Source organism: Durio zibethinus, chromosome 22 (assembly GCF_047325235.1).
Source record: "Durio zibethinus cultivar Kanyao isolate XHJ-2024 chromosome 22, ASM4732523v1, whole genome shotgun sequence".
In the NCBI taxonomy this organism is placed as follows: domain Eukaryota; kingdom Viridiplantae; phylum Streptophyta; class Magnoliopsida; order Malvales; family Malvaceae; genus Durio; species Durio zibethinus.
The window spans coordinates 14,133,435-14,205,523 of NC_143183.1; the positions used below are offsets into that span (position 1 = coordinate 14,133,435).

Sequence of the window (72,089 nt, forward strand, 5' to 3'; positions counted from 1 at the left end):
ATTATTATATATGGGTATAATAAAATGAAAAATATATACTTTTTATGTTACCATGTTATCATAAATTGTAATAAATAATTTTCGTATAAAATATAATATAAATAAATAAATTTTAATGTTTTACACGACACAAATATGAATCATTATATATGAAAAAAAAATCAAGATAGTCAAGAGTTAGAGTTTGTGTCAAAAGCAAGAATCTAGGATCCAACCCTCATTTGTCAGTTGGAGGAAGAAGATGAAAATTTGAGGGCTTTCACACTTTTCTACTCTTTTAATTTCAACCAAACCTAAAAGGTGTCGGTTTAAGTAAAATAGATGTTGAAATCTGGCCCAAAACAAGGGATTATTATGTCTTGGGATTTTTTACATCTTAAATTTTGGCCTACTTGTTTTCTTTTCTCTTCTAACTCGTCTTATTCGATGTTCTGTACACATTTATTTCACTTTTGTAGAAATACATTAATTTGTATTTCAAGTCATTAAAACAGGTTTTCAATTTTTATAATAAAAATTATTAAAACAATTTAATTTATAATTTACTACATCTTTTTATCCATACTTTGCACAATTAATTTCTTTTTTTTGAAAAAAATAATTAATAAATATATACATATAAATACATATGTGTGTATGTACACACATTTAAATAATAGCTTTCTGAAGTGAAAATTTTCTTTTTCAAAACAATCTATTCATATACTTATTGGAATAAAATTTGAAAAATAAAAGCCCAAACAAAATTTCAGAAAAACATAAGAAAGAAACGAAATAAATAAAATAATAATAAAGAAAAAAATTATTAGGAGAGACAAACTAACATCATACCTGACTAAATCAATATCATTGAACCTACAAAACAAATGAGAATGTCAATGGAGTATAGTCTAAATTCTCTTTCATTGCAACAAACCTATTTATAGATTAAATTAGGAATATAAAAAGTCACACCAATAAATAATTATAAAATGAGTATATTAATTATAAAATCTAATTAATTTGTAGTACCAAAATTCTAAAAAGTGAAACTCATTTTATTGTTTCAAAATGAAATTAATTTATGTACTTTTAAAATTTTATTTAAAAATCATTAATTCATGAAATATAAAAGATTTGAATAATAATATATTGTATGTGAAAATTGTTTCAAATAAGGTTGATTTATATTCCTTTTTCTTTTCAAATGATTAAATAATGAAATAAGAATATATTGAAATTAATTTAATAAAGTTTTTGTGTCTCTACCATGTATTTAATAAGTTCACAGATTAATAGAATATGAAGAGTTTTCCGCAATAAATTGATTATAAAAATATTAAAATTAATATGAGAATATTTTTTGGATAATCATTTTCCTATCATTCTAATTAAAATCAATGGTAGAAAAATATGAAAAGTTTATTTATATATTGTTTTCTTATTGAATATTTATTTCAAATCATTAATTAAAAATATGAAAAGTTTATTTATATATTATTTTCTTAATAATTGATATTAATATGTTAACATTTATCTTTTTATTGTTACCAATTTATTAAAAACAATTATTACTTGAAAATATTGAAATCAATAGGATAATTATTAATATTTTTTAGGAGGTTTTTGTATTTTACCCAAATTGTGGGCAAGTACATTGGCTTCTCTAAATATATGAGAAACAGAAAAATAAAAAATTATATATTACACACAAACATATGTATGTAAATATATATATATATATTATTTTCATTTATTTTTATCCTTTATTTTAATATTATGCCACGTTAATATTGTCATGTAGACATCATTAATTTATCATGTGAAATATTATTCTTATTCTTACAAGTAAGCATCATTTATTTGTAATGTTAGATGTTAATCTTTTTTTTATTATGAATGAATGTATTTTGATTATTAATGAATTTAGGCATTCATGAATTTATGATTTTTATAAACTCAATTAATTGTAGATAAATATACTTTGTTTTTCATGTCATTTTAAATTTTGAGTCTAAATTCATATTTACTATTAATTAATTATGAATTAAATTCAAATTGAATGAATCTAATTATTAACGAATTTAATCATTTATGAATCTATAATATTAATGAATCCAATCATGAATAAATTTATTTATTGTTTAATATTATTTAACATTAACATATTTTTTAAATAGTATAGATACATATAGATATATCAAATCAATGTATTAGATCTACAATAAATGTTGAAATATGACTTAATGTGTATATAATATATATATATATATGTGTGTGTGTGTGTGTGCATTTTAATAGTCTTACACTCCAACTTGTTCAATTCTCTCTCTTAGTTTTATAAAAATTTTCTTTCCCAAAAAGGGATTGAATTTTTATTCCTTACTTCTTAAGGTACTTATTAGCATTATTCACATATGTAAGACTATCATAATATATAGATTCGTAGACTTATTATTAGACATGGATTAGAAGAAGTTGCCACCAATCTTTTTTGTGTGGGTGTGATTCGCAACCTAAAACACTTATGGATTAAGGTAATTGACAATTCAATTTTTTCACTGGTGGGTATATCTCATGAAAGGCTCAACGAGGGTTGCAAGGATTTTTCTTGGGCTCACAAAAGAGATAATTTTTTAAAACACTTTTCTTTTATTGAAAATGTGATACTTCAATGTGTGTCAAAACTAGCCATTATTTTTCGAACAAGATTTGGTAAGACAAAAAAGCTGATTTTCTTTTATTTTCATTGTTTGATGAAATGCAAAGTCTTTATTAGGGACTAAGCCTTCAAAATGTTTTATATTGAGATTTTTTATTTTGGATAAAACTTTGGAACTCTAAAATTCTTTTGGGGCCTCAAGAATGAATTTAGCTCTAAACTGCTATTTTGGGTTTTCTCCTTAAATTTATATTTTCTAACAATGAAAAACTTGGTGAAATCTTGCCAAATGCCAACAAGTATATACAAAATTTCAAGGACATAGCTCTTTAATTTAAGTGTCCACATTTGATTAAAATGAACTTTTCAAGGTATGTAATGTAAGCTTAAGTTCAAGGTTTTAAAAGAATGAATAAATAGGCTCAAAATATGTTATTCAAGGTAATTAGGCCAAGGATCCTAATGAGCATTCTCTGGATGAAAAGTTATGTGTCTTTCTTTCTTTGTTTTTTTTTTATTTGAAAACATTTGACTTCAACCTGAGCATTGAATTATATCTTCTTTTTACTTGAGATTATAACTGATGCTTCAGTTGTTTTTTGCCCCAAATTCTCATACCTAAGGCACATGTCTTTTTTTTCTTTACCTTATTCTTTTTTTAAGACTAAAGCTTTATTCACTTTTTACCCCAGATTTTTATTTTCAAGATGCATGTTTTTCTTTCTTTGTTCTTTTTTGGAAACACTTGATCTCATCTTTAGCTAACTATTTTATTAAAATTTTAAGATTCCAACTAAGGCCTCGTTCACTTTTTACCTCAGACTTTCATCTTCGATGTGCATGTTAAACACTTTTAATATTAAATACTTTTCTTAAAGTTGGACTCTAGAAAATGTCTTTATTTTGCCCCCAATGTAGAAAACGAACCTTGGTGGGAGTTTATTTTGGAACAAAAAATTTAATAGGCTCAAATGAGTAGGAAATGGATAATTTTTTTATATAAGAATGAAAGAAAAAGATGGTCATTCATTATTTCAAACATGGTCACTTGGTTAGAAGAGCAAATTATCAAAGAATGAGATAAAATATGTCTTTTTATTTTATTTTATTTTTTTTGTGTGAGTGATACCTTATATTATTTTCCACTCAAGGTTCTTATGATGGTGAAAATAAGGTTACATGAGATGTTCCAAATTTGATCGCATAGTTCAACAAGGCTTTTTGGTTCCAAATTATTTGGCATTTTCTTGGTGGAAGGAAGAGAAAATGTATAAAGGCATGAAACAGATTGTCTTAGGCGAAAAGAAATTTTGCTTTTTTTAGTCAATGTGCCTTAAGACGTGAAACAACGATTGCTTAAGAGAAAAAGTTCAAGCATATCTCTTTTGTTTATGGTCATAGCAAAATTTTGTTACACATTGAATTACCAATTGAAAATTTGCAAGAATATCTTACCTGATTTTTTAAATTCAAAATGAATTTTCAACATTGACCTCTTTTGTTCATTGCCAAAGAAAAGGTTATCACCCTTTTATGTCACAATATTATCAAGTATAAATTCAAACTCATATTCCTGAAGGTTATGGTTGATGAGTCAAATCATTTAAGTGATTAGAGACACAAAAGTATTTGAACAAAAGTGAAGGTATTTGATAAGCTTTTTCCTAATAGTAATCACCATTTTCTTCAAGAATCCTTCTATCTTTATTAAAAGAGAAAACTTCTTTTTCTTTTTTTTTTGTTTTTATTTTTTTAATCTTAAAAATTACTTATATGGGATTTTTGTATTCAAACACATGTATAAAGAGAAAATTTTATAAAAAAAACCCAAATCATTCAGTTCTTCCAAAATAAGTTAGATAACTCCTAAGGACACCATGCACATGTCATACATAAATAGTGAAAAGATTTAAAAGAAAATCATCTTATTTTGATCTTTCAACACTCGAGACCTTCTATCACATTTCAACTCTTTACATTTCGTAATTGGATAAAGTCAACTTCCATTGTTCTATAACTTTTTGAGTCAGAATATCACTCTTGATAAGATCTTCAACTTTTTCTTTTAGCTGACTACATTTTTAAGTTGAGTGGTCATTTACCCCCATATGATAATTACACTTACCATTAGGATCATAAATAGAGTTAACTTTCATTGTTCTATCATTTCTGGAGTCAGAATACCATTCTTGATAAAATCTTCAACCTTTTCTTTTAGTTGTCTGCATTTTTTAGTTAAATGGTTGTTTGCCCCTATATGATAATCACACTTGCCATTAGGATCATAATTCCTTGTCGATGGATTTGGTGTCATTTTTAGAGGCACAGGAGTGAGAAATCGACCTTCTATTAGTAAAGATAAAAGGTGAGAAATAGGGATTGGTAATTTTTCTTGATCATTCTTTGGTCTTTTTTTTATTCTTTGTTGACTAAGTGGTAGGTTCAAGTGTAGAGACAAGATCATGAATAGTCATTTGAGAATGAATATTTGCTAGAAAGCCAAAATGCTGGCTTGTTTGGCAAATATATGGGCTTTGAGAGATACTGCATATGATAGGGTAATGGGGTTAATGAAAAGAATAAGGATTGTATTAGATGAAACTCTTTGGTAAATGCCCCTCCATTGTGACTGGTTGTACCTCCCATTCATTCTTTTTTAGTGTACTTCTTATTCTATTTTTTTTGCATCTTTCAATTTAATCCTGCCATTTTTGTTTACATTTTCTATAATCTCATTGGAAATCACCATGTCAATAAAATTTTGGAGACATTCTCGATCATTCTTTCATAATAAGCAGTGTTCAAGGAAATGACAAATAAAACAGTGATTTTTTTCTCTAACAGGGGTGGTTGTACTTGAGTTGCTATGTCTATCTAGCTATATGCATATTTTTTGAAAGTTTCGATTGACTTTTTCTCTATATTCTGCAAGCACAACCTATCTGGCATCATATCTTCAATATGCTTGTATTATGCTAGAAAGGCCCTAGCTAAATCATTCCAAGAGCAAATCTTATTTTAATCCAACTGAGCATACTATCTTGCTATAGATTCGATGAGATTATCTTGAAAGCAATGGATCAATAACTTATCATCATGGGTGTAGGCTGTCATCTTTCGGTAGAATGTGATAATTTGTGTTGAAGGGCATTTTGTTCCATCATACTTTTTAAAATCTTGGGTTTTAAATTTTGATGAAATGAAAAAATTATGCACTAGACTAAGTTTACAAGCGTCAACATTCTTGTATACATCACGGTATTCAATTGCCTTCAATCTCTCTTCCAACAAGTCATATCTATCTTTCATCACTATATCTCTTGTTGGATCTGGTACCCTTTTTAAATTTTTTTAATTCTTTAGGATCATCCACATTAGGCATAGCAATGGAGTCATATAGAGTAAGCCAGGGATTGACATTTGTTTGAACTAAAGGCAACTTGGTAGAAATACTAGTATAAGGTTGATAAGTTGCTGGAGGTGCTTACAGCATATGGAAGTCTTGAATATATGTGAACCCAGATGGATACGAGGGTGTTTCAATAACTATTTTTTCCTCTACCTTATGTGTTTCAACAATTTCTTTTCCTTTTGTCAACCCTGCTAACATCTATTTTAATTCTGACAACTGTCTGTCATGTTTTGTTACATTCCTATAACTATTTCCCTGATCTTTCCTTGGGCTTCTTTCACTCTATCCATCTGACTTGCATCTTCATTCTGGTACCAACTCGAGTGCTATAAATGCGCAAACTTAATTGATCTCATTTTTGAGGATGCACTCTCTTTGAACCTTTTATTAATTACCAGAAGTAAAAAATGCATGATATAAATTCTATTATCAAAAATATACATTTACTTTGAAGGTTTAATGAAAGTATATTTACAATCACTATTCCTTTTCCTTAGCTGGCATAAAAAATAATGAATTCAAATAGATAATGCATGATATGCAAGTCAAATTTTATTATTATTGTTGAAGGGAAACTTGAGTTTTATCTTATATTCAGGTTGGGTTATCTAGAGATATTCTTTCTACCTCAAAAGTTTAGTGAAAGCATATTTACAACCATCATTCTTTTGCATGAGCTTTTTTAGGCATACAATTACTAAAAGTAAATAAAGTCATCCATTCATAGAAAATTCAGGTCAAAAGAAGTTTTCATTCATCCTTAAAAGTTTCAAGTTTACACATCCTGAACCATAATAGGACTAGGGCCAATAAATGCTAGACTCGCTCTTACTCCTTTTTTACCTTACCAAAAAAATCCAAAAATAGTTGACTATAGTTGCTAGAGAAGATATCCTTTTGCTTTAAAACTTTTACTTTTTACTCATCATCTTGACTAATTTGACTACTGCCTACAACACTACTTGTTATTTCATCATGGATTGATGGAGGATTTTATAAATAACTGGCTTCATTTTGGCATCAAAACTCAAAATATCTAGCTTGCATCAATCACTATACCTTTTATTTCAAATATATGCAGTCTTCTAAAGAATAACCCATGACACCAATAAGGTATTCACATCGAGTATTGAGATTGTACCATTTAGGATAAGGTGGTTTGAGGAGTTCAATAAAGATAAAAGCCAATGAGATATTTTTCATGAGCAGTGGGTATAAATTTATACAGGTCATGGATATTAGGTCAATAGGTTTTCTCTTAGTGTTGCGAGAGTTTTTTTGTTCTATGGTTGATCTGTTTTGCTAGAAAAATAGTGGTCTAGTTGGTTTTAGAGTGAACTAGGAAACTTTATGTCCAAAATTGGGTTGAGAAAATGGTGTGGGATAGCATGCTGAATAAGTGATTGTGAAATGTGAGGTAGTAGGCATGACTTTAGGTGTGGAATTCTCGAAGGTTGTTTGAAGTTTGGGGGATGAATCTTAAGTGCTTGTAAAAGAGGTTGCAAGTAGTCATAAGAATGACTTATGTACGGGTTTAGACTTAAGATAATTGGAGGTGGTTGTTTGAAGCCAGGTGACTTTAGCTTGAAAATCAAACTTTTGAGCTCAGTCATTTGTGTGGCTAGTTCACCCATTCCTCTCTTGAGCTTGCCCAAACTTTGGTCACTGTTCAAATCATCCAATGCTTTAGTATGCTCAGGAAAGGTACTAAAACTAACAAGAGCTAGTTGACCTTGATTTAATGGAATTTGAAGTGATAACGATTCTTAAAGAGCAACAAACTTAACCCTACAACTACCTTTAACCATTTCTATCATTTGAGCCATCTGTTGTTTCATTTCTCGAAGCTTATGCCAAAATTTCTCTTGATTTAACTTCAACGTATTAATTCTTGCTTTCAATTGATCTTTCAATTTTGCCATTTTGATTTCCACCAAGACAGACATTTTATTCCGGGACTTAGACCAAAATTTCTATATTATGACCCTTATTAAATGAATGCTTTAAAATAATTTCTAACTTATATGACACACAAAGTATGTTTATGAATACACGAATATGAGACTAAAGAATGTCATAAAATGCCTATATGCCTATGATAATGGATTTTTATATGTACAAGGACCCAAATGATAAAAATATCATCCATGAATGTGTATGCAAGGAATGTAGTGCTCTGTTGAAGGATGGTGTTATGTGAGATGCAATGCATGTGTTGTGATGGTTTAATGAGAAAGATACTGACTTAAGATATGTAATGAGACAAAATGCTTATACTATTTATTAAGACGTGTACGGGATGCATGTGTATGAAATGGAATGCATGTACTATTTATTGATATGGATGGGACAAAATACACATGTTATCTTATTAAGATGTATAAAAATGAGAAAGATGAAACAACATTTGGAAAAGAAAGAAAAAAAAATTTTGAGAAGGAAAAAACTTGAAAATTAATTTTTATTTGACCAACAAACAAAGAATTTAGGAAAAACCTTTACTTTTTTTGAAAAATTAATTTTTTTATGCTTATTGGATAATGTTAAAAAATTTCATTTTGTTCAAAAAAATACAAATGAATGATCTACATGTCAAAAGAGAAATTTTTTTCTTTTTTTTAAAGAAAATACTTTTCTCTTATTTTTACAAAAAAACAATGCTCTTTCAAAGGCTAGTCCTATAAGATTCACTATATGCTGAGTAAGGATTTATTCATCTAAAGGTTCCCAAATTGTTCATCACTGGCATCTACACTAGACTAGTAAGGCACTTCATCCTCACCCATTATAGGCTACGAATGAAAAGGGTTCAATTTGAGTAAAAGTATTTCACTTGCTATTACGGAGGCTATCACCTTATGAGAACATAAGTACTTTACTTCTTCCTATGAGGGACAGAGCTTGGGTATAGACCTTATGCATAAAGTGCAATGTGTTATTGTATGTGCAAATGTCTCATAATTTATAGAAAAATAAAATAGGAAATGAACAAAAGGCAAAAATGCGAGCAAATTTTTTTGTTTGCTTTTTATTTTTTAAAAAATAAAATCAAAATCTAGGAAATTAAAATTAAATACCGATTAAGACTATTTAAATCAAATTTTACGTATAAAACATAGTTAATTTTAGCTTGACTTTCAAAAACAAATGGCCTCCCCAACAAAGTTACCAAGTTGTTGTAATGGTTTTGGAGTCGTCCGATGAATTTAGAAACAAAAATGAATAAAAAAAAATGGAGTCACCATTAATCTTTTGTTGGCTAGGTATGATTGGTCACCTATTAAAATATATCCTCTTAATAAAATTTTAAAATTAATTAAAATTATTAAAAAGATTAGCACCCCCATAACACCCGTTTAAAATGATACTAGTTAATTACATGTTATCCATTAATCCTGAAAAAAAAAAAAATAATCTAATTTTCAATATTTAAAAAGTAATTTTCTTGACTGCTTTTGTTTATCGAAGTTTTGGTTTTTCTATTATTATTATTACTTTTTTTTGTTATTACGTTTTATTCAAGAAAAATAAATTGGAACTCTTTTATTGAAATAATTTTTAAAATGTTTCAATACATTGGTAACATTAAAAAAACTTTTTCTCATCTACAGATTTCTTAGGCATCGCTTCTCAAAATACCTTAGAATCTTATCCCTGGAAGCTCGGATTTACTTTTCATAAAAATATATATATATGTTGTGCATGCAATGCAAATGATAATATATTAATGCACACATTTCATTTTCTTTTTTAGAAATTTTATTACCTTTTTTATTTAAAATTTTGAAAAAAATAAGAATTTTATCATATTAAAGATTTTCTATAAATATTTCAATACACTGATAATATTTTTCAAAAAATCTTCTCATCTAGAGATTTCATAAAGTATCACTGCTTGAAATACTTTTAGAATATTGTCATCAAATAAATTTTTTTTTCTTTTTTTTATCACTTATTTTATAAGGTATATTTTAAAATTAACAAAATTATCAAAAATTTTAACTATTTATTTCATTGTTTATTTTCATTTATTTTTATTAATAATTATTATAAAATAAAAAATATTTATTCTAAAAAATTTAAACATTTTAATATGCATAAATATTAATAATAAATTTTAAAATAACAAAAATAATATAAAAAATTCAAAAAAAATATTTTTACCTGAATCAAACCATCAATGTTGGTCTAGCAATTTAGTGATTAAACATCAGTCCAATCTAGTTTGGGTCGGTTCAACTAGACCAATCAAATGCTAAGGGATGTCGGGTCGAGTGTATAGACCTCGAGTCAAGTCATGGTTGACGCGTAAATCTGAGGCTCAAAACGACATTATTTTGCTTTTTCCTAAACGTTGTCTTTTCTTTTCTTTTTTATAAAATCCCTTAAATTTTTTTGTTCATTTTTCTCTTCTCCCTCTCTCTTTACCTCCTCTTTCTCTCTTAGACCCTCTTTTTTTACCCCAATCGAACAATCGTCATTTGTCGCGTCATTTGTCTCTCAAAAACTCTCAAAAAATTTCTCTTGACCCCCTAAACACAATCTGAACCTAGTTTCACCCGAATCTTGCTAAAATGCCTTAGATCAAACTTAGAGGTTTGATCAAATCTTTTTTTATATTTTTTTATAAAAGCTAAACTGATTTTTTTTTATTTTTGCAAGGGGTTTTGGCGCTAGGTTCCTCGCCAAGCTATGTTTCTAATTTTTTTTGTTTATGTTTTTTTTTTTTTTTGTAGTGAGTTTGTCTAAAATATTTTCTAGCAAAAATTTTTTTGTGGTTTTTCTAATGGGCTATCTGGGGCTAGGTTTTGGGTAAGTCTTCGCTAGGGTTCTAGGATTGGCACAAAAGAGAGGCTAAGCTGTGTTTTCTTGGTTTTGGTGTGTAATGGGTAGCTTGGTCCCCCTTTGGTCTCTTTCTGGTTATTGGTTTTATAGGATCGATTAGGGCATATGGTGGCTGTTGAAGATTCAGGGGGTGTAGATGGGGCTACAGTAGAATGGTTTTGCAAAGGAGTTGGTGGCTAATGCTCTGGTGAACAGGGGGTTTGTAGTGGTGCCATACACGACACCCATTAGCACCAACCCCCTTGTTTTTTGCTTTTTTTGTTTTTTCTATTTTTGTATTTTTTGTTTAATTAATTAATTATTATTAATATCTTATTAATATTTTATTTTAATACTAAATTCTAAAATCAAAATAAAAGTGAAAATAAAATGAAGAACGAAACAAAAATAATGGACTCGAGTCTGATTTTTGAATCGAGACCCAACTTAAAGACCTAGACAAATTTGGTGTTTATAGATTGTGTAAGTTTTTTTCTTTTTTTCATATGGTCATAGTATATTACAAATGTAATAGAAAAGCATAAGAAAATTAATAATAGATTTTATATTTTATGATGGAATGTAAAAAGAAATAGTGATAGAACTACTGATAATATTTCAAATGGATGACAAAAAGTTATGATTGATTTAGTGACAGTATATAAAAATTATGATAGAATATTTTGATAGATTTAATATTGTGACATATACTATAATAAAATAATGTGATAATTTTTAAATTTTAATATTTTTGTATTAGAAGGATTAAATTTTAAATTTCGTATGAACATATAGACCATTTGATTAATTTAACAAATTATTTCATCCATTTTAATTATCACATCACATCAGCAAATCAACGCTATGTTGGCAATGTTAATACGACATCATCAAGTCATGATTACATTAACATTTTTAATGACAAAAAATTAACAAAATTAATGATTAGATTATAATTATCATATCAAAATTATATAATAACTGAATTTATATAAATTATAATACAATAACTAAATATGAAATTTTCACAAAATACAAAAACCTTGGACATAATTTGACCTTAAAATTATGATAAGCCCCTGGTTTTACATAAGGATTTAGAAACATAAGACCAACCGAAACCATGTTAAACTATGTCATTTTCCGTTTATATAATTTCTCTTTTTTTCTTTTTATGAACTGCTAATTTTTTTAGTCAAACTAATCTTACTTTATTGATCCAAAAGAACAAGCACAGTCAGAGAAGGCAGCTAACAGCCAAAGAATAAAAAAACAAAAGAACAAGACCAACCGGAACCATGTCAAACTATGTCATTTTCCTTATTTATACAATTTCTCTCTTTTTTTTTTTTTTATGAACTGTTAATTTTTTTGAGTCAAACTAATCATACTTTGTTGATCTAAAAGAACAAGCACGGTCAGAGAAGGCTGCTAACAGCCAAAGAATAAAATCTGGAAAAAAATAATAGTAAGAACAAAGCCAACCGGAACCATGTCAAACTATGTCATTTTGCTCAGTTTATATAATTTCTATTTTTTTTATGAACTGTTAATTTTATGTCATTTTCCTTAGTTTATATAATTTCTTTTTTTTTTAATGAATCGTAAATTTTTTGTGTCAAACTAACCGGACTTTATTGATCTAAAAGAACAAGCACAGTCAGAGAAGCAGCTAACAGCCAAGAAAAAAAAAACAACAATCTGGAAAAAAAAAAATTAAGAACACCAGATAAATCAGAAACAACAAAACAACAACAGTAACTAGAAAATCCAGTACAACAACAGTAAGAATATTGACAGAAATTCCCCAACCACAACATAAAGAATTTGTCCTATGCATCTGATCAAAGAAAGAAAAGGCCTCCAAAAGATTTCTTCAAAGACAAATCAACGACAGAAGCAATGTACATGGACAAATAGGGAACACATTATATATATATACTCAACTTTATTTTGTTTAAGTAAAAAATACGTCACATGCAGGAAATCTCTGGAGGTAAAAGAATTATTCTGTGGTTAAGTTATTTTTTTAATCTTAATTATATTTTACGTGACCTGTTACAGAACAGTCATGTTAAAGCAATGGGTTGCTTTCGAAAAAGTTTGCAGGCCGGAGCTCAAAACCACCGTGAAAGGTTGGCATCACTGGGAAATCTTCCTGATATGGAATGTGATGGAAGCCTACGGTATACCATAGAACGATATCTTTGTTTTCAATCATTCTGTTCCTGCGAGAACATACCATATATATTGAGAAATGCCCATGTTACAAACATGTTTTAACCTTGTTTCTCCAAAAAAAAAAAAAAAGACTAAATGGGATCCTTGATTGCTAAGCAAACACCCGTCAGCCAAAAGATCCCATGGAAGCCTTTTTATACAAGAACAAAGACCCGCACTTCACTTCACCTAAATAATTTAGATGTAAGTTTTTAAATGAGCAAAGCAATTTAAAATATATATATACATATCTTTGTGTTATTACATATATCGCTTGAAAACGCTTTACCATCATAAAAAAATAATTTCAATATCTTTAAAAATATAGACATAAAAGAAAATTTCATTACATTACATTTTATCAAACCACTTTATAAAATCAATATATATAACTCAACTATAAACCTATGAAGCAAAATCCAAAATTAAATAAATAAATAAATTTAATATTAAATTATGATTTGGGGAAAAATAACTCTACATATCCTCACGTAAAAAACTCCCCCCTCAATCCCTAACTTTAATTTCATTATATTTAAAAGAAAAAGTCATTTCATTTTTTCCAGCCACTTTATAAAATCAATATATATAATTCATCTATAAACCTATGAATAAAAATCCAAAATAAAACAAATAAAACCAACATTAAATTAAGCTTGACTAAAATAACTCTACATATTTGAAGGTAAAAAACTCTAAGTTAAATCATTAAGTTTGAATTCAATACATAAAATACCCTTTTTCACCTCAAATTTATTCCAAAAACACAGTATAGCCTAAACCTCTGCACTACATCAATATAATTTTTTAGATTAATATCATTTATAGATAAATTTAATGGGAGACTTCCATAAACTAATTGATTCTTTAAAAAAGAACATGTCCAAAGAAATCATTTCTCAAATCGTAAAAATGTGTTACCTCTTGCTCCATACGGCTAAGCCATCATCTCCATGGCTTCTATCAGCATAAAACCCACCAGCCCATCTCTCTGACTTATTATAGGCAGTCACCCAAACTTGGTATTTGGTATAAGCTGCCCTTATTTGAGGATAATCGTCATCTGCCAATAGAGAAATCACCGGCTGTCCAGGTATTAACCGGTAACCCACTTCGTTTCCCAGCTTTGTTTTCTCATTTGGATTCACAATCAACAAGTCAGCCGGCTCTAAGCCAAGCCGGATACGGGCATCTGCTTCCTTTTTGGCGGTTTCCTTAACGACCTTCCAGTAACTTTTTCTGGGTGAAGCATTAAAGTCCGTTACTCTTGCCGTTTGTAGTTTGGCCTTGACAAAGGAGTTGCGGTTACCATCAACGTCAAGATCCAGGTAATATGTGAGGAAATGGTCGTGATTAACGGCGACGGTGTTGTCCGCTACTAACGTGCCATAAACGTTCGCCGTTATCTGGTCGTTATTTGTGTAAGGACTGCCTTTGATCAAAAGAATTCCGGTTAAATCCACCTGAGAAGCAAAACCCATATATATATATATATATATATATATATATGATTAATTGTGTGCAACTCTTATTGGCCAAATAAAGTTAGGTTAAAAAGTTGATGGATGAGGAATAAATCTGCTCCAGATAAGTACTTTCTTTTTATTAATACGTTAATATCATCAGATTTATTAATAATATATCAAATACAAACTCTTTTAAAATAAAATTTTAACTACAGTTAAGTGGAATTACAAAGCAATAAACATTTAAAGCTGTTAAAAGCGTTAATCACGCACAAGAGCAGTTAAAAGCATTAATCACGCACAAGGGTTGAATTCTTACCCCAACTTTAATGGTGCCACTTTTCTTGAACTCCCAGTCCAGTACGTAATCATAATTTCCCACGGTAGCCACCATTCTAACAACCAAACTTTTTTCCGCCTGCCCACTCCTTATCTACCAGAAAATGACAAGTGAATTCAAAACATAATTAACCCAAAAAAAGATACCGATTAATCCCAAAATCAGTAGTAAAAATCCATTTGTAACCTTATTAACACCGGTAGACTACCTTACCACTTTTCCAGGATTATTGATTTCAGCATGTCTCCAGGCAATATCACCAGAATACCTTTCAAATATACAGATAACCCTTTGCATTTTCTGTGCCTCTCCATCTGCCCCTGCCCAATACCCGTCTAAATACATGGCATTCTCTGGACAATCAATCAATGGCTGGAGACTGCTGGCAGATCGTCCGAACCCGAATTCTCCAATATCCATGAAAGTCCTGAAATACCATTCACTTTCAGGATCCATATATGGGACAAAGGTTTCAGACACATGACCTCTGTATAGAACCTGGCGGAACTTTTTTGTTTTTCCGTCGAAAATAGAAGCTGTTGATACTACAATTCCTGTCCGAGCATCAAATCCGACGTGGAATTTCCAGTTACCCCAGTTGACTTTGTTTCCTTCCATTTTGAACCCTTTTTCTGTCAGGTTACAGGTGACAAAATAAGCCTTCTGGTTTGATCGAAAATCAGTTCCTTCTGCTTTAGGCAAAGGGACTCTGAATCTATCAATGTACATTGTGATTTGCATTGAATCAACATCAACAAAAATACTAATTCCTTCAATGGGCCTTGCGTAGACATTAACCGACCCTCCTCTGTAGTAACATGTAACTCTAAGAGCTCGTTTTGTGACCTTTTCCCCATACCAACCAACAGTGAGAGGTACACAAGAAACTTCGGACAAATTTAAACCCCTTTTCAGAATTGAATTCTTGAACTTGGAGTATTGCAGAGGCAATTTGCTAGCCTGGAAAAACTCATTAAAAGTGAAAGGAGGATAACCATGACCAGAGTAGACATGGTTCGATTTGATTGAACCAGAGACCAGGTTTACAACAAGTTCCCGAGTCTCACCTCCCGCTCGAACAACCACCTTGGCTTGTCGAGAAAGAGCATTCCTGTTTTGCTTGTTTGAATGTAACCAATTAAGAACATCTTTTTTATCTGGTTCTTCGAGATCCACGAAGTGAAATGTCAGGTTAGGAAGAGAACCAAGCTTAGACTTACCAACTATAAGCTTTACCTGGTTGATTTCAGCTGGGGTGAGAGGATCTAAGGGATGATAAAGGCTAAGATTTATGCAACATTGTAGCAGAAAAGCTAGAACAAACATTGGAATAGTCATGGATTCCAATTTGTTATGTCCAAACAAAAAAGTTGACCAGCAGGTTGTTATGCTTTAAGACAACTCACTGTTTATATGTTTATTAATATTTATTATGTCGATCACGTCCCTTGCAAGATGAACATTGTATATAATATTTTAAAGGCATTAAATAGTTTTTAATGCTTTATTAAATCTTCCTTTCTAAGCGGACCTTGCGCATTGCTGAAATTTTTCTAGGTCCCTTACTTGCACCAAAAGCAAGAATTAATAATTGACTTGCTTTGCTTTTAGATGTGAAAACAGGGGGATATGACATCCTTGAAGACTTCAACATGCTGTCTTTTTTATAACTATATATATGTATATCTAGGAGAGTGAAACACATGCTTTATAAGTTCTAGAAGTTGCTCATCAAGATAATAGTGGAAAAGATAATGAAGTTGCTAAAGGAAGGGATAATTATATATTTTTTTAATTTTAAATGTTTGCGTGTTTTCTGAAAAATTTTTATTTCAATCCTAAACACTACAAAAATATGATACCGTTGACCTAGCGTGAACTATGGAACAAAAATCGTTATGGAATGCTTATGTGGACAAAAAGTTTGCCAAGTGGCTTTGGGTCCCATGCCAGTTAGGTAGGTTGTCTTATGTGTTATCATCCTCCATTTTCTTTTGGTTTTCCTTTATTTGTTATCTCATTAATTCAGCCTTCTCCCGTCGATTTTTATTTTTTACCATGTCAATATTAATGCTAATCTGAAATTTAAACATCAACTTACCAATGCTTGTTTCTCGAATTTTCAGACAAAACTTCTTATTCTACTCGTTCAACAAATTTTTTTTTTCTTTTTTATCTTTATCGTCTATAAAACAGCTACTAGAGTTGTTTAGAAATTTTCACACTTAAAATCCTAAACTTTTTGGTAAATATTTAAGAACTAGAAAAAGAAAGAATTTGAGAGAAAATTTTTCATTGAAGTAATGAGGATTAATATTTCTTATTTCTTATTAATTTTTACAAATATATTTGCCTATTTATATAACACTTATCTCAATCTCATTGACAAAGGACAATAGGTTTCTAAGTAAAATTTTATTAAGAAGAGAATTTTAACTTAATTCATTTTAGAAATTAGATAATGCATATTTGAATGTATTAATAAGTTTGGGTCCACTTGACCTGATCCATTTTTCAACATCTCTTACTTAGATACATTAGACATCAATGTATGCTTTCTTTCAAAGAGCTTTTAGTTAAAACTACTTTTCATACAAGAATGGAGTATTTGACAAGATGAGAAAGAACAAACTCAAGAGTGTTATATCAAGTCACCATGAAATTAATATAAAATTAGTATTTATTAAAGATGATAATAGTTTGAATCGGATGGGATTCGATTTGATTTTTGTAAATAATGTATAAAATTATGAATTTTAAAAATCCAATCCGAATCAGACTTTTATACAATCTGATTTGATCCGAATCAAATTTTATCAATTTGGTTCAGTTCATCAATTTTTAAATTTTAATTTTTTATATTATTCTAATATATTTTTAACATATTAAAATAGATTTAGGTATAAAATAATTATTTTTATTTTATAAAAATTTAAAATATATAAGTTAATAAAAATATATAATTTGGTTAGATTTTTTTTTTCACTTCTTGATCTGAAATCCTTTTTGAATCTAATATATACATTTAATATCAAACCAAACATTATGGTTTCAAATTAATTTTCGATTTTCTCAATTTTTTTCTCAATCCTACTCTTTTTTTTTTTTAACTCAACCCTACTCTTTATATACCTCATCTTGCACCCTAAACTAATTATCTGCATTAAAATCAAATACCTTTGATCCTTCATATATAATATATAATAGAGTTATATTTGATATCTCATCCAATGTACTTGTACTCATAGATATCATCCAATGTACTTATACCCACAGTTATATCAAACGGTTAGTTTGACATAACTATTCTGGAAATGAATCACAAAACATAAATATGGAATCAATTAGTTTTTTCTTAGCCACTTATACCAATTCGCTTAAACTTAATTACTTTCTTAATCATGCTTCGATAGTCCAAATCAATCATGACTATGAGATACATGCTAAAGTAACAACATCAAGCCTTCATTTCATGATATAGTTCTAAGTCACGGGATACAATATAGATTTAAAATCTAAAAGGTCCATAAAGTGACAAGTAGGTATTCATTTAGTCACTCTCCTAACATTGGTTGAAATAGCATGTATAGTATAACATGTATGTTATGATAAAACTCCCACTAATACCATGCACAAAGAAATCTTGGCTTAGCTGTTATTAAATCACTTAATCTTAAAAATCTTAAAAAATTATATAATTGCAGTATACTCTTTAAACGAAACCATTTCACATGTATGGGCATCTTATGTTGAAATTAGATGGCCAAATGCTTTTGGTATCTTATTTATGGTTATACATTGGATTTACAATAGAATGATTTAACTTGTAAGAAATTTGAGTTATTATCATGCCTTTCAAATGTACAACTTTTCACCATCATGTAAATCATGCAATTGTCCTATTAGGATATGTTGTCAATAGTTGTACATTTAGTTATGTGTAAATATGCTTGTACTCTCTTATGATATAAATATTCATGCCATAACCTTAAATGGGATATAGTAGAACATTTTTTTTTTACAGATTTGTTTCATGGTATCAGAGCAATGGTCTTCGCTCTTTCTTCATCTTCAATTCTAATCCAAATATTTATTTTCTTCTTAAATTTAAAAACAATTATTTTCTATATTATACTTCAACAACTTTTTTTATAATACATTATGTCTTAAACCTTTTAATGGCTTCCAACAACCAATCTTCTTTCGTATCGTCCTTTTCATTCCCTAATATTTCTAGCCTTATTCTATTAAGTTGAACTCAAAAAATTATTTACTTTGGCATGATCAAGTAACACCTTTTTTATTATATTGTGATTTAATGGGGCATGTTGATGGCACCATTGTATCTCTTCCTAAAATAATAACCAAAGATAATGAAACCACATCCAGTTCTACATATATAAAGTGGATGAAGAAGGATCAATTTGTTCTTTCTTGTCTGAAGGCAACATTATCACCAATTGCACAAGTATAGGTCCTGAGTTTGTCATCTTCTCACCAAATTTGGATAACTTTAGAAATTATTTTTCATCAACAATGTCAAGTAAAGTTAGATCAGTTACATAATGAGTTGCAGAGTTTAAGTAAAAAAACTATGTCTATTAAAGAATATCTTGCCAAGATCAAATTTATTTCTAATAATTTAGTAGCCATAAATCATCCTATCTCTAATTTAGAATCGGTCACCCATACTTTAAATAGACTGCCAAATACCATTGAAAATCAACCAATTGTCTTTGCTATTAAAAATAGAGAGAATCCCATTTCCCTTAATGATTTGAAAGCACGGTTTGTAGTTCATGACCAGTGTTCGAAAAGAATGCAGGTATTGTCATCACAACCTATGAATGCCATTGTTAGTTCCCATGAGACAACCATGGTTACTCATCCAAACAGTCGAGGTCAGCATTTCAATAATCCTCACTGTGATTTAAAGTGCACTAGATAGATTGATCAAAAGTATGATCATCGTGATTCTCGATTTTTTCATCACACAAATCATATGCCTCAATGAGATGTACAATTAAATAACCAAGATAGCAGGAACTTTTCACATTCTCAACATACAAACCGTGCCATAAAATGTTAAATTTGTCACCAATTCAACTATACTATTGTAACATGTCAATACCGTTACAATAAATTTAATCATAGTCTGAGTAATTCTTTTGTTAATCTTCATCTTTCTACTACTACTTCAAATGATACTCTACTTAATGCTTCAATGGATAATGACAATAATGCCTATTGGCTGGCAGATTCAGGTGCTACAAGTCACATGATTTCCAATCCATCGTTGGTACATCAGTCCACTCCTTACACTGTAATAAAAATGTTTTTATTGGTGATGGTAACTCTTTAAACATCACTTGTGTTGGTGATTCTACTAGATTTCTTGGTTTTACAAAATAGCATTGAAAAATATTATATTTGTTCAAGCATTAAAGGAAAATTTATTATCTATTGCTAAGCTAACTAGAGACAATAGCTATGATTTTTATTCTTTTTCTTGGAGTTTTGTTATCACTACAAGAAATTTTTTATATACTGATGTTTGATTATACTCACGGTTAAATTGCATTAGTAAAAAAGATTTATGCTAATGCTTTTTAATATCATCAGAATATACCATATCTTTACCAACACTTTATAGAACCATTGATATAGATAAATTTTTTCTAACGGTATATAACTATCCGTCAGTATAAGTATGCTATATACTGATACTTATTTATATTGACGGTCAAATTATGTAAGTAAAAAGTATCTATATTGACAAATATTTGTTACTATCAATATAGACAGTGCTTATACCAACACTTTATATAACTATCAGTATAGGTAAACTTTTTTTAACGGTATATAAATATTCATCAGTATAAATATGTTATATATTGACAATTATAATAACCGTTAGTGTAAGCTCAAAAAAATATTTATTCTTAATTTTTTTAAAAAAATATTAATTCATAATATTTACCTTAAATAAAAATTTTCAAAAACTATAATTGGATAAAAACTATAATTATTAATAAATAAAATTTGTAACTTAATTAATTTTAAATGATAATAAGTTTTAAATAAATTTGTAAGCATTATATTAATTAATAAATTTATAATTAAATATTAGACAAAAATTTTTTAATTAAATATTATATTAATTTGGTTTCAATTAATATTTCAGTTTTAATATGGTTTCATAAAATTTTAAAATCATTCTAGATCAAAAGTCAAATTATAAATAATCTACATAGTAGTATTTATATTCATATAAATGTTTTTCTATGTTATTTGTAAAGGTTTTTTCATAAAATAATATTTATCATTCATTGTTTTAACAGTTTGGGATTCCAAAACTTAAGAAAGGAAAATGAATTTTAAAAATGATTACAAGACATTTTGCTAGAAAAAAAAACACGTTCAATTTTTTGTAAGGGAATATTCAAGGTGTTTTCAAGGCAAAAATGTTTTGAATAATCAAAAATAAAAAAAAAAAAAAACATCGAGATTATTGAAGGTGAAAATACCTTGAATAATCCCCTCTCAATGAATAATTCATGGATTATTAAAGGTATTTTTGGCCAAAAACACCTTGATAATCTATGAATTATTTAAGGTATTTTTAGCCAAAAACGCCTTCAATAACCCATTGAATATTTTGTAAGAAATTATTCAAGGTATTTTCTAATAAAAAATGCCTTCAATATTCCCCTCATAAAAATTGAAAGGGATTATTCAAGGCATTTTTAGCCATAAAAGCCGTGACTAACCCTATTCAATTTTTTCTAAAAATGCCTTCAATAATTCACAAATTATTCAAGGTGTTTTTAGCCAGAAACATCTTCAATAACCCTATTCAATATTTTGTAAGAGATTATTCAAAATATTTTCTAGCTAAAAACACTTTCAATATTCCTTTCATAAAAATTGAAAAAGATTATTCAAAGTGTTTTTGGTAATAAATGCCTTAACTTACCCTATTCAATTTTTCTAAGGAATTATTCAAAGTGTCTTCTCACAAAAACACCTTGAATAATCCCAAAAAAACAATGGGAGGAAATTATTAAAGGCATTTTTGGCAAAAAATACCTTCAATAATCCTATTTAAAAAATTGAAGGGATTATTCAGCCATTTTTTACTAAAAATGTTTCAATAATCCACTCATAAAAATTTAAGATGATCATTCAAAGTGTTTCTAGTTAGAAATGCAATCAATAATCCCATTCAATTTTTTGTAAAGATTATTCAAGGCATTTTTCAGGCAAAAACGTCATGAATAATTACCTCATAAAAATTGAAGAAGATTATTCAAGGCATTTAAAATTTAAAGAAGGATTATTCAAGATATTTTTTGTCTGAAACGCTTTCAATATCCCCATTGAATTGTTTGTAAAGGATTATTAAAGGTGTTTTCTAGGCTAAAATGCCTTGAATAATCCTTTCATAAAAAATGAAGGATTATTGAAGGCATTTTTGGTAGAAAACACCTTCAATAATCCCCTATAAAAAATTTTTAGGGATTATTGAAGGTATTTTTGGCCAAAAATACCTTCAATAAGCCAAAAATACCTTCAATAAACCCCTCATAAAAATTTAAGGGGATTATTCAAGGCGTTTTTTGTCAGAAACGCCTTGAATAACCATATGCCAAGATTTTCTAAAGATTATTCAACATAATCCCCATTAATTAAAAATTAAATTTTTTAAGTTGCCATCGTATATGCCAAGGAGATTAACTAATTATTCAGGATTTAATATATGTGAATTTTCTCCAACCAAACAAGTGAATCTAAATACGAGATGCCCTAAAATGAAAGAAAATCTTGGGTATCACATTTCATCGAAGATTACACTTTTTCTCGAAATCTATGATTTCGCGAACCAAATGCCACCACATCTTCGGCATAAATATTTTTCTATGTTATTTGTAAAATTTTTTTCATAAAGTAATAGTTTATATAAAATATTCTCTCCAAAAGAATGATACATATGTAAGAGTTCCATGCAAAACAAATCCAATTAATGCTAAAAGAAAAACTTGAAAAAGATTGGTCTTTATGCTCCTACATCTTGGGCATGAAAACCTTTAAAAAAAATCCAAACTTATTAAAACAAAAGTAGTGAAAATTTTGTTCCCACCATCCTTACCTTGCCTTTTAGTCTTTACCTTACCTGAAGCTTATCTTATCTCATTCTCCCTCGTCTTTGATCTTTTTAATTTTGTAGTTAAAATCCTTGTTTAAATTTTCAAACTTTAAAACTTTATTATCTTTGGAAAAATCCCTCATTGGTACACAGTTTTTATAATCTACCCAAAATTTTTCCTTTTGCAATTGTGAGTTATTTCAAATATTCCCTATTTCCCTAAAACCCAAAACCAAATAACCCTATATTGGTAACCCTATTTCATATCTATAGCTTTCTTGTTTTTATTTCGAGCTACTTTCCTTCTATCTTCTGCTTCTCTCTTACTTATTCAACCAAAACTGATCTTGTGATGGTAACAGGTATGTCTTTTTTATTTTCTTTCCCATTCACAAACCCCTATGTAAAGCAATATTGCCTTAGTTGCATGTAGTTCTATGACAACATCTTTGATTCTCATTCTATCACCAAGGATAATGTTTTTCTTTTTTTGTTAATGGTTTCTTAAAGAGTCAAGTGAGGAAGAAAAATCTACTATTTTGATTGAATATAGAATCTATTATCTACTGACAAATATTTATCGACATTTATAAGTAAATTAATTAATTATTTATAATAAAAATGTGATTTAAGGTGTCAAAATTTGTAATCAAATACTATATATATGGTGACTTTTTCAATTAAATATATATAATAAAGCATTTGGTAGCATAATAAGGTTTTTATAATTGTTTAGATTATATACAATTGTTTATTGTTTGACTTTTTCAATTAAATATATATAATAAAAATATATAATTGTTAATATGGTGGCGGCATTTGTAATCAAATACAATATATATGGTGCCTTTTTTAATTAAATATATGGTGCCATCATTTATGTAATCTATTAAATTGTATTTGGGGCTTTATATGGTTTGCCATTATCAAGTTTTTTTTTTTTATATATTGTACTTAGTATATTTTATGTATTATTAGACTTGAGATGGCAAAGCGTAGATAACTGAATATCACTATGGCAAATCGTGCCTCTAGTTTTCAATTGCAAGCATAATCTAAAGGACAACATGTGCTTATAGATCTAGAAGCTTTACAATATAAGCCTTTACAAGAATCTCAAGAACCAATTTTTCAATCTAGAAATAATAAAGATCAAAATGATCAAGTTAAACATAATTCAGGTATAAAAACACTATATTCTGTTAGTACAATTCTTTATGTGTTATAATGTTATACAATTACATTTTTTAATGACTTTAGTTGCTTTCTTTATATGTAATTTGTCTATGTAAGAAATGTTCAACATAAAAAAGCTCGAGGTCTTACATGTATGGCTAATATTTAGGATTTGAAGAAAAGAGAGCATGTTGTTGTTAAGGTCAATGATGATGCTATAATTTTTAGTGATGAATCTTGCTCTTTAACTCGATTCATTGGTAGCATGGTGAGAATGCCTAGCTTTGTACTAATTAATTATACAAATTGGCATGAAATGTCGGATGATAAGAAGAAGGAAATGTGAAAAACATTAAAGGTATCAATACGATAATGTTTTAGTTGCTAGCTAATGCCATGACAATAATCTTTTAGTTTCTAGTTAATAGTAGTAATTCATATAATATATATTGACATTTTCTTTCTAATTACGTCTTTCAAATTGTAATCAAAGTTTGAATTTCACAAATCTAATTCTGATGAGCTTGTCAATGAAGAAATATTTCAAAAAATTAAGTCTTGGGTAATAAGAAACATGGGTATTATATGGAGGCAATGGAAGAATGAATTAAAGTATAAATTTTATAATGAACACAAGACAGTACCACAGGAAATGGTTGCAAAAGTTGATGATTCTCAAGTAGATAAAAGTCAATTCATGTTTCTTGGTACACATTGTTTGACTAATAAAGCGAAGGTAAATGTTTACAAAATATACTATTTACTTTGTTTTAACACTATGATAATAATTACAAAGTTATTATAATATATCTTTTTTTGTCATTTGTTTAAAGAAATAAAGTGAGACAAACAAAATAAACCGCTCAAAATTAGATGAGCTTTATTGTACAGGAACAAATTCATTCTCGAAGATCATTCAAACCTTAATACATATATTAATTTTTCTTATCACACTCAGTTAAACGAATGTGAAGTTTACTTTTTATATATGCGATTTTGTCATTACAATAATTAATATTGTACCTTTATAAAAACAATAAGCTAATGGAATTCCACCATCACGTGCTAAAATGTATATTCTTTCTCATACATGTAAAGATGAAAGTGTTATGAATGACAAGGCAGCTGAAATTATGGTATTTAATTTAGTTATTACTTGTTTTTACTTATATTTAGTTTCTTTATACTAAAATGTTTGTTTACAATTTTAGGAACTCATGAAAAAAGATTTGAACGACACTAATGCTCAGAATTTTGAAGAGAGTTCATGGAAAGATGATGTTTATTCAAAAGTTAAAAGACTAGAAAGAAAAAGACATGTTCATTGCATGGTACAGTATCATTTCATCTAAACAATATGATCCTTCATCTTCTGAATTGGTTCAGCATAAGAAATAAGTACAAATTTTGAAAGCTAAAATTAAAAACTTGAAAGAAACTTTAAGTATTGTCTTATCGGTACTTAAAAGATAATTTTCTAATGAGAATATGGATATTTTGAATACTATTACTCATATGGTAAATAGAGAGGTATATATAACATCTATTTTAGTTTATATATATGTAAATTGTCATTTTGCTCATGAATCTTGAACCTTATTAAAAAATTTTTAAAATTATTTTTAGGTTCCTAATGCTAGTAGTACTCTAGAAATCACATGTGAAAACTATCGTTCTTCAAATTCAAGTCATCAACCTAATCAAAATGAAAATGGTAAACTTGTCATCACATGATATATATATGTGGAAATGTTTTGCTTGATAATTGTTTCTTAGATAGAATGCCAAAATCAATTTTGAATCTAGGTTTTAAATCATGTAATTGTGTTCTTGAAACATTACCCATCATCTTTGTCATAATCATTAAATTACACTATGACTTAAAGCCTTTTTTTTTTCCCTTGAGAAGCTTTCTTGCTTTTTTTTTTCTTTAAAAAGGCTTTTTTATGATGTAAGCATGTTTTGTAGTTGTAGATTTGAATGTTATAGTGAAAATATTTATTTAATGATAGTTCTGTTGACTAAAATAATCTTAGGTTAGTTTCATTAAGTTATTATTTGGAATTAAACTAAAAGAATGAGGAGATTACACATGCAAATTAGGTTATTTCTTGTTCATTCATGCATTATACTAATGATATAATGTTTACAAAATTATTTCTACTAGTATATGAATTGATGATTACCTTCTTACCTTTTGTATATATAAGATAATTTACAATAATTCTAATTGGATTTTTTTATGCTATATAAATACTTCTATGTAGAAATCTATGATGGGATCATTTATTTTAGAAAGTTATTTATTTACTCTGAGCATTATGTTTGTAGGGGGATTTGGTTTTGTTTTGGATGTTATGCATTGAAATAAGGCTATTGTGTTTTGTGATGCTTGATTGGTATATTGAATATTGTTAGTGAGCTAGGTTCATTGAACTTATTAGTTATATGATGTGACTACACTTGCTGACTTTTTCAAGACTTGTGATATTTTGTATGAATTAAAATATTTTGGTTTTGGAAAAAGTTTGTAATATGTACATGTATTTTTTTTTCTTATTGAGGTGCTTTGCAATTGTTTGTTCGTTTATAGGTTTTTTAAGATTATCTTGTTTAGAGTTATATTGAAGTTTTAAGGTGATCAAAAGATCTTTAGGTATTTGATGGTGCAAACATATGATTGTGTTTTTAGGGTAAGGTGGTGTAACTCTTTATGCATATTTGTTTTATCAATGTTTGATTTATCAGACTTGGTATAATGACTTTAATTTTTTACTTATTCTAAGTTGGTGGATTATAAATAATTTACTTGTAGTTTTAATGTTATTAAATATCTTTTACTTTATTTTGTTTTTTTTGTTTATGTGAAAACATATCATATTATGATTATAAAAAAATTAATATTAATACTTGAAAATATAATTTTTTTAAAAATTTACTAATATCTTAACATTTATACTAACGCATTTGATCGTTAGAATATTTCAAGCGATACTAACAGTCACCACTTGTCAATAAAATATAATAAACAAATTAAAATATATAAGTCTATATTGACAATCTCTAACCATCGGTATAGATAAAAAAATTAAAGCATACAATTCTATACTGATAGTTTCTAACCATCAATATAGGTAAAAAAGTAAAAAATACATGTTTATACTAACGAATGCTAAGTGTTGATATAGGTAAAAAAAATTATAAATCTGTACTGACAAGCATTAACCATCAGTATAGGCAAGAAAAATTAAAAGATATAAGTCTATACTGATAGGCGCTAGCCATCGGTATAGGTAAGAAATTAAAACATACAAATCTATACTGACGGGCTTTAAGCATCAGTATAGGTAAAAAAATTTACGAGTTTATATTGACGGACGTTAACCATCGGTATAGGCAAGAAAAATTAAAACATACAAGTCTACACTGGTAGGTGTTAACCATCGGTAAAAGGTATAATGGTGGAAAACACAACAGAGGCTATACCAACATATATATATTTACTGACAATCTTGAACTATAAGTATATCTTTGTGAGCTATTTCGATACCTTAAAAATCGTCAGTATAAGTTTATACCAATAAGAGATATACCGACAGTTAAATATTCATCAGAATACATATTTTGACTATCGATATAGGATTTATTGTACTATATTGATGGATTTTTTGGTTTTACCAATGATTTTTTTAGCGTTAATATATGTCAAAATTTGTGTAGTGTATTAAGGATCTTTGCATGGGAAAGGTACTTTTGGATCGACGAGTTAAAGGCAATCTTTATGTGATTCTTGCAAAAGATGTGGAGCGATTCGTTAGAATGATGAAATGTGACCAATAAGCTTTGTTCATTGGCAGTTCTTTTTTAGTTTCTAGAATAATTTGGCATCGACGAGTTGGACATCCAGCTAGCAAAATTACAGCACAGTTAAAATTTAATAAGTTTATCTGTCCTAAGGATTCTTTCTTTTGTAACTTAACTTGTGTCAAACAGAAAAAAGTAAACGTTTGCCTTTTGGTTTATCTACTAAGATAACTTTTAATGTTCTTGAATTAATTTATTGTGATATTTGAGGGCTATCACCCACTGTTATTATTACTAGTTTTCACTATTATATTATTTTTATGGATGATTTCAGTCATTATACTTGGTTTTATCCATTGAAACGTCATTCTAATAGTGTTACCTATTTTGAAAATTTTAAGACTATGACTAAAAATCAATTTGGCAACAAGATCAAATTTTTTCAATGTGATGGAGCTAATGAACTTGTTAATAAGTGATTTTAAAAATCTTCTTGATCACTATGGTATTTCTCTTCGAATTTCTTGTCCACATATCCATGAACATAGTGGTTTAATAGAATGAAAACATAAACATATTGAGGAAATGGGCCTGACTTTGTTGTTTCAAGCTTTTTTACCATAATCTCTTTGGCTTAAGGCATTTTCTACAGCTATTTACCTTATCAATCGACTTCCTACATCAGTTTTAGGTAATTGTTCTCTTTTATATTTGTTATTTAACTCTATGCCAAACTAGAATAATGTGAGAGTTTTTGGATGTACTTGTTATTCTCATTTAGTTCCTTATTAAAAATATAAGCTTTCCCTAAAATCCACTCATTATGTTTTCTTAAGGTATGGTTCAGTCTACAAAGGATATCATTATTTAGACCCCTCAAATGGTTGGGTTTATACCTCACGACATGTTGTTGATGAAAATTACTTTCTTTTTGCATAACATTCTGATTCTACAGCTCCTAGGATTCTTTCTTACCCCATCAACTTTTTTACATCTCTTAAGGTTAGTTTTGAGATATCTCTACCCATACCTCCTACTATAATTGTGTCAGAACCATTACCAAATACTTCAATCCCAAATACAACTATTTCTGAACTTGATACAACTGTGTTGGCACCTTATGCTCAACCATCATCTGATCTTTTCATTTCTTTTGGGTTTAAAACCATACATCCTATGGTTATATAAAGTCGAGATGGTACTCAAAGGCTCAAAGTACCATACTCTTTACATGCTACAAATTATCCATCTCTTGAGCCAAGATCTATCAAAAAAGTATGTTAAGATGAAAATTGGATTTCAATTATGAATGATAAATACTCTACTTTGATGCAAAAGAATACTTTGTTTTTAATGCCTTGTAATTCATCTAAAAATGTTGTTGGTTGTCGTTAGATATATAAAATAAAAAAATAAGCTGATGGTACATTGAGTGGTATAAAGCAAGATTAATGGCCGAAGGCTTCACATAACTAGAAGGTATTGATTTTGACTCCACCTTTAGCCTTGTTGTTAAGGCCACCACTATTCAAATTGTTCTCTCTATTGATGTTAGTAAAGGATGGTCCATCAAGCAATTAGATGTTAAAAATACATTTTTACATGACAAGTTACATGAAGAAGTTTATATGGCACAACCAGCAGGATTTGTAGACCCTAATCATCATCATGTTTGTAAATTACATTGCTCTCTTTGTGGTCTTCATCAAGCTCCACGAGCTTGGTTTCAGAGATTTAGTTATGCTCTTCATGCCTTTGGTTTCAAAAGTAATCAAGTAGATCATTCTAGGTTCATATGGCATTCCTCATTTGATATGATGTTACTTTTATTTTATGTGGATGATATTATTCTCACTGGCTCTTTATTAAGTTTATTCATTCATTCATTTTACAACTTTCTTCGTAATTTTCAATGAAAGACCTCACTGATCTTCATTGTTTTCTTAGAATAAAGGCACATCGTACACCTAAATATTTGTTGTTGACACAAACAAAATATGTGTTGTCTCTACTTTCACATTTGGGTATGAAAAACTGCAAACCTACTTCCACTCCAATAACTATTGGTAAGAAGCTTTATCTATATGATGGAACTTTACTTTTAGACCCATCACAATATTGCACCATTGTTGGACCTTTGCAATATCTTACCTTTACTAGACTTAACATTATCTATGCTGTGCAACAAGTCTATCAATTTATGCATGCGCCTCATGATATTCACTTCAAGCTATAAAACGAATCTTGAGATATCTTAAAAGAACTATCAATTATGGTATTCAATTACTTCCTTGCACTACACTGAATCTAGTATAGTTGATGCTGATTAGGCTGGTTGTCCAGATATTAGACATTGTTCAATGGGTCATTGTGTTTTCTTAGGTTTCAATCATATTTTTTGGTGTATTAAAAAGCGAGTTTTTGTTGCTCAATCTAGTACTGAAGCAAAGTATATGGCTCTTCTATAACTTCTCGAGATTTATTTTGGATTTTTTATATATTGAATGAGGTTGGATTTCCTCTTGCACCACCTTGTTCTATGTATTCTGACAATATGAGTGCTACTCAACTTGCTGCCAATCCAATCTTTGATGATCACACGATGCTTGAGAGGGCGTCTTAGAATATGTTGTCAATAATTGCACATTTAATTATAAACAAATATGCTTGTATTCTCTCATTATATAAATATATATGTTATAACCTTAAATGAGATACGGCAGAACATTTGTTCTTTACGGATTCGTTTCATGTCCAAACACAACTTTTAGTAAAGATCTTGTCTTTCAAAAAAAAAGACTTCTCATCATCACATACAAATCGTGCGACTTGTTAGCAAGGTTTAGGGTGATAGCCCCCTGGGGTTAATTAACTACACGGCACTCCTCCGTATTGCAAAGAACACATGATCGCCCTACGGCTCTTGTCATTGCCGATTGCACTTGGGCTCTTGGTATTAAGTGATCGCCCTTGGTTATCGTGTTAAATTATTTTTTCACATTTTTCGTTTTCAACTTAGGATTACTACCCACTCTTCTTTTGGAAATATCTTACAGTTTGTTAATGAATGATTAAATTTTTATTGATATATTTTTTAAATCTCTAACTACTTGATCGTTGAAAGGATAAATCTCAAATTCATGGGTTTTTTAATTTTTACTTTGTGATCTCAAAATTTAATAATTGAATGTATAGTATATTTTTTTCTATAATGAAAATTTTATTTTCACATGATTTTTTTTGTCAAAATAAATTTTTTTACTAAAATATATCCATATTCTTAAAGTATTAATTAACTGGGACTTGATGAAATTATCATCCATGATCCATAATTTTGTTATTTTCATTTTTAAGATTATCGTGCACATTAAAATTTTTTTAATACAAAGCAGGTATAAAAAAACTAGTCTTAGCCAAATGGTCCGGAAAGACGCAAAATTTATTATTTGTTAGAAGTTTTCAAATTTCGGTTTCAATTTCATTTATTACATGCAAAGGTAAAAGAATGAATTCGAGTTTGATTATCAAGGTTTCAGTTTGGCCATTGAGATTGAAGAGGCAAAAGAAAAGGCTGATGCTTTCCTGTAAAAATATGCTTATTCATTACAAAATCATGCTCGAGAACTACATGGTGATTGAAAGCGCTTTCATCAGGGCACAATCAATACCACAATGGATATACCTCTCTAAAGTCAGGATAAAAGGACCCAAAATTTTTCTCAACTCCCTCAGCCTTGAGGTTCTCATTGAACATTTCAAAGATGTAAACCTTCTTGTTCATATCTGCCTTTCTTGGTGTTCTCCCTACTCCAATAACATGCTCCCTCAATTTGCTGTTATAAATTCTTGCATTTTCTATGCTTGAATAGGGCTCATGACCTGCAGTTGGCCAGCCGGTCTCTGTGACCACAACTTTGACATCATCCTTTCCCACTGCCCTCACCATTGCTGCTACAAAGGCGTCTACCATAGCATCAAATAGATTGTAGTATACTAAGTTACCGTCAATAATGACAGGCTTTTGAAACTGAAACAAAGCATATTCTAATGAAATATAGTTAGGCTCTGAGGCAAGGGAAAAGAAAGGTTACACATTGATTAGAAGTGGCGAGCCAATGCTTTAGAGATAGCAAGTCAGATTGCTCATTACTTGAGCTACCCCAGGAGCAAATTGACTCTGGGAAGGAGGGTACGAGGCCCCTAAGACGCTACTTCCAACAGCAGTTGTGACAAATATGTAATCTATCTCCGCCTTCCTAACTGAGTCATAGAGATTTGCCATGGCTCCCTGGACATAAGATGCAACAACACTTGGGATTGCATCACTGCCTACGCAGAGATATCGGAACCTTACACCTCTTCGGATGTATGAGACAACGTGGTCCTGGAACCACTCATCTGTAGCTTCTTGGCTGGATGCTACATAGGCAATTGCCTCATTTGGAACCCCTATTGTCACTACCAGATTGGTTCCACTTAATACCTCTAAGATTTCGAGGTTGGCATCTTGAACCCGTATCAATGAGATTTTGTTGCTCAATTTTCTTGAGACGAAATCAATGACCTGTCTAGGAGAAGGCAGATTGTCTCCATTTCTTCCATAATTGATGCCAATATCACCACCTTTAAGGAAAAAAAAAAAAAAAAGAAAAGATTTATCAGCTCATCGAATTGTCGGAAGACAAGATTAAACCACAGTGAATGATGAGAAAAATTACTTACCAAAGAATGTTAAAGGGTGAAAAACAAGAACAGCAAAAATCAGGATATTCATTGCAAATGCAAGGGCCATCTTCTTCAGATTTGTCTAATCAACATAAACAGAACATACGTAAATATAAAATAGTAAGATATGGATGAAACATGAAAGTAAAACAATATGGTCTTGTCTGAACCCAAAAAATCATTCTGTAAACTGGGGTTGAAAAAGAAAAATGACAACCAATCAAAATGAAAGAAAAAACAAAAAGAAAAAAAGAGAAGAATGAAACTCAGGAAGGGTACTACTTACAGTGAACTTAGCTGTTCTATTTGACAATCATTTCCTCCTTAGCTCCCGAGTTACCAGAACTTGAAGAACTGCATATATAAATAGATTGCATCTCATGTAACGTACACATGCAGGGTTACCCTGCTAGGTCCACTTGAGAGAAGCTTTTTAAAAATTGAACCCAAAAAGGTTTCTGCCAACTCAGCTCATTTAATTTCGTTACCTATTTCAAGAAAAATTATCTACTATGTTGGTCGTCCATAAATTATTGTCAGGATGGAAATTGTCCTTTAATTCACTGTTTTAAAAAGATATGTAACAACCCGGAATAAAATCGTCAGGTTAATCAGGTTCAGTTGTACCTTGCCAAAGATGAGAATCATTAAATTGGTTGTTGATTCCAACAAAAAGTATTTAATTTCTTTTCTTTTTAAAACAACTTATATTCACATGGTAAGATGATTTTGAAGAATCCAGCTTGTTTTAATCAACTGATTTGTCACTACGTGCCGTCCGACAACTTGACACAAATTTTTTGAACACGAGTGAAACACAAAAGTAGAGTTGTACTCCTGGCCCAATCCTTCCTATCAATTGATTTCAACACAGAACTTTGATTTTATAGTACATAGCAGCAAAGTAGCTGCTGCTCCATGCTTTCATTTCATTAAACCAAGCCCACAATCCAAGTACGAACAACACATTACACAACCATTCAAGCTGAAAACTGATTCCTTGGGGGGGAAAATGCATAAAACATTCAATTCAAACACAGAAAAGGGAACCTCATTTTTATATCTTCTTATGCACTGTCACTACGTCTAGAGTAGATCCATATGTTCTCTGCAGAGCTTCAGCGCACCAACCATGCCCATCGTCAACAGTCGGCATCCTTACTTCCATTACAGGAACTACAGGTTGTTGAAAACCTGGCAGTATGACCCCAGCCAAAACTCTCAGAACATTTGACGCATCAATGTCGATGCACACATTAATCTCTGGAACTCCTTTAGGAGCTTGAGGAATTCCCATAATCTTGAAATAGCCAAGCAGATGATTCTCTTCTGCCTTCTCTGCTTCACCTTCATAAACAACAATCAGTACCTCAGTTTGGTTATCGTGGACAGTCGTGAATATCAGCTCTTTCCGAGCTGGCACTGTAGTGTTTCTAGGTATAATGGGCACAAATGTATTCCCATTTGCTCGTATCCCGATTCCAAGAGGTGTTGCTTGAATGGTTAACAAGTCCAAGCTGCCAAAAGGATCACTGACACCTGAAGCCACTGCTCCTTCTAGTGCTGCTCCACAGACTGCTGCTTCTAGCGGGTTCATACCTTTGTAAAGTTCTTCTCTTTTACATACACTTTTGAGAAGATTTCTTATTTTCGGAATATATGAACAGCCTCCCACAACAATTACATCAGTCAGATCATCTACCTCTACCTTTGCATCATGTATGCACTGGATTATGAGACTCTCACACTTCTCGAAGATCTTCTGGTTGACCTCTTCAAATTCCTCCCTGTTCACCACCTTACAAATTCTTGACCCATTAAGTAAATCTACCTCAATTTGTACACTGTCTTGGAAAGAGAGCTTGTGGATGGCATCCTGAGTTGCAACTCGAAGTAAACCCATTGACTTGATCTCATTAACTCCGTGGTTTGAGAAGAGGTTCTCAGAATTTGGCAAGAGATGGCGCATCATGTTCTGAAGAAGGTCTTCTCCTCCAGTTGCATTTCCAGCTAAGGCTTTTATCTGTGAAACTCCTCCAGCTGTAGCTGTTATGGCAACATCACAATACCCTGCACCCATATTAAAAATAAGAGCAATCTTCTCACTTCCACTGCCCATATTGTCATGTATCATCTGTTGTTGCTGCTGAGCATATAATAACGCCACAGCAGTTGGTTCAGGCATCAATCTAAGAACATGAAGACCAGCCATAGCACAAGCTCGTTCAATTCGAGTCAATTGAAACCGACCAAATGAAACTGGAATGGACAAAACAACTTTCTTATAGGCCGCTTCAATTGAACTTCAGCCATGACTCTTAATTCGACCAGAAATATTGCAAAAACTTCTTCAGGTGTGGTGGATCTCCAAACCTTATTCACCATAGCAGCAATAAACGGGCGAACACCAATGCCCAAAGTCTGAACCAGAAAAGGAAGGCTTTTCCTCGCATGAACAACTGGATCAGTGTCAACTCGTCCAACTAGACATTTCATGTTGAAGATAGCAGCCCCAGATAACATTTCGTGCTCATGGGAAAGTTGGTTGCTTACTCCAGCTGAAGGAATATCATCTTTGAAAGTGACATATGAACGCATCAACTTCTGGTTCCTAGCATTCTTGAGAAGCTCCACTTCTGAGCCATTCCAGACAGCGACGCTGCATTGTGAAGTTCCAATATCAATTCCAATTGCAATTTCTGGAAAAGCAGATGAAGATTTCTCCTCCCCTGTTGTTTCACTGTCAGATGCCACAGTGTACCCTGGTTCAGCCATTCCTGCACTTTGAAAAAATAATTAAACAGCAATGAGATTTATCAGTATACTCAGCTTCTAAAAATTGTACACACTTATGAAAAAACAAGAATAGAAAAAGTTTGAAGCTGGAAGTAGACTTAAAGCATTTTTCTCTGATTTTGAAAGATATTTAGTTCCTTAATATCAAGAAAATTGATAAACTTTTTAAAGTCCTTTTCTGCCTACAAAATATAATGCCACCACCATATCTTTTATTTCTTTTATCAAAACTCAATATGACAAACTCATGAACCATAGATTGCCTCAAAGTAGTTTTTTCTTTTTTTTTTTTTTCTAATTTAACTATTAGTTTGTACAAATACTCAACCCAGTTTAAAAAAATAAACATCAACTTTCATTAAAAAAAAAAAAGAAAGAAAGAAAGAAAAACTGATTTCTTTTCAACTAGCAAGGCACAAATGAAAAGTTAATCTCCAACTTATCCAAAAAAAAAAAAGAAAAGTTAAACTCCAATCTCCATGTCTAGTGAACACCACGCCTATTTTAAGAAACCAAAAGCAACCGATTAGAAAACCTTTTAGCCTCTGGTTATCTGCATTATAGAATTAGACAAACAATCATTCGTGTAGGACTTTTCACAAACACTTCAAATGTACTATCATTCCAAAATCCAATCTAACAGACATAATTTGGCAAGCCTGAGATTTTCTAAACTCCAAACTCCACCACGAACATTAACATATATTCACTCTAAAAGATAACAAAAAAAAAAAAAAAAAACAAAAGAACGGTTGTTTCTTTCTTTGTAACTCATAGGCTTAAGCTTAACTTCAACACTTTCATACAAAACCATTGGAACTATAAAACGCAACAATGAAACTCCCTGAAGTAGTTAACAAGCCATCAGAAGAAGATCATAAAACTGAAAGCTTTATCTATGAAAAACAAACTGGTGGACAACCAAGTTGTTAAATTTCCAATACAAAGCCATATCTAAAAAATAAACAATCGTCAACTGTAGCATAAAACATTAAGAACCAAAACCGACCCAATTCCAGAAACTATATATTTTACTTCTCCGGCATTGAAAGAAACCGTAAACTGGTAATTCCCAAGCAGCATTGAAAAATATGGAAGAGGAAATGCATAAAAGAACAGAGGGAGTTTATAAAATCAATAACGAGAGAAGAGTAAGTAAAGAGAAATGCAAACCTGCTAATGCTGCAAAAGCAAATTCTGGAGAATGGCTTGTTGAGTTATTTGGTAGAGAGAAGTTGAAGGCGGCAAAGAATGTAGAAAGTAGAAGAGTTGAGAAGAATTGAGAAAGAGAGACTTTGCGCTTTCGCACTGAGAATAATACACGAAAACGAGCTTTGTCTTACGTTCTGGAGTTTCTAGAGAGACTTCTTTTGAGATTGAGATTTGAGAGTCTTCCGGAGAGTCAAACAATTTCTTTTCTTCGCTGGGGCTGGTGACGGGGTCTTTTTTTTTTTTAATATTTAAATATAATAATAGTATAGAAAAACAGTATAGATACATGTGTTAATTTAAAATGAGTAAATAGCACATCGGTTCCTACACTTTGAGTTAATTTTCATATTAGTCTCTAATCTTTAAAAATCATTTGCCCAATGTGTACCAATATAGTCTCTCTATCTGTTGAACCATCTAAATTAATAAAAAAATTAACTTGGTCTGACACATAACCTTGCAAAGTTTTATTACATAGAATTTTTTTACGTCCACTAAGCAAATCATAAAAGATAAAAATATTAAAAAAAAAAAAACCTACACCATATATAAAAAAAAAAAAGATGTCAAATTTTTTTACAATTAAAATAGAAGAAACCCTAAACATTCAAAATTTTTTGTGGAAGAATTGTTTTGAGTCTTGAAAAAAAAAAGGATAAAAATAGGGAATCATAGGGGTCAAAATATGAAATTCATTTTTTGAGTGTTACAGAAAAAAAGAAAGAAAGTTTGAAAGGGAAGAATTGAAAGTTGAAAAAAGGAACTAAGATTTAAAAAAGAAGAGCTAAAGGTTGCCATATAAAAGATATAAGTTTGTTACTTGTTTGTCATTATGGTCAACAAGCTTGAATTAGGACATCATGGATTGGCACTAACCTAAGTCGTAGGTTTGTCAGTTGTAACAACTATGGGATAAGAACACAATATTTCTTTTTTAAAAAAAAATTAATTATGGTTTTATAGATAGAGTAGGGCTTTGACAAGACAATATATATTATGTAGATTTTGAATGTGTGTTTAGAATATATGGACACAACTATTGGTTTTGAATTTTATAGATATTTAAGAACACAACAAATTAGTATGTATTATGTTAAATATAGGTAGTAAGTAGCAACAATGGGTAGCAAATTAATGTTTTTATGATTTTATTTATTTAATTTAATGTGTTTTTATTCCTTTAATTTGTGATGGTTTTTGTTTAAATTTATAGCAACTTGGTGCATATAGGTTTTTTCAATGATATGATCCTTTAACAAATGAACACAGCAAGACAATAATTTTAAGTTTATTAAGGAGGCTATGAAAAATGAAACACAAAAATCAAATCCCTTCAGAGAATTCTAACAACGATAATTGCAATCATAAGAATAAAAACTGGAAATGGATTGCAATGTCTTTTCTTGTTGTTATTTTTATGTTGTTATTGGAAAGAAAATGAACAAAGTTTAATCTAGTGTTGGGGGTAATTGGCTTGTAATAAATATGTTGTCAATTGGAAATTGGTTATGTTTCTAAACTTGTAGATTTTGTGTGATATGATTATCTTTGTGTATCAATGTAAATTTCTTATAATTATAGTAATTGTCTAAAAAAATTGAAGCATCTTAAAAAACAAGGCTTTAATTTGAGTCTTAAATTTGTGTTTATAGCAAAATCAATGGAATGATCCTGACATTTTCATATATAGTGAAAATAAAACACAAATTATGAAATTCTATACAAAATAGAACACAAGTAAATAGCACATAATAAGTTTCTTATATTTCACCGGCTAGCAAATACCATACATATAAGTTCATATTTTCATTTCCAATGACAATAAAATATAAGTTTTGTGTACTTCAATGCCAACAAGTTCATATTCTAAACTGGCTACACAAAAATTGGCTAGCAAAATCAAACACAATGTTCTAACAAAAAAATATTGTATAGACACAATATATGAAATAAACTTGTTACATTGATTCTGGCCCAAATTATGAAGCCATTCAAATAAAACAAGCTTCATTCACCATGCAAACTTCTAACAAAAAGATATGAAGTCAGTCAAATGTAGTCATTTCTTCTTGGGAATTCTATTTTGAACACCATGCTACTTGGCGTGTTTAAACAAGGTCACTACCTATGGACTATGTGAAAGAAATGTTAAACCCTAAATTGCATACAAAGATAAAAATTACAAAAGAACATAATTTGGTAGTTACCTAAAGACAACCAAAAACCAATTTTATTATTTACTTGCTTCATTGGAAGCTATAGTAGGAGTGGCATTCAAAATTGCACTTTGTGTATCTTTTTATGAATATTGTGTACCTAATGGTGGATTGTAACCCTAAACATAACAAACCATGATGATTAGACAAATGGTTTTTATATAAATTGTATGTTATTTGCTCTATCAATTAGTATCGCTTACAAAACGGGCAAAAGAAAACCGAAAACCAAAATCTAACATATGTTCAGGTAAAATTGTTAAAATAATTAAGTCCTAAAATGTAAACCCTAAAACAATCCCAAAATCTAAATTGGGCTCATAAAAAATTAAAATAATCCCTCAAATAATCAATATGAAAAACTTAAAATTTTCAAGTCAAAAAAAAGTAAACCTAAAAATAATTCCTAAATCAAAACATGAATAATAAACAACAAAATCATAAACAATGCAAAATTAGCAAAAATATATATAAACAAGCAAAAAAACTAACCATAAACGACATCGTTATCATCATCTTTCAACCTCCAACTCATGATATCCCTTTTTTATAATCCCAAAACCATATGGTCCCCATTTAGTCAGCCCTCTCATTAATAAGGGGTACCCTTTTGGTCAATCCTCTCTTCCACAATTTCAGAGAATCTTTTCGCTTCACAAAGTTTCTTTTTTGCTATTGAACTCTTTCTTTTTCACACAATTTCAGAGATTTTTTTTCTTTTTCATAGTTTGACAGTTGACTTACTATTTTTTTTAGTCTTTTGTTTTATTTTTTCTAGTTTAAGCTCTTTTTTTTTCTTAGTCTTTAGTTTTTTATGTTTTATGATTTGTTTAGTAGACATAAAAATTTTCACGTAATATTTTCAAATAACAAAAAAATTCTATATAATAAAACTTTATAAGGTTATGTGTTAAGCCACACTGGATTTTTTATCAATTTAGACAATCTAACGGATAAAAGGACAATATTGATACACATTTAAGCAAGTAAGGACTCAATTATAACTTTTTAAATTTTAGGGATCAATATAAATTTTGGCTTAAAGTTTATAGACCACAAATGTTATTTACTCATTTAAAATTGTTAGTTCTTTTTACGTTGGTAAACTCTATAATTTGTTTTAATCATCTTAAATGGTATAATAAAATATTATATATATATATATATTTCAAATCATCATTCACTACAAATTTAAGATATTGATTTGGAGCAGGGACGGATCGAGAATTTTGTTTCAATGGGGCAAATTTACTATTTAATATATTTACTTTTTTTTTTAATGTAAAGATAATGTTTTCTAAATGTAAAACATACTTTTTGGCAAAAAGAAAATGTAGAACATACTTTTAACCAAAAATTTTTTGAAATATTTCTTATTATATCAAATTTATAAAAAGTTTAAATAAAAATTAACACAAATAAAACAAAAACTTATAATATTGAGATTGAAAGTTTAAATATCAAAATTTTCATTTTTTAAATGAAAATAATTAATCTATAATTGAGTCGAATGATTTTCATAATTAAAAAATGTAAGAAATTTTTTCCTTTTCAATTTATATATATTTATTTGATTTCAGATATTTTTCTCTAAAATTTACTTGCTTTTATTAAGATATTTGTCCTTAACTAATTTAAATCAAATACTAATTTAGGTTATCTATAGTTTATAATGCATAAGATAACATATGAAAATAAAAAATAAGAATAACAACATGTTACTTTCATAAATACGTGTTAACTTTTTTTAATAAGTTTAAAATGATGCTAGCTTTTTTAAAATTTTAAATTTTGTTAGATTATATCTCTACATCATTATTTTACACTAAATATATATTATTAAAAATCTAAATAGTATTAAACAAACACCTTATCTTGTTGTCCTTATAAAAGAAAAATAATAAAAGAGAGAGTACTTTAATAAATTAAATATGAATTTTTATATCAATAGCTTTTAATAGTTGTTCCATTTCACCCATTACGTAGTTTTACGCTACAAGAATTTTTTTTATTTCTAATTTTTACTTATTTTTCATTTTATAAATATTTTTATGTTTGACTTGGACAATTTTAATGGGTATTTCTCAAAATGAAATAAAGTCTGAAAATGAAAAGAAAAGATAATAAACAAGTAGGACAAAGGAGAAAAGTTTTAACTTTAGCTAGCCATAAATTAAATTATTTAAAAGCCAAACTTTATTAATATTTATATATAATACCCCGATTTTCTTCTAAAATGAGAAGTTTTCTACTACTAAAGTACATCTATACTCTATAATATTTTTAAATCTTTTTCATTTATATTTTTCTCATTCAATCTAGTTGTCACAAAATGTAAAACTATTAAAGTTTTGTCTAATTTCTCAACATATTTAAAAGAGATTTTAGGATTTCACGGTGAACAGCTGCCCTACTATCTCCATTGTAAATCCATCCTTGATTTGGGGTCATGTTGTTAAGCCTTATGTTAAATTTTTATAATTATTTTTATAAGGAGTGAACAAGTATGATGTTATATTCTTATAATTATTTTTTATTAATGTTTCATTTTTAGAAAAATAAAAAAAATATTAATTTTGATAATAATAAATTATTATTTTATTTGAAATTATTTTTTATATTGGATAAATTGTAAGAACTCTCCTTTAAAGTTTTGTAAGGTTGACATAAATTATTCTTCAATTTAAGAAAATATTTTCAAAAATATTATTACAAAATTCAAAATACTTTTCAACCCTAAAAATTTTTAAATTGCTATTTTTATTATTAATTCTATCTTTTTTACTATTTAAAGAAACATGTAAAAAATAAAAAATAAAAATAAATTTTTACCTAATTAAAAATATTTATAAGAAATAAAATAAAATGATCTATTTATTTATTGGTACATAACTATTTATTTTTGGAATTGAGATGATTTACTTAAAATGGGTCATCTTGTCATCATAATTGTTTTTTCACCAATCGATTAGATTTTTTAAACTCCACTATTTTCTTTTATTTGTTTAAATGTAATTGTTTAATACCTTAACTAATCCTTAAAAAAACCCTAAGAAAAAAAACTTTAACCCTTTATTTCTTATCTTTGCATTCTCTCATGCCCCATTTCCTACCTATCTTTCTTAAATAATAAAAAAAAAAAACCTTAATCTTATTAGATTTTAATCTTTCTTATTGATTACCTTACCTAAAAACTTCAAAGTCTTTCTCTTTCTCTCTCTATAGCTTTCTATCTTTTTTTTTTCTGTAAATTTTCAAAAATTTTCAAAATTTTAGAATCCTAGAATCTAAAGCCTACAACCCTTTCCTTTCTCTTTGTCTTTTCTATTTCTCCCTTATCTTTGCCCAATTTCCTCTTTTTTGTTGGTTTTTTTGCCTAAAAACCTTTTTCAATTGTTTATGGTGGGGATTATTTGTTGATATGAACCACTATTGACTGTTCTCTTTCTTCCTTTTCTGTTTCCTTCATTTTTTACATATTCAAAATCTTAAAACTGTCTACAACAAATCAAACCTAAAACCACGAAACCAAAACCTCTGTTTTTCTTGTTTTTTTTTTTTTTTTTTAGTTAATAGCACATTTGATCTTTAAACTTTAAACTAAATTCTAATTTGGCTTTTAATTTTAAAAAAATTCTAATTAGATCTCTAATTATTCAAAGTTATCCTAATTTGATTATTCCATCTATAAAACCATCTAAATTAATAGTAAACACCAGTTGACGCACATGAATGGCATTTACTAGCATATAACGTGGCAAATGAAAGGATCAAAATAAAATTTTGTTCAAAATTTAGGGACCAAGATGATCTTATCTTAATTTTTTATTTAAATATATTTTTGTAAAATATTAAATTTAAAAAAATTTCTATTTTCATTGTAACATATTTTTTTGTTTTTTTTTTTATTTTTTACAAAAAAAAAAGATATTCAAAAATTAAATTAAGTTAAAAATTAAAATCATTTAAAAAAATTTCATATCATTTTTAAAAGGAAAAACTATTTTATATTAAAAACATATAATTTTACTAATAAATTATAATAGAAAATGTTATTTCTATCCAAAAAATTGATTTTGTACTAAAAATATTAAATGCCCTTTTTTTTTTTTTTCTAAAATAGTTTATAAAAAAAAAAGAAAAAAAACAACAACAACAAACTAAACCTTATATCTTATACTCTGGAGTCGATTGTATGAAATACCCAAAAAAAAAATCATGTTAGGTCATAGTTTTGAATCTCCTTACGTCACTAATTTCTATCAACAACTTTTTTTATTTACTTTTTTAATCATCATATTATTTCTTGTTACTTACATTTATATCTTTCGTGGCCTACCTCTAGAAGTTTTGGTCTCTCTTAAATCTAGAAACTCATTTCTACTAACTAGTGTACAGACAAGCCTAAGTTTTACATGTCCAAACCATACTAAACAATGCTCTCTCATCTTTTCCTCAATTTGAACTAGCCTTAATTTTTCTCGAATCTTTTCATTTATAATTTTGTCTCTTCTAGTCTGATCACACATCCACCTAAGCATTCTCATCTCCGCTATATTCATTTTCTTCTCATGTTGTTTCCTAACAATCCAACATTCACTTTCATATATCAACACAGGTTTATAGTTGCTTTATACAACTTCACCTTTAACTTTAAAGGTATGTTGCAATCACACATCAAATCCAATGCACTTTTTCACCTTACCATTTTGTTTGAGACCTATGATTTTCATCCATTTCTATCTCAGTATCACTTTGAATAATTGATCTCAAATATGAAAAATGACTACTCTTTAGTACTATCTCATCATCTAACTTAATCACTCTAGCACTCACATCTTTATGATTACTAAACTTATATTTAATATATTTAGTTTTAGATCTACTCAATTTAAAACTTCGAGACTCTAATGTATGCCTGGATAATTTTAATTCGCATTACGATCATCACTAGTTTTTACAACTAAAACTATATCATCGATAAATAACATACACCATAGCACTTTATCTTGGATATTTCAAGTGAGTGTCATAACATATAGATCCGTAAACCTATCGCTAGACATCGATTTAAAGAGTCACCACCAATCATTTTTGTTTGGGTATGATTGGTCACCTAACTAAATCCGTCATTTTTAAAGAGAAGTCTTAAGCTTGACTTAGGTATCTTTAAATGATAGATTTTAGTCCATTAAATAAGATTTTAGATTCAAAAATACAATTATGCGTAAGGAATGTTATAACACCTTCACAGCATCATCCAAAGGATGATATCAACTTAATTTCAAGTTATCGAAGCTTTAAAATATATTTATAATTTACCAAATAATTTTAATATTGGAAATTTTTCTTAAATTACTCCAATAAGTTAGTAATAATTTAAGAATATTTTCTTATATTAGGAGTATTCAAGAAAACTATTTGTCATACTTTGAAGAGGCTCTGTCTTTGGATTCATTTAGTTTTACTTGTAGTAATAAATTTCTATAAATATGATTTATTGTCAAAAACATCCTCTAATATGATAGTGAGATTTTCTATCAAAAATTATCATCCAATATATTTTTAGGATTTTATAAAAACAGGAAATATTATTTTTATTTTCTTTTATTTTTATTTTTTTTCAAACTTTATTTTTTTATAAAAATTATAAGACTTTCTAATATGTTAGTAAAACCTTCTTTTGAAATAAAATATTGACCTTCCAATCTATAGGAAAGACCTTTTTTAAAAAATTATTATTATTATTATTATTATTTTAAAATTTATAAGGTTTTTCAATAAGTCAGTCAAACCTTATTTTTGAAAAAAAAAATTATAAGCTTTCAATCTGTTGGCAATATTTTTTATTTAAATATGTTCTTATAAAAGTATTTAAAAATAAACAAACAAATAAATAAATAAATACATAAGTAAATAAAACAGATAAATAAAATAAGTATATAAAGTAAAAATAAAACAAAAATACCTAAAGTTGGCTTAGCTTAGCAGCTAAGAAGTGTGGCTGCAGGCACAAAGATTGGCTTGGATTGACGTGGCTCAACACTCGACTAGGGGCATAGCTAGGCTTAGAGCAAAAAAGAAAGCAAGTTGGAATCAGGTTATGCAGGTACCAGGTCAGCTTTAAAGAAACGTGTGGATCCTCAGTTAAATGAAACAATGCGTTTTGGCATGCCTTAAAAGCAAACAAAAAAAAAATCTTTTTTTTCAATTTTCAAGTCTCCACACTCTCTCTAGCCTTTTTTTTTTTTTTTTTGCCTCTCTTTTTAAAAAAGAATCTAACAACTAAGAACTGAAAAATCTCACCGAGAAATTCCATACTTGTCGGAAACTTCAACCAAAAAATTCATAAAAGCCTAGAAAACCCCAAAAAACTCAGATTTCCAACAAAGTCCAAAAGATTTCTAGAAAACAATAAATTCAAACCAGATTCAAATTAACCAATCCTAAAATCTTAGACTTCAAAAAACAAAATAAAAGCCCTAAAAAATAACCAGAATTGAAAAACTCAGCAAACTTATAACAAAAATGAAGTCCTAAAACTTGTAAAATTTTTGTATTTTTTCCTCCTCTTTTTGCATGTGTTGGAACACGACTTATGTAGGGATTTAATCCCTTCAAATTGGGAAACAATTAATTCAACCAAATTTGTGATGATTTTCATGGATTTGATTTATGGTGATTTTCCCTTTTTATCACAAACTGAATCGAAGATTAAACTCACAATCTACCATTAATTTACAAAATCCCTAGTTTATTTCTTTTTTGCCCCGATTTCATCTCTGTGATTAATGCCAATATATTCCCATAATTTTTCAGATTTCAACTTACATTCCAACATGTTTTTCTCTCTTTTTTTTTTATTTTCTATGAAATTGAAACATATATTTGGTTTCTGTCATAACGTATCAGTCCGAGACTCGATTGCTAGACATAAAAATTTAAAAGTAGTAAAAAACACAAAGAGTCGCCACCAATTTTTTTAGAGTATAATTGGCAACTCAAAAATTTTATCTTTTAATAAAACAAGTTAAAAGCTTTATTAAAAAGATAATTTCAATTTATAAAAATAGTTAGGCTCATGAGTTAATTATGTGTGAGGAAAGATTAGCACTCCCAACACCCATAAAATAGGTACCAATTAATTATGCTCTATTTATAATTTTGAACAAAAATAGTTTTCATACAAAACTCAATTATAATTCCCTTTATTTTTTAAAAAATGAAATTAGTTTTTAAAAAAAATATTTATTTCAAAATATTATGAAAAATTTCAAATTAAAAAAATACCTTCAAAGTCCTCAACATAATGGTAGAATTTGGAGATAGTCTTTCCATTTAAGATTTATCATGACATTCCTTCTAAAATAACAAAATAACACTTTTTGTAAATGATAATCATTGATGACTCTCCAATATCTAGGCAGAGTATCAATAATTATATTTCATGGAATGCTATTTTAATTTCATTTGTTCAAAACTAAAAATTTTTAAAAAAACCTTTTATCTAGTCAAAAAACTAAAAAATAATATAATTAATATTAAACATCCATAACTAGAGCAAACACACATATACATATATGCATTATAAAGGAACAAATTAATCTAAAAATGAAACATATGCCAATGATGATCAAATATAAATTTAAGAATCGAGTTTTCAAATATAAACAGACCAATTGGACTCTCCAACGTGTAGCCAAAGTTTGGGTGTGACTTTTTATATTTAAAATTATGTCTTATTATTTTTATTTTTTTTATTGTTATATTTGTTATTTTAACAACATGAATTTATTCTAAGTTGTGGAAATGTATGAAAATTCTTAATGAAATAAAATTTCTTGAATACCCCAACATGTAAACAATATTCAAAAATAAATTACTTCATAAAAAGTTTTCATGCAAATCCTTAGAAATTTAAAAAAAGTTTGGGGTTTTGGATAGGTTTAGGTTTAAATTTTAAGAATTTATGAACCTCTCTAAAAGTCTCCAACATCTAGATAGACTTTCAGAGCAAGCTTATTTTTATAATTCTTCTAAAAATGAATTTTTATATTCTTACATATTTCATATATATTTCTTTTTTCTTTAAAATTATTATTACTATTATTATTGCTATATTATTAATATGCATAAATTTAAAGTGCACGAAAAATAAAAATAAAATATACCAACTATAGATTTAAGTATGAAAGATTAAATTAAAATGACCTTGGGAATCCAAATAATAAGAAAATTAACAATGCATAAAATTAAACTTACAATTAAATTTAAACAATCATAAAAATATATATGGGTATAATTAAAATTAAACACAAATGAAAATAAACTTTATTGGAAACAAACTTTAAGCTTTATATTTTAAAATTTTACTTACTGTAAAATTCTAACTAGAATAACTTATTCTTTCTTTTTTTAACTAAACAAAAATAAAGCAAGGAAAAATAGTCAATGCAAATTTTTTACATTATTGGTTCCCTACATCATGACTTTAGACATGATGTTATGCAATATCTTTACAATAATGGCCCTAAACCATAACTTTGAACATTTACAAGGGAGGCAACAAGGAAAGTTTAAATTCATACCCAAATAGGGACAAAACCAAAGTTTAGGCATGTCCAAGGGCCCCCTCCATTTTTTTTTTAGAAACAAAAAAAGCCACATTTTTTTTGTACATACATTCAACTCGTATTGACAAGCTCGAAGGATTGATAAGAACACTTCAATGATTCCTCGATAGCATCTACATAGAGAGCATTCATATGTTAAGTCACCAACAAGTCTTTCTTTCTAGCTACAATCACAAGTTGACCCTCTACATTAAACTTGACTTTTTATTATGAGGAGGAGAGGATAACACCTACCATGTGAATCCATGGCCTACTTAGCAAACAGCTACAAGATTGTGAGATGGCCATAATCTGAAACTTTACATTAAATGTAGAAGGTCCAATTTGCAAAGGCATCTCAATGTCTCTCAATACCTCACACTTAATCCCATCAAAGGCTTGGATGATCATATGGCTACTTTTTATGTGGGACATATTAATGGGCAACCTTACTAAAGTGAACATGGGCATAACATTAATAGCTTAACCATTGTCAATAAAGACCTTAGTTATAATGTGATTTTGCATTTAACAGTAATATACAGAGCATTTATGCTACCTTTTTCCTCTGGTAAGATCTCATCATCGTTGAAGGCTATATAATGTGGCACCACCAAATTCCCTGCCAAATTGTTCACATACTCTACTGACATATCGTGTGCTACATAAACCTGATTTAACATCTTTAATAAGGTGTTGCGATGTGGTTTTTAATTCAATAATAGTGATGACAAAGAAATCTTAGCTAGCATCTTGTTTAATTACTCCACCATAAAATACTCACTATGTTTTACCACCACAAAATCCTAGCCTGGCTTGGTGACGAATAAGCGAAGCTGCAGGCATAAAAATTAGCTTGGTTTGATGTGACTCGACACTTAGGTAAGGGCACAACTCGACTTAAAGCAAAAAGAAATGCATGCTGGAATTAGGTTACACAAGTACCCTATCGACTTTAAAGAAACACGTAGATCCTCAGTTAAATGAAACAGTGGCATGCTTTAAAACAAAAAAAAATTATTTTTTCTTCAACTTTCAAGCTTTCACTTTCTCTCTACCCTTTGGTTTTTTTTTTTTTTTTTTGCTGTTTTTATCTCTAAAAAAGAATCAACGATTAGGAACTAAAAATTCCTATAAAAAAATCTAACCCTTATCGACAATTTCAATTGAAAAATTTATAAAGCCCATAAAACCTTAGAACAACCCAGAAAAACCTAGATTTCTAGCAAAGTCCAAAAGATTTCCAGAAAATGATAAATTCAAACCAAATTCAAATTAACCAATCCCAAAATCTAAAACTTCAGAAAACAAAATAAAAGCCTTAAAAAAAAACCAAAATTAAGAAACCCAGCAAACTTATAACAAGAATGAAATCCCAAAACTTGTAAAATTTTTGTATTTTTTCATCCTCTTTTTGTCTGTGTTGGAACGCAACTTGTATAGAGATTTAATCCTTTTAATATAGAAAGGAATTAATTAAACAAAATTTGTGATGATTTTCATGGATTTGATTTCTAACGATTTTTCTTTTTTATAGAAATTAAAATAAAAAATTAAACTCGCAATCTGCCATTGATTTACAAATTCCCTAATTTGTTTCCTTTTTGCCCATTTCATCTCTATGATTATGCCAATATATTCCCATAATTTTTCAATTTCAACTTGCATTCCAACACGTTTTTTCTCTTTTTTTTTTCATTTTTGTATGAAATTGAAACTATTTATTTGGACTCAAAGCCAAATCAAATTTGAAAATCCAATGTGCCTGAATCTAAAATCGACTCAATGACAACTTAATTAAAACACCCAGACAAAATAGGGTGTTTACAATGAGCTCGTCCATAACTAATGTAAAAAAAAATAGACTTAGTGCTGAGCCTTAATGCAATCCTGAAGTAATAGGAAAACTATCAATCATGTCCCCAACTATCTTTACATTCGTTACAGCTCCTTTATACCATATTTTTAAGTATGATAATGTACTTTAAAAGCACTATTTTCTTCAGTAAGGCCCACCAAAGCACCTTTCAAGGAACTTTATTGTATGCTTCCTCCAAATCGATAAATTTCATATGTGAATTGCCTCAATAAGTGAATTACCTCTACTGTGGAATGCTCTAGCAAAAACCCAAATTGATTTTTATAAATAATGACTTCATGTCTGCACTTACATTTATTACTCTCTTTTAAAGTTTCATAGTATGACTCATAAGTTTTATTCATCTATAGTTTGAGCAATTTTGTATATCACCTTTATTTTTGTTTATAGGCACTAGAATACTCTTCCTCTAATCTTCTGGCATTTTTTGAATCCATCAAATTTTATTAAAAAGATCATTTAACCATCTTATCTCTATTTTACCCAACCATTTTCAAACTTCAATCTGGTCTTATAACTTTTTTTGCTTTCATTTTGCTCAAAGCCTCTTTAACCTCATACTTTTTAATATTCCATTTAAACATATGATTCAGATCCTTAAAAGGTATGTTAAGCCCACCTATATCTTATTCACATTTGCTATTAAAATGATTATCAAAATAATTTCTCCATCTTTTGTTAATCTCCTTATAAAATAATCTGTCCATCTTTTCTTAATCTCATCATACTTCACCAAAACCTTTTCATCACCACCTTTGATGCATCTTTCACCATTAAAATCCCTACTTTTCTTATCCATCAGCTTAGCAATTTTAAACAATTCTGTTCCTCCATTTCTTGTCTCTAATTTTCTATATAATTTTTCATGGATCCTAATCTTTGAATTTTGTATAGCCTTTTTGACTTCTTTTTTTTTGCTTATACTTCAGGTAACTCACCTTATCCCTATTATTTCTTAAATTTCTATAACACTCCTACGTAACTTTAATTGTCATTTTCACATCTTCATTCCACCACCAAAATTTCTTTCTTAATGGGGCATGACCCATAGATTCGCCAGTGTAAATAAGAAAAAACAAAAAATATAAATAATTAAAGAAAATTTTGATTTTTTACATTTCATATATATTTTGTACAATATCATAATTTAAAATATTTTATTATGATATTATTTATGAGTGAAAATACTATTTTTATAAAAATAGACTTAATAGATTAAAATTTAGTTAAAAATTTTAAAATCCTTTTAAAAAAAATCTATATCATTTTAAAAAATCAAACAAATATTTCTATTTTGATTAAAAAATTAAATAAAAATTAATGCCATTTTAAAATATTAAGTAAAGGATTTGATATCATTTTAAAAGTATATTTATTAATCTATTAAAAAAATTATTTTCTATCCAAAAAATCTATTTGAATAAATATTTACTAAAATTTTTATATTTATATAAACTAAAAAATTATTTTTAATAATTTCGTCTTCTTACCGAATCATAAGAAATAAGGACTATTTTGATTGTATTTTTTTAATTTCTATAAATAAAAAAATTTAATAAAGAATAGATTCAACATAATTTTTTTAATAGAAAAAATATCATGAATAGATTAATAAATCAATTATTTAAAATGATTTGAAAATTTTTAATTAATACTTTAAAAAGCTATGGAGTTTTGTATTTAATTTTAAACCAATACAAATTTTTTAAATTTTTTAAATTTATATGGAATTTTTTTAAAAGAATTTTGAAATTCTTAACTTCCTTTTAATTTTTTAGATTATATTTTTAATTAAAAACAAAAATATTTAATAAATAAATTGCATTATAATTAAAAAATATAAAAATATTATTTTAAATTTAATAGTTTATCAAATATATTTGAAATATTAAAAAATTCAAGATATTAGCATCTTTGATCCCTAAAATTCAAACAAATTTTATTTTGGTCTTTCTATTTGCCACGTGAGAACAAGCTGTGCCACCCACAAGGCACCAACAGGTATTTATTGTCAATTTAAACGGATTTATAGATGTAAATACCAAAACATGATAACTTTAAGCAATTTTAGATCTAATTAGAACTTTTTAAAATTTAAAGACCAAAATAGAATTTAACTCAAAATTTAGGGGCTACTAATGTTATTTACCCTATCATTTTTTTGTTATTATGATATATTTGTGTTTGATTTTAGTTTTTTTTTTCTTTGGCTATTGAAATGTTGAAAGATTTGATGGTATTTAGATTCAATGGTGATGTGTGGTAAAGACTAATAATGACGATTAACAGGTTGAGTTTAGTCTAATCGATAGTTTCCAAAACCATTTTTTATTAAAAACTAAAATAGTAATTTTATATTATTGAAAGGTTAAAATGGCAGTTGTATAAAATTGGACAGATGTCAAATGAACTATCTCTTTAAGGGATAGTTTCAATATACATTATAGGCTTTCAGCCTCTATAAGTTAATCAAGTGTAAATATCTTGAATCACACCTAAATTATAATAAAATGTTGATATATGAATTTTAAAAATTTTTAATGTGATATTTAAATTATAAATTTATTAATTAATATAATACTCACTCGTAATATAATTAACTTCAAATGATAACACATGACAAATAATACAATCGTTTAAGTATCATATTAATTAATAGATAATTCAAATATCATATCAAATATTTTTTAAATTCATATATTATATTAAATATTTTGCTATAATGTTGAGATCATTGATGAGATTAACCCTTTAGTAAATTTCATTTCTTAAAAAAAAAAACTAAAACAATTTTTAAACTAAAGAATTTGATCTAGCATCATTGAAAACAATAATATAATTTAATTAATTTTTTATTTTTTATTTTAGTCTTTTAATCTATAAGATTATATAGAAGCTATCCCCAAATTACATTAACTACAAGCTTAGCAATATCTTTAAAAAAATTGCAAGGATAATTTTGGAGCAAAGTAGTTGTCAAAAGTTTCTAGATCCTTAGATTTCATTGTTGGAATAAAAAAAAAGCAAAATTGAATCTTTTGGATTGCAGATAACATAATAAGGGGGAATATTATAATGCTTCTTTTTTTTTTTTGTTGGAAAGATGGTTTCTAATGGAGGAGTTTGTTTGCTTTTGGGGCCTAAAACCTTCCTTCCCAAATGACGAGATAATCATGTACCAAAGAACCTAGTTTCGAATGGTGGACACCAAACGAGCATAGAGAGAAAAAGGACCAGTGAAAGTGTTAAAAAGAGGAACAAAGAAGTTACACGTCTCTTTTTTATCTAAAGTCTGATGATCAATTCCAATTGGGTTACCTCAGATATCAACTGGGTTACAGTCCAAAATTTTGGTTTCAAAATGAGATTTTTTGTGAAAAGGTGTAGTATTTATACCTTCTTTTGGTTCTACAAATTTTGAAGGGAGGTTGAGAGTTCGTAGTATATAGGGATGGCATCGGGTCGGGTTTGGGACGGGTTTTGCTCGCCCCGAACCTGACCCGATTTTATGCTTGTTAAATCCGAATCCGATCCGATTCGAATTTTTTTAATACCCAAATCCGACCCGATAATATGTAAATCGTATCCAATCCGACCCGAAATTAATAAAATATTATTTTTTAAAATATAAAACATTATTTTTTAAATATAAATATTTAAAAATATTATTATATAAATATATATATAAATAAATAATTAATTAATTAATTAAAAAATAATTTTTTAATAATGTCGGGTCGGGTAAAATCGATTTTTAGACATACCCGAACCCGACCCGACCCCAATCGTTACCTAATTTACCCAACCCAACCCCGACCCGAAATCCGAAATTCAAAAAAAAAAACCCGACCCTATAAGATCAGATCAAACCGAAACCCGTCAAAGACGAACTTGATTGCCGTCCCTAGAAAAAATCTACAATTTTTACTTATTTCATTTAATGATTCCCTTACGGGTTGCCCAAAAAACACTTGGTTCTGTTTTGATTGCTTGTTTTGGCATGATTGCTGAATATGTTATGAATGGAAAGATGTTTCTACTATGATGAGTAATTGGTAATGTCAACCGTATTTTGTCCAGAGATTTTGTCAAAATTTATTGGATCTCAAATATTTGGCCTTAATTCCAAAAGTTTTGGACCTGAAAATTAAAAGCTTGAAAAACTTAATTTTAACTTTGATTTATTTATTTTTTTTATTGCGCAAATTCAAAAAAAAAAAAAAAAAAAACACTTGATTTCTCTTGATAGATTGCTTTTGGATTTGATTCGGCTAGATTCAATCTCAGAGGCAATTATTCATTGTTTAATCAATTAAGGAAAGCTTGAGGTTTAATGCATGCAAAAGAGAGAAAAATTACACAAAATCAAATCATGGAGATTTTTCATATGATGGAATTAAAGTTTTCTGAATTGAATTGAGATCTGATCCTTATAAAAGACCTGGAATCTATGATCACAAAGGGGAGGAGGCAAGAGGTAAGAATCAATCAAAGGGTTCTCATCAAATCAGAGCAACCAAGAAGCAATCAAGCAGTGGAAAGAAGCACGGCAATTCAGAGTCAAGGTCATTCCCAACAAATAGTTTTCGGTTCAACAAAGTCCAGATAGTCTCAATCACAAGCAAAACAGGTAAGAACAATCGATCAATTAGTAGGCAAGGAATCAAGAGCAAGAGGAACCAAGCAATAAAAATAAGCTTAGTTTCCAAAAGCAAAGCTCATTGGAGGAAGAAGAGGGAATCGAGCAATCAAGCATACATAGCCTGCAATCAAGAGCAAACAATAGGCAGAAAATCAAGCAAAAGTCCAGAAAGTCGAGCAGAACAGAGGCAATCGAGAAATCAATCAACAGCGCAGAACAATCACACAGCAGCTGAAGGCCTCAACTAGCAGATAAACAGCAATCAGTAACAGTTCAAAAAATTAAAACAGAGAGCATACGAGGGAAACAGAAACAAACAGAGGAATTTACAAGCGGTTTTCAGAAGCAACAAATTCAACAGAGGCAATAAGTAGCAAACATAGCAATAAACCCAAAATACTCCAAAGCCAATTTCAACCTAAAGCAAACCCCATGCCCAGAAACCCATCAGAAATCACTAATAAAAAAAACCCACTATTTGATCAATCCACAAATTTCAGCAGAAAACAGTGGGTTTCGGTGGAGAGGTGTTGGCAACGATGGCAAGCTTACGGTTTTTGGGGTAAGGCACTAGTGTTCTTGAGTCCTAGATCTTGAAGAAGGGAAGTTCCTGGGTTTTAAGACAGAGTTAGAAAAGGAAAGAAGAAGGCCGGTAGTGGTAAACGGCGGATTGGCGTCGAATTCGGCCAGTATTTGGTGGCTTCTAGTTTTTTATTTTTCGGTTTATTTTTGGTGTTTGAATCTGGTAGAGACGAGGTAGATGGTAAGCTTGAAGACAGAAGCAAAAATAGAAGAATATGTTAAATGTTCTAGGTGTTATTCTCAGCTTCAAAAACGACAGCATTTTGGGGAGCTAAGAGAACCAAAATTTTGACCTATTTCACTGTAACCCGCGTCCAATTCCTGACCTGACCCATTGGTTGTTTGAATTCGACCAGGTTCTTTAATTTCTCTTTTCTTTTTTTTATTTTACTTTTATGAAGTTTTTGATATTTTTATTATTCCATGATTAATATTTATTACATGGGAATTTTTGCATGATATCTTATATTATGATGGTATGATAATATTTGCATGATATTATTGTATATTGCATGATATAATTTTATATTTATTGCATGATATTATTACATGATAACTTTTTTGTATAATTTATTGCATGGTATGATTTTATATTTATTTCATGACATCTTTGCATGATTTTTTTATAGGATTTTCATATTGGCATGTTTTAATTATTACATGATTGCATGATATTTTTTATAGATTTTTTTGTATTACAATGTTGTGTAAATAAATAAAAGAATTAGAATTGATAATTTGCATAATAAAAAGCTTTTTGGATAAGGCTTAAATCAGATAACACATAATTAATTTGGTACCAATTTTGAGTGTAAAAAAGTACTAAAATCTTCCTTGCATGTAATTGACTTCCATATTTAGTTCTGCTGATGTAGAGTAAAACGTATTCTCTTTAAGGACCTTTAGTTTAGACTTAGATCAACATTAAAAAAAAATAAATTCATATAAGTAGTCAATCACACTTAGATAAAAAATATTGGTGACAACGTCATAATTTTTATGTCTAATAGGTAGGTTCTTCTAATCTAAAAGTTGTGATAGTTTGACAACTCCACTAGGGACATTAGAGAGTCAAGCTATTAGTTAGTTATGTGTTATCTTAATCCGTACTTTTATGGTCTTATTATGTAATTATTTATGATTTTCATATTACTAGCTTATTGGTTTTTTTTTTTTTTGTTTTACAGATTTTAATTTTTTATGTGCATTAATTTATTTAATTATTTAGCATGTCTCTTTACACACCACTCTTACATTCATGCAAAAACTCTAGACCTGAGCTTTGTCTTTTATTAAGTGGTAGCAAGTACCTATACTCTCATGAGATGATGATCTACGTGTAAACTAGCGATAACTCCCACTCAAATTGAATACTTTTCGTTTAAGCTTATAATGGTAGGCAAGAATTGAGTACTTTACTAGTTTATAATAAACGACGATTTACGAAACAATTTGAGAATTTTTAGAGTGTTGGACCTTTGAACCTAGCATGTAAATAAACCCTAAGAATCTAAACGTAAGTTAGAAGCTTACCTTTCTATTTGCTAGAAAACCCAACATAAAACACATGATGAGACATTTATTATTCTGCGTGTAAATTTATAAATTATTCCTTATATATATTATGTGCATACAAACCCTTTATATTGTTCCTTATATATATATATATATATATTATGTTGTTTGCTAACCATTTTCTTTTACTGTATATGTATGCATTTACATCATTAAATCTTTTTTTATTGCATTCATGCATACATGCATTCATTTATGCATAAACTAAAGATATGATGGTTTCATGAATATGCCTATAAATATACAGCTTAATTATGGTAAATCAAGGTTCAAAAATAGCTCAAACTTTAAACAATCTAAAGCACTACAACATTAAATAATGAAAGATGAACTGGCTCTTCACATTCAAAATGTGGAAAAGGCACAAGAAGAACTAAAGGGATAATTGGGAATTATTACTGAGTTGCTAAAAACTGTGAACAAGGGGAAGAAAGTGGTGGAAGAGACAACGATCTAAAATAAAACTAATCCACTATGTCTTCTTGGTTTTGGCCCACATTTAACATAAGCATATAAGGGGGTCCAACATCAAATGCCATTTACTAAAGGCTTTATTACATATCAGCCTTATCCGATGTACCCACTTTATTGCCCTTCTATAAACAACCTTTCCCAAAATCCTTATCCTTATTATCACGTGCAATAGTTAGGTTTTCATGCAAATCCCTATCCCCAAACAACTACCACTTAACTTGTTATCCAACCATTGAGCAATCAAAGAAAATTAAAGAATAATCAAAAGTGAATTCCAATTCCAATTTTTAACCTTTTGCGTTTGCTAATAAAGCATCGTTTGTCACCCCTGAGCCTTTGAAAATAACTCCAAATCCATCAACAATAAGCTATTACCCGAATGGTAGATACGATTATCACATTGAGATAATTGGACATTCAACCAAAGGGTGTAGACAACTGAAGGAAAAGATCGAATATCTCATCAATAATGGCACCTTGATCATGGAGCTTATAAAACAATGAAAATGTACAAAAGCTTATATTGATCCTATCCCCATGTCATATACCAAGGTATTTTCAAAGCTTGTTAAAAATCATGTGGTAACACCTGTTAAACTAAAATCTATAAAGTTGCCTTATTTTAGATAGTATGATGCTAATGCCACATGCGATTATCATAATGGGATATGGGTCATTGTATAGAAAGTTAGCCTTTTTTCAAGCACTAGGTGCAAAGTTTGATTAACGCAGGCGTGGTGAGTTTCGACAAGCTAAGTGGGTTGAGCATTGACCACAAAGGGGAATAATTTAGATAAAGTTTTATGAATGCTCATCATTTTAGGAACTTTAAGAAATAATGCAAGTCTTTAAATATTTATGAACATTTGAGAGTTTTTTATGATTATTTTTTTATTTATCTTTCAACATCTCAATAAAATATTGACAGGTGCATTTTCATTACATTTTCTCTTTTTTTCATTGCCTTTATATATGCCTTCCATATTTCACCCGCTTTCATGTTCTAAATAATAAATGTTCAAACAATCATGACAATAATTAATGATTCAATACTAAAAGCATCATTCACATTGGTGAAATTGATGAATTGAGATTCTTAAAATATAGGATTACTAAAAGTAAAATGAGAAGTGGATCAAAACTAGCAAGAAGTTTCAAACATTAAAAGAAGAAAGTGATACAATATGTGATTTTTGGTAATGATTCATTCATAAGTTTGCTCTTAGTCAAAAAATATTTTTCATTAAGAGTATTCGTGTTAGATATAAAAAATAACCATATTTTTTCTACCTTTCACATAAGGAGTAAATTATCCATTCGTTATCCCATTTAAGCCTATTGAAATTTTCTTTGGAATAAACCCTAACCAATGATCACCTATACACTAAAGGCAAAGTTTGAAAAGTTTGTTTACAAAAAAGGAAAGTGAAGGTCACTAATGATTTCAGAGGAAAAGCCTTTTTGTGGTTTTTTTTTTTAAATGATGAAATATGCAAAAAAAAAAAAAAAAGAGGAATGTATGATAAAAAAAAAGAGTGAAATGAAAAGAAAAGAAAAGAAAAAAGGGAAAAACAAGCAAAAAAAAATTGATGGGGTAAAATGTCAAAGTGTTTTACATAAAGTGAAATGATCCTTTGGTTCATAATTTTTCAAATATATTTTAGGCTTATTTTATCCATTTTTTTCATAACCCTTACCTTAACCTATGTTACTTCCTTTAAAAGTTCATTTTTATCGAATGGGAATACTTGAATTGAAGAATCATGATTTAAACTAAGGCAGACTTGTAATAAGATTGTTTGAAATTTTGGTTAGAATGTTATTGGTGGATCAAGGGGAAAAGAAATGTGCAAAAAATGTGCAAAAAAAAAAAAAGCAAAAGCAAATAAATAAAAAAAGTAAAAAAAAAAACATAAAATAAGAAAAATGAATAAAGCAAAAAAAATAGAAAAAATAAAGACTTAAATTAAAAACTTAAAAAGGTAGTTTAAGTAAAAAAAAAAAAAGAGATATATTTGAGATAAAGATTTGGGGAAATAACTTTAATAAGGATCTCATGAGATATGCCTAGATTGATGAGCTCAAAGATCAAGAATATTAATAGAATGAGCTTTTGCAAAAAATTCAAAATTAACCTATTTAGAATTGTCTAAATAATCATCATCTTGATTAGGTAAACCTTTTCCAACATTTATCTTGAGGATTTACTTTAGAATGGTTTCTTGTCTTATTCATTCTTTTTTAAATTTGTTTTTATATTGAATATCTTTTTTTTTTTCTTGTTCTTCACCATCTATTCCTTAAGGAAGTGTGATGGATTACAATTGTAATTGAATTGGAATGATGATAAATCCTTGCATTATTTTTAAAAAGTTGAAAGTGACTAGGGCAAATAGAAAATGAAGAGTAAATGATGAAAGAAGTTTAAAAGGATGTTGATCTTTGGGGCTTACAAATGAAAAGATAAAGTTGAAAACGACTGGGATAGATTGAAAATGAAATGAAAATGATAAAAGAGGTTTAAAATGATGTTGATCCTTATGGCTTATAAATGAAAGAAACATTCTAAATGCTAGATCAAATAATAAAGCTAGAGAATTTTGGGTCACAAATAGGATGATACATTTGCTAGTTAGTTCTCAAGAAAATGAAGAAGAACATGATGGGAAACTAAAAGGAAGAGAAAACATGAAGAAAAGGCTTGAGAATCATTTACCACAATTAGAGCTACATGATATTGATTTTTGCGTTGCATTCATTGTATGCAGTATAGTCACTTTATTCATGCATAATGATAAGATTTTTGCATTTCATTCATTGCATCCATTACATGTTGTATGCATCATGTTGAGAACATTGCATTCATCATATTCATTCTATGCGTCACTAAAAAGATAGGAAAACTAAAGTTTGAATCTTGAAATTGAATTTGAGAATTTTAAAAAATCTTTCCATTCATTGCATACATTCATTGCATGTATTCAATGCATATGTTTGGAAAGCATGAAGGAAAAACTAAATGTTGAGATAATATTGACAAGGGACATTGACAGATGATCAATAAGGATTCAGTTCAAATGAAAGAAACTATTTTGAGGTAAGAATTTTAAAGTTTCAAACCTTCGTTAAAAAGGAGCCTTCTTGGTCATGAAATTTAAAGTTTCAAGGCTTTGTTAAAAATGAGCTTTCCTAGACATGAATTTTAAAAGTTTCAAGCTTTCATTGAAAATGAGCTTTCTTGGACATGAATTTTAAAGTTTCAATCCTTCGTTGAGAAGGAACTTTCTTGGACATTGAATTTTAAAGTTTCAAACCTTTGTTAAGAAGGAGCTTTCTTGGATATGAATTTTAAAGTTTCAAGCCTTTGTTGAAAAGAGCTTTCCTGGTCATGATTTTTAAAATTTTAAGCTTCAATTGTAGGGGACCATTTATTTAAAGTTGAAGCCTTGGTGGAGTATTTTATTTTTCAAAGTTGAAACAAGTATTTTATTTTTCAAAGTTGAAGTCTTTATGGAGGAGTATATTATTTTTCTTGAAATCTTGGTGAAAGAGTATTATATTTTTTAAAGTTGAAGCCTTTATTGAGGGATACTTTATTTTTCAAAAAAAAAAAAAAAAACCAAAGAGTTGAAATGTCAATGGAGTAGTATTTTATTTTTTGAAAGTTTTCAAGCCTTAGATGTGAGGTAGCTTTTGTAATTTTCTTCTTTGATTTTTTTTAACCTAAACAAAATATATATATTTTATCTTTGTATAATTCTTATTTCATAAAAAATGCACAAAAAAAAAAAAAAACAGTTATAGACACTTCATTTTGTTTGAAAACTTTACCAAAATTCACTAGGTCTCGGACATTGGCCCTAATTCAAAAAGTTTTAGACTTGAGAATTAAAAACCCAAAAATCTTAATTTTAACTTTGAGTTTGATTTTGATTTGATTTTATTTTTATTGGCCAAAGTAAAAGAAAATAATAAAAAAAAAGAAACAAGAATTGTTTGTTTTGGCATGATTACTGAATATGTGATGAGTAGAAGCCAGTTTCTACTTTGATGAGTAATTATTAGTGTAAATACCCCACTTTATCTAGGAATTTTTCCAAAATTCTTTAGTTTTTGAATATTGGACCCTAATTCAAAAAGTTTGACCCAAGAATTAAAAGTTCGAAAATCTTAATTGTAACTTTGATTTTAATTTTAATTTTGATTTTATTTGATTTTATTTTATTAGTCAAAGTGAAAAAAAAAAAAAAAAACATGTGATTTGTTTAGATAGATTGTTTTTGGATTCGATTCAGACTAGATTTAATTTTAAATTTAGTAATTCATTACTTAATCGAATATGAAAAACTTGAGGCTTAATTCATGTAAAATTATACAAAATCAAATTATGGAGATTTTTCTTAGATTTGGTTGAATTAAAGTTTTTGGAATTGAATTAAGATTTGATCCCTATAAAAAAACCTAGAATCTATGATCACAAAAAAGAGGAGGCAAGAAGCAAGAATCGATCAAACAACTCTCATCAAATCAAAGCAGCCAAGAAGCAATCAAGCAGTGGAAAGAAGCAAGACAATTCAGATTCAAGGTCATTCCCAACGAATAGTTCTCGATTCGACGAAGCCCAGATAGTCTTAATCACAAGCAAAACAAGCAAGAACAATCGATCAATTAACAAGCTGGGAATCAAGAGCAAGAGCAAGAGCAACAAGCAGTAAAAATAAGCTTAGTTTCCAAAAGCTAAGCTCACTAGAGGAAGAATAGGGAATCGAGCAATCAAGCATGCACAGCCTGCAATCAAGAGCAAGCAATCAGAAAAAGACAAGCAAAAGTCCAAAAACATAATTTATTTTTGTTTTTAAAAAAGAAATTCACAATTTGAGAGTAAAACCTTGGATCTTAATGACAATGGCATTACAAAAATAAATAAATAAATAAATAAAACTTAGAATGGAAATTTGTGCCCACGTGTTATATTACAAGTATAGTCATTTGTATACAACAACTTTAAAGAATATCACACACATTTTGTGTGACTTCCATACATGGAAAAAGATTTATATGAATTTGTTAGGTGAATTTCATAAATTTTTTTATTAAAATTGATAAATTAAAAGTTTTTATTACATAGATTAAATGTGTAAAATTTTAAAAATTTTTAATAAATTGTGATATATTTTTTAGATAGGTATTTTTAGTAAAAATTGACAAATTTTTACCATTGCATAAGTATTAATCTAATTTAATTATAAATGGTGTTTTCAAGAAGATTTTTTTTACATATTATTGATATTCTCATTAAATTTTATTAATTTATCAATTTAGATTTTTTATTAAAAATTTTATTAAATTATTTTTAATAAAAAACTTTATTTAAAAAACTTTGTATGAGTTCTTCCCCCAGTGATATTATGACATTTTTTGATAAAATTTAAGAACTTACCAAATAAATTAGCCTAATAATTTTTTGATATCTATGTACATAAATTATGCATATCAACGGATAATTTAATATCAATAAACTGAACCAAAATAGCATAGCAAATTATATACTATTTGTACTTAACATTGCATTCAAACTGCTTTATGGCTCGGATAACAAATGAAAGAAATTGTTTCTATTAACAATAATTAAATTGGCGAAAATTAACTTGCATTCAAACGATTGGAGTGTAAAATCGCTTTGACTTCTTTTCATGAATTTGGAACAAAATCACGTTTGAAAATGATTCTGAGTTTCACAGTTTAAAATCTCTAAACAATTGCGAAGTTTTAAGATGAGTGTTAACCTTTATCTTTTTTTTTTCCTTTTCAAGTCACGTCATCCGCCCTTTACCTTTTTTGTTTTTTTTTTTCTTTTAGACGATCATTCTTATTGTTGGCCGAGATGTATCGTCTTTAACAAGGAAGTTATAGCAGTTTCCAAACGTAAAAGGAAAAAAAAATGGCAATTAATTTGGGAGAAAACTACCCTATGCGGTTTAATTAACTTTTATTGGATTGGGTTCCACTTATTATCGTGGGCGGTCGGAGTCCAACATATCCAACAATGCAGAATCCACTAATCCGCAATTTTCATGCATTGCCTGATATGGAGCAATTAGGCCACTTGACATCGTTGGGAGCTTTCACTTTAAGCACCGGATTGAACTGAAAAAAGTTTGCCGGTCGGAGCTCAAATCCGGTGCTTATTGTTGGCATCAAAGGAAAATCTTCTTGGTAAGGTACATGATGAATGCCCATTGTGTACCATAATACAATGTCCGTGTTCTCTATTCTTCTATTCCTGTAAATTAAACCAATAATCAACATTATAATAATGCCAACCAACGCAAAAGGAAAAATGTAAAAATAAACTTTAATAAGACTATACCTGCTGCTCCATGTGGCTAAAGTGTCATCTCCTCTGCTTTGATCAGTATATAATCCCCCTGCCCATTTTTCAGATTTGTTATATGGTGTAACCCACACATTGTACTTGGTGAAGGCACCCCGAATCTGTGGATAATCATCGTCCGTTAGAAGAGGACCTGCAACTGATCCTGGAATCAGACGGTAGCCAACAAGATTACCCATTTTAGTTTTCTTGTTAGGATTCACAACTAAGAGATCAGCAGCCTCCAAGCCAAGTTTAATTTTTGCATCTGACTCAGTTTTAGCTGTCGTACTAACAACCTTCCAATAACTTTTTCTAGGGGAGCTTTGGTCGGTTACTCTGGTTGTTTGCAATTTGGACTTGACAAAGGAGTTGGAATCACCATCTACATCAAGATCAAGATAGTAGGTGAGGAAATGATCATGGTGAGCACCTATAGTATTTTCTGCCAACAATGTGCCATAGACTTCCTCATTTATTTGGTCTTTGTGGGTATATTTTGATCCTCTTACTTCTAGTAATCCAGATAGCCCAACCTGTTAAGAATGATAAAATGAGATCAAATCAATAGAAATGCACCTAGAAATCCTTCATGGGATTGGTAAAGCTATTAATTAATTAAAGTGGCTTTACTGTGACTTTAATGGAACCAATCTGCTTGAATTCCCAGTCATTTATGTAGTCATAATTGCCCACAGTTGAGACCATCCTAACTATCAGGCTCACATCTGGCCTAACCTCTGTTACCTGCAAAGCCATTAAAATTCCAATCCATTAATAAACCATCCAAAATTTCACCTAAATTTACATTAAGAACCATCAAGACCTGAGTGAAAATTTGACATACCAGTACTTCTGGAATCTCAGTCTCAGTATGTCGCCACATGACATCGCCAGCGTTTCGTTCGAAGATGCAGAAAACTTTAGGCATCTCAATAGGCATCCCATCCTGACCAGCAACAAATCCGCCCATGAAAACTGCATTAGCTGGGCAGTCTCTAAGTGGTTCAAGTCGCACTGCACATAGACCATATCCATATTCTCCGGCATCAAAAAATGTTCTATGGTACCATTCCTCAGTTAAATCCATGTACGGAACAAAGAGCTCTGATAGAAATCCCCTATACATCACCCTACGAAATTTTTGCTTCTCAGTGTCATATACCGATGCTAAAGATATGATTGGACCGACCCGAGAATCGAAACTCAAATGAAAATCCCAATTAGCCCACCTGATTTAAATCACAAATGGACAATTTTGTGTTCAACAAAATCAAACTAAGGAAACGTGTACAAGTTTACCAAGAAAATGGAAAGGAAAAACGTGGACAAGTTCACAAATAGTCATAGTTGGCGCCTGATTAATGTACTCACCTAACTCTGTTTCCATCAATGCTGAAACTAGGCCCGTCTGGCTGCACAACCGTGATTCTTTTCAACGGTGGTCCGAAAGGTGGGCTTTGCTCCGATTCTCTGTAGTCCGTCCCAGCTGCCTTTGGCACAGGGATCATTAATCTATCCTGAAAATGTATGATCTTCATTTCTTCAAGATCAACTGTCACTGTGATCGCTTCTATTGGCCTCATATAGAGATTAACTGTTCCATCCAAATAATAACACATAACCTTAACAATCCTTCCATTTTTTTTCTTCTCCCCGTACCATCCTACAGTAAAACTTGCGCACACTACCTCCTCAATCTTGAGCCCTCTCTTACTTATGGAAGCCAAAAACGGTGCATACTTAAACAGCAACTGTTTTGCAGCGTTTTGTTCTTCAAAAGTGAGTAAAGGGTATCCATAACCATTGTAAATTCGATCAGAAATTATTCGCTTGCGCCATAAATCAATTATGATTTCATGAGTCTTATGGTTTATACGTGCAATAACAAAGGCTTGGCGAGGTGGGGGTGTGGTGAAATAGTTCTCTAGCCATGAAATGACAGCCTGTTTATTTGGTTCTTCCAAACCAACGTATTGAAAAGTTATGTTGTGGTTGGAGGTGGGGTATGATTGGTTAAAAATGGCTTGAACCTCGATGAACTCCTTTGGAGTTAAAGAGTCCAGAGGGTGTTGGATTTGGTAGGAGAAGGGAATAATGGAGAGGGTGAAGAAGAGGAAAATTTTGAAGGAATGAGCCATTGTTATTTTTTAATGCTGCTTGGTTAGCTACTGCCTAGCGGCTTTATATGCAACGAGTTTTGATTTTTAATGGAAAAACCAACAAGGCATTGTAAATTTTAATTATATAAGGAAAATTAGCTGTGTTTTAAATATTGAATTAATATTTCATACCCTGACGGTGTATCACATTTATATACTGTTAATAAATAATATAATGACATCTCATTTAATAAATAAAATTTAAAATTTTCAAGCACTTAAAAATAAAAATTAATAAATTTATTTAAGATTAATAAATTATAATTAAAATTTTACTCTTCTTTATTGCCTCCCTTTTCAATGGTTTATCGCCTTCCTCTTCAGTCAAGAGATGTCCATTGTGACGATTAGCTCTCACAAAAAGAAAAGCTCTCTTTGATCATCACTTCATTTAATCCACACCCAAAGATAAATCTTTTTGTTTTTGTTTTTTTCTCTAGTTAGAGCTTGGAGCCAATCATTGATTTTGAAAGCCATGTGAATCATTGTCAATGTTATAAAAATTGGAAAATTGAAGTATTTGGGAGACAAAACCCACCACAATAAAATGGAGACAATGCATTACAAAAATGAAACAAAAAATTCATAGCTTATTTTAGTTGGAGTCATATTTTTTTATGAATAAATCACTTGGATGATTTTTGTGGAATTAATTGCTTTGTTGGATTTGCTAATGTCCTGTTCCTACATAAGTTTGCCATATTACTTAGATGCTAGTCGCAAACTTAGCACGTGCTCTTTTTTTTCTGGCTCCAACTTGTCCTCTCAATGAATAGACTAATTTGACAAATAATTTTGCCATCGTTATTGTTAGTTTGTGTCGAGGATGATTGTACTTAACACTTATGTCAAGTCTTAATGCAAAAATTTATGAGATTAGTTTAAATGGATTGTACAATCTAAAGGTGAAAAGTTTTCATGCATGTAATACACTGAAGATAACAAGATTAGAAATAGAAATTTAAAAGTAGAATCTACATTATCTTTGCAATTTGTTAAAGATTATGTTGATTGTTTATTTTCTATTTATTTGTAAAATACATTCTAAATAAAACTCAAATGTTAAGACAAAAGAACAACTTTAATGGCAAGCGAGGTGACAGGAGAAATTTCAAAGGTTCTGTGAAGCCAAAATTTGATTCTTTCTTCGTGAAGGTGGGTTTAGTGAGCTTTACTATGGCTTTTAGAAAGAGCAATTTCTTTGGTATGTCATTGTTACCAAAAAATGGTTTTGTTAACATGCATGTATATTTTTTTATCTTATTGTGTTATGTTAAGCATATAAGAAATGTTTGTCATAGTTCTTGGGTTTGATTATGGTAAACAAGTCTCACCAATTTGTGGACAACTGGCTGTGTGAATATTATCTATTCATTTAGTTTAAGGTTAGCTACTAGTCATATGTTTCTGTTTTTTACATAAGCTTGTGATTAGATGGAAAATCAAAAGTTTTCACAATTTTATTGCACTCCTAATTACATCAAGGGAATGTCGGTTGTTGTGTCAAAGAAAATTTCTAAAGCTATTGAATCATTTGAAAAATGCATCCAAAGTAATTATAAGCTAAGGTTTAGCATTTTGACAAATATGATTGGCATAAATAACTAGATATCAACATATATGACAACATAGAAAAAATGGACCAAATGTATTGGGTAGAGGAAAAGTATTTAAAAAGTTATAAAAGTATATAATATGTGTTTTTAAAATATCTATGCCTTATTTTGGTATAAAATATGGTTATGGAGATAACATTCATTTTTTCTATGAAATGCTACCTATTCAACCTAGTGTATTACTTTTAGATCAAGTGACTGAGTAACGTTACCTTCATTTAGGTTGTAACACATTCAATTCTTCCATTACATAAGTAGTCAAGCATTTTACCTTGTAGACAAAACAGATCAAGTGATCGATTATTCTGTTAACATCATAACCAATGCTTTCGTATGTATAAGAACTCAAAATTTCTTATAACAATGCAAAAACATGCATGTTACGTGATAAGTAAGCATCATTTACTTAGATAATATAAATCTATTATTTAATAAATGTCATTTATATAGAAACAAAAGCTAATATCATTTGTATTTGCAAAATTAAAGAAAATCTATAAATCCCCCCTTTTTGCAACTACACCAAATAAAGATAGAAGATTATGCTTTAATATTCATCCATATAGCTTGAAGTGGTAATGTTAATTAGGTTGTTGGGATTCAGCAGACATATCACTAGTTCTACCATAAAAGTAGTTCTATGAATATTTACTTCACAATTGACAATCCCTATTTTTTTGAAAAAAATGCTTGTTGGGATACAAACATTCTTGATTGTCAAGTTCTATAGCAAGGCTCTTACAAAATGGATTCTTCTCATAGTATCAAATATGTTGGATATCTTAATAAAATCAACTAGTTATATCCTCATACTTGAATGCTCAACTATTGGCCTTTCTTTTACATTCATTTTTTTGAAAAAAAAAATTGAATAGCAAAAGTATTAACCTAATGGAGCTTTAATATGTTAATTTATTCATGAAGATTGCTTAACATAATTATGTGATAAGATGATTACCATTTGTGTTGCAGGAATTCGATCCTTCAAAGGGGTACATCTGGGTGAATGTACAGCATAATTAGTTAGAAGGATTTAAAAAGAAAGATGATTCAAACTGATTTTTTTAGGATATTCTACAACAACATTTTGACTTTGGAATTGGTATAAAATTTTATAAAAATAAAAGCATTCAAATGTGGATGCTTCGTCTCATATTCCTTTGGATGATGGCATGCCAGTTGATTTTGATGCCATTCAGGTTATTCATTATCTCATAGAACAACACAATATTATATTCATAAATGCTAATGAGATAGTTTGGAGATGATCAAGATGAACCCCTTTTTTCAAACCATATAAAAAGTTCCCAACAAAATCAATCATCTCTATTAATGAGATTCAAAATTTGGTCAAGATGATTGTTGAGCATTAATGGACATTTTGTTGGCAACCAAATTTGGTGAAGCCTTTGTATGTGTACTTGTACATTTTGGTTATTAGGGAGTTCATTTTTAACACACTTGTTTTTGGAAAAATGTTTATTGTGCCATATATTGTTTACTTTAGAAAAAAGATGAAAATGAAAAGATTTATCTAAAAAAAGGTGCCTAAAAATGACTACTTTGAATAAAAGGTTTATGTTTTAGTAAAAACAAAAGACAAATGATAAAACATAAATAGGCACCACTTATAAGATTTTTCATTAGTATGTCACCCACATGTGGTTAAGGTAACAAGTAACACTAACCTTGTAACCTTCACCTACAAAGTCCACTTATGTTTTTTGAAACATGTGATTAAAACTCATGATCTAAAATAGAATCTTCAACTCCTTTTATCTTAAATGGCTCCCAAGAACTTGTCCATTTCACTTGCCTTCCTCGTTACCTTGTTTTCCTTCGTAATTATTGAAAAACAAATTTTTTTATATAGGTTTGGGACCTTTTCATTCCTCTATTTCTAATTAATGATCTTTTTTATATTATTTCTCTGGAATCATACATATTATACTAACTATTAGGTTACAAGACATGAAGGAGTTGGGGATTCAAAGAACCAATAATGATAAACGCATGGCCTTTCTTGGAGGCTATGAGAATTGCATAGGAAATAATTGATAAAAGGTTCAATGCTATTGATGTGTGGTAGATGGTTGTTCTACTTACATGGAATTAAAGTGTGATGGTACAGTTTGTACCATAAAGTCTGGATTTTTTTTATACCATAAACTTTAGACTTTTTTTTTTTAAATCATAGTCTATGACAACCAAGTTTGATAATCAATAATGATTTAGAAACAAAAAAATTGACAACCAATATTGATAATCAATTATGATTTTAAAATGAAAAAATGCCATTGTAATCACCGTCATGCCCAAACCTCTTTTGGTTATCCCAACAGGCAATTTTGCATAGCAATTATCAAATCTTACAAAAAAAATTAAATAAAAAGAAATTAATCATGAATAATATTAAAAGAAATATATGAATAAGATATTTTATAAAATTCTATCAATGTTTAGGAGATAAATCATATAAAAAGTAAATTATTTTATCGTGAAACTTGTATCATGAGACTCTAAAGACATATTTGCTTGTCATTCATACCAATTTTGAGCCGCACTTGGATCTTACATACATAAAGATATTTTAAGTGATTCATAATTCTAATAAGACAAATTTAACTATTAATAGTTTAAATCATTTAGATAACATATTTGAACAAAGTAAAAAAAAATAACTAAAAATATTAGAATATTGACTTATTGTTACTTCATTTGATTGGATGAAATAATAAATTTTAGCAGTATTAAGATTTGACATTATCTCTTAACTAGAATCACACCTTCAAAAAAATAAAAGAAAAAAAATAAAAAAATGCTAATATTGTAAACTATACCAAATTTTAAAACATCAAACAATACCTTGATTGTTTTTCTAGCAAGTAAGTGCTCTTTGTATACAGAATGAACATGTTTTTGAATTATTTCTTTGCTCTAAAGACTCTTTCATTCTTAGAGTTCAAGGATGTCCTTTAGTAGTCACATGAAAAGGATCAAGCAAAGTTATATTATGACTCAAAAAATGAGTTTTATGATCTTTTGTAACATTTTTAAGAACATTCTTACATGTTAAAACACCAACGCTACTACTTTTCTCCTCTTTAAATTTTTTTCAAAGCATCAAGCTTTTCAAATAACAATTGTAAACCTCAAATTGCGATATTATAATGTTTTTGAAATCTTAAAGCTCTTTTTGAAAGCTCCAAAAAATAAATGATGACACTATTAAACAACATCATTGAAGACTTTGGAGCACTATCATGTTGTTCATCCAAGATGTTTTCTACTTCTCCCTTTTTAGCATTTCTTGTCTACCAATTTAAAACATATCAATTAGGTAATGAGTGCATCATTTTTTTAATCAAAACTATCAACTGATGCCTGCAAAGGATGCCTACAAATTCAAGCATGTGATATAAACAAATTGTAGTTATTGATAATGAAACATATGTCACAATATATTTAAGCTTTTCTTTGTCAAACCGATGCACACTGCAACTATAAACTTGCTCATTTATAGCGATCTTTTCTGTAACATACTGTTGAAAATGAATCAACTCATCTTGAAATTTTCTAAACATCTTTCTTGTGTAAACCTCAAAAGCTTTTTTCTCCATTTGATAAAATGTCTTTAAAATTGGCTTGGAATTCATTGTTTTGAAAATTTTCTCCCTTTCTTTGTTGTATCTGGCATCAACGATTTTTTCATACTAAATAATAAACTTACTCATCAACGTGCTTAAGTTGACATAATCTTTATAATATTTATTCATACTCTCACTTATCTAAATAGTAGACATTCCGACATAAAAATTGTTTTGCACATAAGTAGGGATCTATTTTTCTTAAATGAAATACAACTTCTTCAACTAACTATTTTCCTACAAACCATACTTTTCAATTATTTTAGCCTATTTCGATTCAAACTCATCAAGAACTAATGTATAATGGATGCATTTAAAATATTGATTCTTAAAATTATAAAATTGGTGGTAAACATGGCTAAGATTCTCTGGAAATTTTTTTTCAATATGCCACATGCAAAAATGATGTTTAGTACGTGGTAAAATCTTTGCAACTACATTATTTATAGCCATATCTTGATCAGTAATGATTATTGTTGGATGAAATCCAAACATTGCTTCTAACCAAGTTTTCAAGAAACAAAAGTTTCCTCTATCTCATCCCACAATAGAGCACAACCAAATAAAATGGATTGGTGACGATGATTAACACTTGTAAAGGGAACAAAAGGCATTTTATACCTATTTGTTAAATAAGTTGAGTTAAAAGCTGCAACATCACCAAAATACTTATGCACCATTCTAAACCCAGAATCAACCCTGAAACAATTTGTTAGTTAACTTTCTACATCAATTTGTATTGCATAAAAGAATCTTGGATTCTTTAATTGACATTCCCTGAAATAAGTAAGCACTAATTGTGAATCTATTTTCTTAAGCTATTCTTACCTTTTATTACTCAAATAATTTTGAATATCATGCTTAGTTAAACCAACCATATCAATGCCACTCGATTCATTAGCTAAAACTGACATGATTTTACTAGGACAAATTCCCAAATTATCAAGCACATCAAATAAATTATGTTAAACTCTTATCCTTTTGTTGTGAACATGTAAAAATTGAGCACTTTTTAAAATAACAAACCTATGAGTTTGATCCCTTATAAATCTAGAAATTAACCATTTGTCATCATCTTTCTTAAACATATAATAGATTTGCATCCTACTTATGTCTCATCTAGTGGTGCTTGAATCTATCTTCTCTTTCAAGATACTTTTTGTTACAATAACCTTTCTTTGAACAAACAAAATCATGTCCAATAATCACATGAGCTTTTTTTGAGATTTTGTAACACAACTATTATGAATTTCAAATCTTTCACATTTTGCATACTTTATATAGTACTTTAAAGATTCTTCTAAATATTGGAACTCTATTATTATAAATGGTTCTAAACACTTATGACTTTTATTAGCTAACTTTGTAATAATTTTATAATCATAATCTTGATCAACTCTATCAACATTTAATTCTTTATCAAAAGATGTTATCATCACCTGTAACAAAAATTTAAAACCTTATCAATCAAGTAAGATAAAAATTTGAATCACATCCGATTCCATGCTATTATATATATCGTGATCAAGTGACATTTTCATATCATCTT

The 72,089-nt window shown here is 29.0% G+C and overlaps 2 protein-coding genes and 2 pseudogenes across 4 annotated transcripts; all 4 read right to left on the reverse strand.

The window, feature by feature from the left end:
* Positions 1-12,611: 12,611 nt before the first annotated feature.
* On the reverse strand, positions 12,612-16,275 carry LOC111307324 (primary amine oxidase 1-like). Its single transcript, XM_022905333.2, has 4 exons — positions 15,117-16,275; positions 14,883-14,996; positions 14,019-14,560; positions 12,612-13,105 (listed from the first exon to the last, which is right to left on the reverse strand). The coding sequence occupies exons 1-4, from the start codon at positions 16,239-16,241 to the stop codon at positions 12,952-12,954; spliced, it is 1,935 nt and encodes a 644-aa protein (XP_022761068.2). The 5' UTR covers positions 16,242-16,275; the 3' UTR covers positions 12,612-12,951.
* Positions 16,276-31,526: 15,251 nt separating this feature from the next.
* On the reverse strand, positions 31,527-33,080 carry LOC111307097 (glucan endo-1,3-beta-glucosidase-like; annotated as a pseudogene). The gene is made up of 3 exons (XR_016332051.1): positions 33,041-33,080; positions 32,752-32,944; positions 31,527-32,652 (listed from the first exon to the last, which is right to left on the reverse strand). The product of XR_016332051.1 is annotated as a glucan endo-1,3-beta-glucosidase-like (transcript).
* A 235-nt stretch (positions 33,081-33,315) lies between these two features.
* Positions 33,316-37,304, reverse strand: LOC111307325 (heat shock 70 kDa protein 8 pseudogene; annotated as a pseudogene). Its single transcript, XR_016332137.1, has 2 exons — positions 36,724-37,304; positions 33,316-35,531 (listed from the first exon to the last, which is right to left on the reverse strand). The product of XR_016332137.1 is annotated as a heat shock 70 kDa protein 8 pseudogene (transcript).
* Positions 37,305-62,694: 25,390 nt separating this feature from the next.
* On the reverse strand, positions 62,695-65,277 carry LOC111307954 (homospermidine oxidase-like). The gene is made up of 5 exons (XM_022906334.2): positions 64,490-65,277; positions 63,963-64,347; positions 63,749-63,862; positions 63,113-63,651; positions 62,695-63,025 (listed from the first exon to the last, which is right to left on the reverse strand). Exons 1-5 carry the CDS (start codon positions 65,254-65,256, stop codon positions 62,815-62,817), a joined length of 2,016 nt encoding a protein of 671 aa, XP_022762069.2. The 5' UTR covers positions 65,257-65,277; the 3' UTR covers positions 62,695-62,814.
* Positions 65,278-72,089: the final 6,812 nt, after the last annotated feature.

Excerpts from the sequence above, each read along its gene's own strand:
- LOC111307324 (XM_022905333.2), bottom strand. The coding sequence starts at position 16,241 with ATGACTATTCCAATGTTTGTTCTAGCTTTTCTGCTACAATGTTGCATA. Across the intron at positions 14,561-14,882 it reads GTGGCACCATTAAAGTTGGG|GTGGATTTAACCGGAATTCT; the intron begins GTAAGAATTCAA and ends TTTGCTTCTCAG. Across the intron at positions 13,106-14,018 it reads TTAGCCGTATGGAGCAAGAG|GAACAGAATGATTGAAAACA; the intron begins GTAACACATTTT and ends ATGTTCTCGCAG.
- LOC111307954 (XM_022906334.2), bottom strand. The coding sequence starts at position 65,256 with ATGGCTCATTCCTTCAAAATTTTCCTCTTCTTCACCCTCTCCATTATT. Across the intron at positions 63,652-63,748 it reads TTGGTTCCATTAAAGTCACA|GTTGGGCTATCTGGATTACT; the intron begins GTAAAGCCACTT and ends CATTCTTAACAG. Across the intron at positions 63,026-63,112 it reads TTAGCCACATGGAGCAGCAG|GAATAGAAGAATAGAGAACA; the intron begins GTATAGTCTTAT and ends TTTAATTTACAG.